The sequence below is a fragment of the Metopolophium dirhodum genome, chromosome 2, assembly GCF_019925205.1.
Source record: "Metopolophium dirhodum isolate CAU chromosome 2, ASM1992520v1, whole genome shotgun sequence".
NCBI classification, from domain to species: domain Eukaryota; kingdom Metazoa; phylum Arthropoda; class Insecta; order Hemiptera; family Aphididae; genus Metopolophium; species Metopolophium dirhodum.
The window spans coordinates 12,739,053-12,791,282 of record NC_083561.1 but is presented as its reverse complement, the minus strand read 5'-3'; the positions used below and the strand labels follow the sequence as shown (position 1 = coordinate 12,791,282).

Here is a 52,230-nt window from a genome sequence, read left to right as displayed (position 1 = left end):
CCAATGTGTGAGTAATAATATTCTGGTAAAGTTTGCACGCTACTTTTGATTAAATATAAAATATGTATTATAGAAATATCGCACATAATCGGCCGTCGTTGTGGTACCTATATTAACTATATACAATATGTGTAATAGACCCACGCTCGACGAAAGTCTGAGACTCCGGATACAACCGGCATCAGTTAACTATACTATTATTATTAAAAATATTATCGTTGTTAAAAAGTTTTGTAAATGTTTCTAAACATTTCCAAATTATGTCTGTGCACCGCTGCAGTAATAATAATAAGTACGTACTGCATCTCTATACGGTGTACCGGCGGCAGCAGCGGAAACCACCAACCCATTCATAATAATATTATAATGTACGAGCATCGGAGTATGATATAATATTATTATAATATGCATATTACATTCGTACGCGACGGCGGCCGGCGATGCACAGACAGCACACGCGCAGACCCAGTCATTCGGTCACGACGCGCGATCACGGCATGTCGTCGGTACGCCGCGTGCACGGAACAGCAGTCGTTGCGTTCGTAGTTTTTCGGTTATCGCGTTTGTATAAAATATAATATTTTGTAATAACAAGCGATTGTAATAAATTGATGTAGGTAGTGCGCGTTTCGTCGTAAAACCATATTTAAATATTCAATTCGTATATCATCGTTATTCAATTACAATTTACATTTCAGTGTTGTTTCGTTCGACAGACGGTCGTCGGCTGCAGTTTTGCGGTAAATAAAAAATTATTTTTAATTACGTATAGGTAGGTGATGTACCATATACCTCGTGGATCGTACAGTTCTACTTATACAGTATAGACAGTACACAGTTTCACATCATTATATATTACCGTATAGGTAGGTAATCGAATTAAGTTCGTATTGCGTTATAAGAATAATAAGAATAACTAATATTGTATTATAGTAATTACTAATTACTAATTAGTAAATAGGTATGGCAAAAAATTTCAGTTGTATATCGCGGAGCACGGTCGTCGCTTATTCCGATAACGTTATAATTCATTATATTATAATATGATTTTCGTGTTTCGGTTAACGTCAAAGTGTGTCAAAAACAAATAATATATGATTCATTTAAATCGTCTGGACGAGATGGTTTTTTTTATCAGTAACGTGTGAGTCAGTGGATCAAAGGTTATTAAATTAAAACGGACTTTAGACGCGTGCACAATATGTTTTTATTAATAAATTAGTTAAAACTGATTGGATTTCTATTTATAACTATAAAATAAGTTCAATACTTATAAGTAGGGAACGGATTTGAATGCAAATTGCATTTTTTTCTGAATGTCCGAAAACATTGGTTTTCAAGCAAAAAGTTCATTTCATACGTCAAAGAATTAAAAAATGTAACTTTTATTTTGCATTATTTTGCATTATTTTGCATTTTTAAGACTTTAATGCATTTTTAGAGCATTTTTTGAAATTTTTAGTGCATTTTGTGGTTTTTAAGTCATTTTTTCAACATTTTTTCCACATTCATTCTAAAAAAAACTAAAATACCTAAATATGTATTATGTTACGAAATTACGAAATTATTGTTGACACGTGTATAATACAATGCTATGAAACAAAAGGTAAAAGTAAAACGAATATACCTATCTAAATGGTATACCTATTAAATTATTTATTTTTTAGGGTAAAAAGAAGATGGACAGAAGATAATTGAAAATTAATTAATTAAGGTTGTATTGTATTTAAATATTTTTTATTAGATTTTTCATAATAATGTGTTTTTTTATAAGTTTTAAATTTAAAAATTTGTTTTTATTGAATATAAAACCCATTTTTAAAGTTTTTTAAGGCATTTTTTTAGTGCATTTTTTGATGTTAAAGCATTTTTTTAAGGCATTAAATCGTATTTTTTTAAGGCATTTTTCTTGTGTTTTAGAGCATTTAAATCCGTTCCCTACTTATAAGTTTTTATGAAGTATAATTGTATGAACCTAATGGATTTAAACTCTTCAATATACGCATTAGGTACTGTATTACGAATCACGGCGGATAAACTATTCATAAAATACTTTATTTGTATTATATTAGTAGTACTCGTTTCATTGAGATAATCACAGTAGGCTGTTATAATATGTGTATTCAGAATGTATAATGTAGATATAGTAAAATAATGTGGTAAAAAAGTGGAAATGATAATCAAAACCAAATATAAATACTGACTATTGACTAATACAAAGATAATATTTTTTTTATTGGTCTAGAGCCTGGTAACTATGGCCATTAACTATTATAGGGGTTACGGTTGGAAGGGTTGGTATAATTGGTACGGTTGGTTGGCAGCACGTGCATGTGTGACAAGGTTTTTGCCACTATGGACCTGAGTGGTCACCCATCCGGAAACTAATAACAGCGGCCGTTGCTATAGGTGCGTGATTGCTTTCAGCCACTGCGCCGCGCCGAGCCACAAAGATAATAATATTATATCAACATATTTCCTGTTATATAGAGCGATTTACCAAGCAAGCTCAGTGCTCACCCCCATTCCCGGTTAAATTATACATTTATTCTAATTTTAATTTCTTAAGTATACCTACTTATATTATAGACCATATTTTCAAATACTTAGATTTGTATGCCATTTAAAAGATGTCAAATTTAATGGTGATGCAAACTTTATTTTTCCAAATTAAAACCATACATTTTTACAATAAATTGTCTAGTATAATATAATTGTTTGAAAATGTTGATGCGCCTAAATTGAAATTTGAACGAATAGTTTCGAATAATTACTTATTATACTTTATTGTACTAAGGATAATATTAATAATTATAGCCCGTGTGATAAAGTAAACTATATAAACTATAAACTATTAAAACCTTAATTTGTCAAAATTATCTACTAAGGTAAGTATAATAAGTACCTACTAGAAGACTAAATAATAGTAAATATTGCATACCTATATAAAATATTTTATATAAAAATAAAACCATTAGGTACCTATTAAGGACTTTTATTCTCATCATGTGCAAAATTGAATAACTCAGTAACAACCTAGGTACTCGTTGGAATTTTGATTTCGATGATGAATTAATGCACCAAAAAGTAAAAAAGGAGTTTGTATCTCCAACGACACTCTTTATAAAGTAGGTATAAGAATTCAATAAATTTAAAATATGATCTTCAAGTAGGTATACTTAAAGATTCTAAAATTCAAATTAGGAGTTGGCATGCTTGGTGGAATCATCATGTTACTGTGTTTGGTATTAACGTATTCGTAAATTTATTGTATTAAATAGTTTATTTCAATCATATTTTTTTGTAAATTATTTATAGGCTGACACTTGACACTAGTTACCTACCTCATTTTTTAATTTGTGAAAAGATTCAGGATTGAATTCGATAACATTTATATTACCTTTATGTTTATATTTAATAAGTCAACATGTCAATATATTTTGACTAAACGTAATTTATTTTATTTAGGTAATACATATTATATAATTTTTAAATAACTTAAATAATATTATGGGGTAAGTAAAGTCTTCATGTTAATTTTATTGTATTGTACTTATTTCACTATTTAAATGTATTTGTATTCGTGGGGCTCAACTTTTTCTATATAAAATGTACTTTACTGTCGCACTAATTCTTGAATAAATGTGTAGTGTAGTAAATCCACATTGTAAAGTGTTCCTGCATCTAATCTATGTGTTCTAAATTATATTCCTAAAACACGATCACAAACTAAGAAGTTTATTTTTTAGGACTTTTCAGTTATGAATTCCGTAAGACCTTCAATATACTTTTACTTCTAATAAAAAACTATAATTTTGTACTAGTCCATACATATGGATTGTTTAATTTTTTATTTAGGTAGGTACCTACTTACTATAAAATATGTTAATTAATAGTAAATTAATTATACGAGTACATAACACAAAATAAGAGACATATTCCTTTAAATAGGTACATAAATTTCAGTTTGAATAATTATAACTAAAGGTACAATAAAATATAACAAATGGGTAGATATAAATTATTATATATTGATTAATCTATATATACCTACATAATATATATTTTGTTAAGACCATTTTAAATAAAATGGGCGTATAAACTTTTTATAGGTTATAAAAGTCCTATACTACGTATAAGGTATAAAAAAATAAAAAATAAGAAGCAAATATTTACTAAATTAGATACTATGGTTTAAAAAATTGTAATGTACTTAAATATATTTGATAATTAATAATTATTATTGCATGTATACAAAATATGAATATATGAACAAATATAGTTTAATTACCTCTTGATGAACGTTGTAATTCTGTTGATTGCATCGTTATGTTATTAAGTAGGAATGTAAGTAATAAATATTTTAAATATTTGAGATTGCAATATTGTTCTAATTTTCGGACAATTTGTAATTAATAATACAAAATATACTCAAAACTCATTAAAGACGTAACAGAACTAATTTGCTTAGTAACTACGAGTAAATGTCAACAATAAAGTCGAAACTAGATTTTAAGTACCTAGTGGCTAGGTGCCATTATAAGTGATTGATAGTAAACATATGTTGTTCGAAAAATGAAGGTATGAAACAAATATTAAATTATTAAATTTTGAATGGAAAATTATTCTGTAATAATAATAGTAATAACTAATAACTAATAAATAAAAACGCAAAATGTACTCATTGTTATACACCCATCCTAATCCATTGTAAAAAATAAAGACTATTTTTTAACTGAAATATCACATAAGTAGGTAATTAACGTCTTACTCACTTGTAATTTGTAATAATATATTAATATTTTATGTACATTGTACATAAACAATATTTGTACAATAAATTGTATACAAACATAAAATATATGATTGGTATTATACATTTAAACTTGGTACCTATATCAATATAATATTATTTGCACTTTGCACATAAAATTGACGTAAATACTAATTAGTAATTACTATTAAATCTTATTTATTTGTACATTAATGTTAATTAATACATATAATTTTGTTATCGCGTGGGAATACTATGGTCATTTAAAAATAGAATCTAAGTTATTTAGTGTAACTTTTCACTTTAAAATAATATTTATTTAAAAACTGTTTCAACACTATAAATTATTTGTATAATTACTTTATAGTGGCATAATGCTATTTTTAATGGACGTTGGAATCGATCATGAATAATTTTTTCTCTAAAACCTGATAAAGGGGATACTTTTTGTAATAACTAAAAATATATTTTATAATGTCATAGCTCACAATTAGGGCATTTAATGCCCTAAAAAAAGCCGAAAAATGCTCTAAAAAAATGCACTAAAAAATTTTTTTTTTATATATAGTATTGTTATATATAGTATTGTACCTACCTACTTATAATATGTTATTTTTATATAAAAATCATGTTGGTGTAAAAAATTCACACTTTGTTTCTAAAAACTCAAAAATGCTCCAAAAACTCTAAAATACCTTAAAAAATTAAGAAAATGTCCTAAAAACTAAGGAATTCAAAAAAATGCAAAATAAACTTTCATATTCTCGTTAAAAGTACATAAAACAAATTTGTGACAATACGAGCATTGCACTGTAAGCTTTGGAAAACAATGCAAAGTCCATCGAAATCCCAGCCCTACTCATAATTCATTAGAACCCTATTTTACTCTTTTATACAGTTTGAGATTTTCACCTGAATAGTAATTACTCATTAATTATGTATTAATATTAATTTATTATTGGCAATTGTCGATTTTAATTAATATAATTTGTTTCTGTGTATAAATGTGTATGTTTGACATTTTAATACATTTAATTAATGCTGTAGAATCAGTATAGAATGTAGATACTCAACATAAAAATAATTTTAATGCATCAAAAATCGTTGTAACGATGAAATTGAATATTATTGTTATGTAATGGTTACATAAATATATAATACGTATTAGGATTTGGGTGTAACAGTGCGTAGGATATGTAGGTATTTTAAATAGTTAAAATTCTTACAAAAGATATAACCTACCTGGACACTTGGGCACCTGGCTATAGTACAAATACACGAAATGTAATATTGTGAAATTCATAAAATATTCTATTTGTATTAGTTATACTATATACATTTTTTGTTTATGAATTATGATTTATTAATATTATAAGTTAAGTATTCATTATGTAGTTACTAGGTAGTAGGTACTAGGTACACATTACACATTGCACATAAATACTGTAAATATTAATTTTGGCAGCTTTTTAAATTTTTATTTCACGACGTACATTTGATGATATAATAGGGATGGAAAACGTTTTTAATTTTTTCGTTTTTGTTTTTGTTTATTGATTAAAAAAATTTCGTTTTTGTTTAACGTTTTTAAAAATGTTATTTTTCCATATTGTTTTTGATAAAGTTTTTAAAAACGTTATTTTCCTATTGTTTCCAAGTAACATTTTTGATAATTTTTTTTTTATATATCATATTATATTTTTATAACTTATAACTTTTAACTTTTAAGTTATAATAGTAACGCGCAATATAGAAATGCACTTAAAAGTTAAAAATTAAAATTAATTATTCTTAGTATTTAAATTTTAAATAAAAATTATAATTTATACAAAAATTAAAAAAATCAAAATTTCTGATTTCAAATTAAAATGATTTTAAATTTCAAAAGTGCATTGGTAAGTGCGTTTTCTTTTCTTGGTGTAAATAATTTAAAAATGTATAATACTATACCTAATTTATTTTTGTTTTCGTTTTTGATTTCGTTATTAAATTTTTTTCGGTTTTTGGGATTTTTTTTGTTTTTGTTTTACTAATTGTTTTTGTTTTCTTCTGTTTAATAACGTTTTCTATTCCTGTATAAAAGTATATTTTTATGTAGGTATAATACCTATAGTTTTTATTATAAATATAATATTATATCATTGATTAAATTACTGATATTTAATCAATGCTCATAGTCTATATTTTTATTAGTCATTACTCATTACATTTAAGTAAATTAACAATGACTAGATAGCATAGAATGACTTAAAATAACTTAAATGACGAATAAACAACAAAAATGAACAGCTGCTCCAATATGTCCGTGCATTGTACAGTGAGTATACGTGTTTACGCGTGTATATTATATTATACACGAGAACACCAGCGAGTAGACAGTAGTAAGTTTCACCAGACACCTTATTTTAAGTTAAATATAGATATTTGATATATGCCTAGGACATAAGTATATAATATTCCATTGTAGGAACCTATAATAATATTACTATATTATAAGACTGTAACGTCTACACTCTACAGTCTACATGCATAATTAGGAGAAGTCCAATAGACCGCCCGTTGCCGTATACGTTTTGAGTTCAATTAAGAAAATAATTTAGAAAAAAAATCCTCTGACGTTCAAAAAACTTGTATTTTTAGCGTTTAACGAAATTATATAATAATATTCGTCACACGAGTTAAACGAACAATAACAATATGGTTTTTATGTTTGTATAATAGATACATATTATATATTTTTAAATAACCATAATATTAATAATTATATAATATTTAGTTATAATTAGTAAGTACCTATATTTTAGATATGGGGGAATCTACATCTAAGTACCTAACCAGTTTTTAATCGTTATTATATTCTAAATGTTATTATATAGTCTGAGAAATACTATATGTTCTATGTGGTAAAAAATAAATATACGTTTTTAAAAGTAAAATATTAAGATTACTGTATTAACAGTTGTGGTCTTGAATTTTTGATGGTAGTTTACGGTTTATAGGTAAGTCGTAGGTCGTAATTCGAAACGCCAAACCCTTGGTAATCTGAATAAGTGTTTAATAAGTAAATCATCAGAATATAATATTTTAGCTTTGAAAATGTAATGCAATAAAATAGTCATGTTTACAGTTAACAGTATAATGTCATCAATTGATAGTATCAATTCAAAAAAAAAAAAAAAATTATAAAAATCTATTATTCATTAAAAAAAAAAATATAAAGACATCTTATTTCATAGATAGGTACTATAATATTTTAATAATTCAAATGGAATACGATATTTATTATACTCGCCTATGATAATGTAAACGATGTTAACTTTATTAACATTTTATCCATAATCTATTTTAAATAACTTAAAAAAATAATTTAAAAAGTGTATTAATATTTGTTAAAGACGGCACGTGAAGGTACTATATTACTAATTATTACAATATTATTATATTATAAACCATGTTTATAATTATGTATTGGTATAATTGTTGGTAGGCATATAAAATGTTTTAAACTGTAATGATAAATATTTTCTATTTCGATTTCTTATTTTATCGTTCTCTCTATTCCGTCTGGTAACTTTTTTTTATCCTGCAGTATGCGATTTTTCAAATTTCAAACCGGTTGCTCAGGTGAACTGTAGACTGCAGTTGCACAGTGCCCGTAGTTGTGTTAAACTCGAATAAAATATTCACTCGTAATTAGACGTTGAGGCGATTAACAAAAACAAACTTGATATTAACTGACATTTGACGATTAAAATTTAAAATATCGATACGTACCTGTATATAAAAACATGATTTAAAAATCATATGTTCTAAATATATAGGACATAGGCATCTGTGGTTTAACTCTTGTTTTAATTGCGTATGTAGGTATAATATGTAATTTGTATACATTTAAACATCTATATAACACATACAAGTATACAACTTCGTGAGTTATTGTAAATTTATTTTAATTTATGGTAAATATGGAGTATCAGACTAGAAAAATTAATGATTTCACAACTTAATTCTACACGACAAACTTAGGTACCTACTTGGTTATTTTAAGCAGTTTTACACTTGAAATTACTTAATAACTACTAAAAGTTTCACAATTTTAATTCATATGAAATGTATCGGTTTGTTTCAACGAAAGATGGGCTATTGGCTATTGCTTAATACTATACACACTTGTATACATTTTTATCTCTAGATCGCTTCCCAACGCGTGTTTTTCGAATCACATCGTCATCGTATTGTATATCTACTCTGGATATAGTCAATACATTTTATCATTTCCCGATCAACATATTTATATATTACAATTAAGTTATTTTAAGTAAAGTAAAAACGAAAAAGGTACAGATTTTTAAATTTGGCTATAAAGTGCGTGCTATACCGATATGTATAAAATGGTTTAATCTAGCTACAATTAAAATGTATATATTATAATATATAGTATAGTATATATTTATACACATTTAGTTTTGCACAGTGGTTCGTCATCGTTCGTCACTCATAAAATAAATATTAGAAAGTCCATCGAATGCAGAGTCTAATGGTGTAAACTATAAATGCATAGCGTGTTTAAGTGTGTATGTTTAATACATATTTCTATACTTTTATCATATACATATTAAAATATATAAATCAGTTTTCATGTCGACACTTTTGGGACTACACAACGAATTACAACGAAACATTGTGTTCAACAATCAACATTGATGTAGAACGATAACCATATTATACATAGTACACCTTCTATACCTACCTAATATTTTTTTTTTTTTTTTTTTTTTTTTTTTTTATTGGGTAACCCGCGGCAACATAGGCCATTGGGTGTGGGGAGGGCACTGTAGGTTTTTATATTGGGTAGGTTGGTAGGTTGGGTAGGTTGGTACACGTGTGTGTTGTGTTTGGCAGAATTTCTAATGGGGCACCCGTAGGTTTCTGCCGTGCCCCGGGGTGGGGGGATGGCGGCACTTGTTCTCCGGACACCGTGACTTGCACGGAGAAAAATGCCGCCCAGTGGTCGAGGATCGAACTCGGACCGGCTGTGCCGAATCCGTCGCGTTAGACCGCTCGGCCACCTCGTCCCCCCCTACCTAATATTATATACTATATTATACATTATAGTGTAGGTATTATGTTTTTTTTTATTATTATTTGCTTTACACGCAGGCATACAAATATTATAATGTGTATTTCTTTTCAAACTGTTTTACTCCCCATAATAATATGTAAATGCTGAGGTACCAAAATTATAAAATTACACCGGACGAACAATTTGGCGTTATAAATTATATTTTTTTGATGTTATAAAAAATCTGAAGAAAAATATTCCCAATGCTCTGTTTTTCCAAAAAAAAAAACACGATCGGGCACTGAAAATTAATTGTACGTTCAAGGTTCAACGTTAAACCATTGATTATAATTTATATTAACACTAGTATTTATAATCAATGGTTGTACGTATATTATAATATACGGGGGGGGGGGGGCACAAGATGCACAATTTATACACGATCTAAAAGTATAACTGATTATGATTACATATTTTGTGTATTTCTGTGCCCCTCCCTCCCATTTTTATTTCTAAATACGCCCCTGTCTGTACCTACCTATAATACTGTATAGTCATAGACCATAGTGTACCTATACCTATTATAATATTAAGTATTATGATTTACGAGACTGTGATAATCGCTGCTGGTATACCTACGTGAGTTCGCTTATTCTTTACTCTTTAGATCATAATATCCTAGTATGTAGTGATATAAGGCTTATAGCTATTACTCACTGTATAATATAGTGACTATACGAACTATTTCGACGAAGTGCACGCGTCAGTGCACCACATTAATATACAGGTGTCGGGCATTGAGTATACCTAATAGTAGTATACTATACCTATTTTACACGTGTGGACACTGGACTGCATAATATATTATATAGAGTATAAAAATATTTCACAAATTATGATATAGGTGAGTATTATTATAATATTTTATAATAATATATTATATTAATGTAGCCCTGAGCAACAGAGAAGAACACGTGAGTTTAGAGCTACAATTTTATATTATACACAAGGTGATTCTATTTCGTTTCACAGTCACGCGCGTTTTTCGATTTAGATCGGCAATGTGGAGGTGCGTTCACGGCTCACGCTCATTTTCTCAAAAAGTTTTAATTTTTGGAAATATTTTAAAAATTAATGTTATTAAAAAGCAACATAATTAAAAAAAAATATATTTTTACCGTTATTTTTTTTTTTAGTTTTTAATTTGTTGAATGACAGCAAACATTTTTTATTTTTAACTCCCAAGCAGAATATATTTTTTTAAGAGTTTAAACGTATTATTTTAAATCCGCTCATTTACTTTAAATGCTTTTAACTAATTAACTAGGTACTTGTTCGGAACTCGATTTTTATACATTTAAATGCTCAGAAATGTATATGATGTTAAGTTATATGAAATTAAAAATGTACGATTTCTTTCAAAAAGTTAACAATTTAAAAAAATATTTGCAAAATTATTATTACTATTCGCAATAATGGGGGTTCGCATTATAAAAAATCACCTTATATTGTACCTACTACCTTAGTTTTCTACAGTTCTACATAATAAATAATATTATGTGCAATGCGTTATGACTTATGATATACCGGTCTGATGATGTAAATTAAGACGTCAATATTATATAGCTGGTTTTAATTTTCGTTCGTTCATACTATGTAGCCGGTTAAGAAAACAGAAAAAAAACACATTAAGGGTCTCCTGTTACGTCGTGAATATTTAAACGCCATTTTTAATTCCTTTTTTTATTCGGGTGTATATTTTTCTCTTTCAAATCACGGCCGCACACCACATGCCGTCCAGAATAATATCGAATTATTATTCGTGCCGAGTGGCCTATAGCTGCCTCTCTCTAATATATTATTTTATACTCATATTATAGTATATATATATATACGTATTTGTATTCTTTTAATAACCAAATCACAATATAGGTACCTACGCTCAAGTGCAGGCGCATATATAATATATATTATATATTATAATGAAGATGGTATAACGACAATATAAACGTATTGTATATAGACACGCGCACAGTATAATATAATAATATAATTATTATTGGTACCTACCTATAGTAGTAATGTCAAAAGGAAATTCCGATAGTGTTGTTCCGGTGTTGTTTTCGGACATGGACAAAATTATAAAACAATATAGGTACGCGACGGGCAATATCAATATACGCGCATACGTAATATAATTAAATTATTATTATTGTATTATTATCGTTGTCGTCGGTTTCATGGCGCGGTTCACACACTCACACATCATGCCCACCATGCAGCAGTTGAGCAGTCTGAACCAGGTGCGGTGCTCGCTGCAGAGTGTAGAGTGTAGACCGTCTCGACCGCTCGTCGGGGGAATTCTTTTTTTTTCGAGGGTTGATGAGCGCGCGCAGGGTCGGGATGCCTCGCTTTCGTGACTAAGACGAATGGAGGTAAACGCAATAAGAGGGTATATAAATATTACACGCGACACAGTAAACATATATATGTGTGTGTTACGAGACATGAGTCACTCGACACACACATGTTGTAATACAAATATACCTATATTACATGGGCTATATTATAATGGAATAGGTTTTATTGTTATTATTATTATGTGCGCAGACGGTGGATGAAAACCTTTTTTTCCCATATATTAAAGAATCACAGATATATTTCATTATAACGTCATCGTTTGCTATGTTGTTATTAAAATATTAAACGTATACAGTTATATACGTGAATTTTTGTAGTCGATGTGTAGCAAACGTCACTTTGGCACCATACGAACACGTGTAGACCATATATTATTATTATTATATCAGAGGGGCCGGTTATTCGTGCAGCGCACACCTCCTATATTTATATCTATATAGTATATACTATTGTACTATATGTAGTATTATAAGGCGGTTTCGCCGCAATAATCAAACGAGAGCCGCTGTGTTATATACGCCTATAATATAGCTGTGGCGGAGGTTCCTCACGACGGGTTTAACGTTTTTAATTTGGTAAAATAACCCGGGGCCCTTTACCTCGACATATGCTTTGTTTACGGCGCACGTCTATATATATATGGACAATACTGCGTTCGTGCGATATCCAATTTATTATCTGCCATAATAATATATCAGAGATAATACAAAGTGAACTCAACACTAATTACCCACTAATATTATAACATGTTTATTTGCATTTGGTATTATATTAATATAGCAGTGCACCTATTTAGTATTTACTTTATATTATATTAATTTTTTAAAGAAAAAATATTCGTTCGATAGGTAAAAAAAAATTGTAATGTTAGGATTACCAAATTAATTAAATTTCAAAATATAATATATATTGTTAATTATTTGTGTGTGCAGATGTATTTCATTCTAACCGCCAAAAGTCTACTGTGGGTGACGTTGAGTGTGGTGTCCACCATTACTCTATTCACGGCCATTTATTCGCCGAAATGGCTCGTCGGACCTACTGATTACAACTGTATATCCAGTAAATCGCTGTCCACTGAAAGTAAGTCCATGAAAATTAAACGCACATTGCATTTAAGAATATTACGCTTAAAGACAGTATCCAACCGCATAGATGGCCTTGGAACCATTTTTGTACATCTATATAGGTCACATTTTTTGCCAATATGTCCAAGTTACTATATTCAATATTTGGGAAACGGCTAGTAGACTTTAGGAGTTAAGCTTTTCAGACATTTTAAAACAATATTTATATAATAATATGTTAACATTATTATTTAATAAATATCTTTCAAACCTCTCCAAATTTTACCCTTCAGTTGACTAATTTATACTATGCGTCTAAAATATTTTATCATTACACTACAACGTACGATACAGGTGTCAGGTAAAATAATTCACAATACTGACTTGCGTACTGCACTAGTGCACTATTTCAGTGCAATTAATTACCGTCGGATTCTTTTGTGTGTGTCCACAGCGAACAACACCTTGGACTCACCGTACTACGAAGTGCGCTGCCGTCCGTCCGTCGGCATTTACTACCGGTGTAAAAAAATCAACGGCCACCAGCACTGCGGTTCGTTCGCCGTCGAAGGACTAGCCACGGATTCGTTGATGTTCCCGTTCGTGTGGAAGATCGGCTTAGTGTTGATGTCCGCTGGTGTTTTCGTCAGCTTTTTAATGTCCGCCATGGCCGTGGGCAGCTTTTGCAAGCAATCGATAAGGAAGAAAAGCGTGTTCGGGATAGCTGGTTCCGGGCAAGGACTCGCTGGTAATAATCAAATATATATTATCTGATTATCATAGAATTATCATCAAGTATTTCATATAATAATGTAGCTTATTACAGCACATGATATGGGCATATGCCACGTTATGGGGTACGTGTAATATAATATAAATTGCCGTATTTCGTGTGCAGCTATACTTACTCGAGGCACCTAGTGGTGGCGTACTTATTATATCCTGAAAACATAGACTATATATATATATAATTATAGAGTACCTATCAACATTTATCAATATACTTACATAGTTACATACCTCTATACTATTATCTCGTCGTTCTGACGCCAACGTCAAGTTAATTTCTTCCATTATCAACGATTCGTTGGATGTACTATATGTACCCGATCAAACATATTTATCAAACATAAAATTTCGTGTTTCTTGTTACATAGTTCCATATACCTTCCAATTCCAGTATTCCACTTCGTTTATGGTCATAACTTACTATCCTCTGCACCGTATAACTTAACTTATTAACCCTTTATTAGCCCAGCCTTTCCACGTTCCTAAGTTAAAATAATCCTGCGAAAAACTCAACAGACTGCCCCGAATAGGCTATATTTATTTATATATTACGCGAGCCTCACACTAATATTCGTTAATTCGTCTATATATTTGCTGAAGTTATAGGATGTAATATATTATAACACCAAAAACACTTTGTTATAACTCCGTGTAAAAAAAAAGCCAAGTTAAAAAAAAAAAAAATTAGTAATGATTAAATCTTTAAAAGACGTGATATAATATGGAAATTAAGTAAAATGCCATTTTATAATATTACAAATACCCTATTGATGACAAATAAGATCAATTTATTGTAATGTTAAATACTTATAGTCAACATATTGTTTATACATTATTAATTAATAATTACTGTAAATACTGTAGTGGTTACTTAATTGTATTTATTTAAGTATACTTGTCACTTGTCACCGCAATTGTCCGTGCTTAGTCGTAGTACATCGTCGCTCCCGCCGCCGCCACAATGAGAGTAGTGGGGATGGATAAGCGGTGGGTCCGTACGCAAAATCGGTCTTAAAAGTACTTGAACATTTTTGCTTATAACTTATAAACTATCTAACCAATTTGCTAGCGAGTTCCTCTGTTTCCATCTGCACAATATTTCTGATCGATTGATACCTTATACGACTTTATATGTTTATCAGTTTGCCCTGTATAGCTTGACAAAGGATTGACATAAATTAGGACGGTTTTTCAATGTTATAACTCTAGCTTCTGTTATTATACGTTAGTGGCTACTCCGCTATTTTTTTTTTACTTAGCTTCGCGCCACTACCGTCGCGCTGGATAATATATAGGTACTGTACTTGTACAGTGTACTCAATAGTCATCGCGTCCATTGTATATAATATAATATAATGGTCGTTATCAGCAACTTCATAAGAACTTATAACAGTCCTAAAGTCGCTGGATCCCTGTATAGTATAGAGTAAAGAATTAATATATAATAATGTGTAATGTGTAAATGTATAATCGTGTGACGAACTGTTTATTTATGTCTTTTAGTTTTACTCTATCTGATCGGAGTAATTTGTTTCGCCGCTGGTTGGGGTTCGGAACGCGTGGTGGTGCTGTGTGGAACTCAATCCGTGCCTTTTGTTTCTGCGGATTGCACGAATGGTATGATTATGATGCGTATACCTATATACTTTAATAATACATTTAAGCGACTAGCTGATTATCAAAACTTGAGAACATATTATTAAGAGGACGCACACCCTCATGTGTTGTCTCCGTCTTACACACGTACGACATAGACAAAACGCGTTTACGCAGTCTGAGTAGAACTCGCTCAATTTTGGTGTCAGAATAAAAACACCTAGTACAAAATTAAAAGATGACAATATCTTTGAGGACAAAGTTTTTGGAGAAGCACAGTTTTTTTAAAAAAATTTAAATTTTGAAAAGTTAAAGGTATTTTAAAAATGTTGAAATTTTTGCTATTTCTAAACGATGTAATGAACGTTATATTGGGGATAATGGAAAGAAACGTAACGAATCACAAAATATTGTCATATTTTATAATAGGTATTTTTACTCTAGACCCAAAATTGAGCGATTTATACTCAGACTGCGTAAACGCGTGCGGGTGTGACGTCCTCTTAAGACAACACATATTATTGTAAAGACAACGAATTATTATGGGAGTTTATCCAAAGTTTTACAATTAGCATAAACACGAGCACTGTGCCATATACTATAGGTACCTATACCTAACATATTATTACGTAAATAGGTATAATGAGTTTTTTTTAAAAAATCAAATTGTATTTTATGTCACGACACGATGTTCCACGTTTCACGGATTTCCTGGTCCATGGCGTGTAAAAACTAAAAAATACGATTGCTTATTAGTTATTACATTATATTTACAATAAACCGTTATAGTTCCTGCAATTTCCCCAGTCTACTCATATTATTAATTTTTCGAATTTAAAATACTGTACGTAGAGGTTTAATCCACCCAGATATCGGAGGTAATATTTTAAGCTAAATCATCTATGACGAGAGTCGAGGATACGAGGTATATCTACAGACTACTGCAGTAGGTATACTGTATGCCTGTATCTCATCTCTTGATGGTGAATGAAGGGGGGAGGGGGTGTAAGTAAAAATCAAACCAAGATTTTTACGGTTCTCGTATATAAATAATACATTTATTATGAGGAAAAATGACAATGGTGGGAGGGGGGAAGAGATAAACACACAAAACTCCCATGGCTTCGCCACTGCATGTGTACACCTAACAGGTGAAGATTTTATTGAATTTTAAGGGGGAGGGAGAGGTAAAATATTCCTATTCTGAAAAATGAGCCAATTCATAATATTAAAGAAGTATGCTTATTACCAAAATATTATTTTAACTTTGAAGACGCCTTGCATAATTTTGGGTGGTTGAGCTGTTCTAGCTGCATCTGTGATGTGTTTTTATTTTTCGTACTGAAACAATAGGCTTGTGGCAGACATAACTACATGATAATAATATGCAGACACTCTTCATATAAAAGAAACATAATATATGTGTAAGGTTTTTTTTATAGAAAATACCTCGCCAATTGTGCTTTTACCTTCTCGTTGCCTTAAAAATAATATATTTTGTAATGTGATTTTATAGGATCAGGTTTGTACACTGCAGCTTTTGGTATTGTTCTCACTTTCGCCACGGCCATGTTGTCGGGGCCAGCTGACCGAGCAACGTCCAGCGACAAAGTAGCACTTCAACTCGAACAAGGAGAAAATATTGTCTTTCTACTATAGATAATGTTGTTTTATGAATGTGTATATTAAACTCCGTGCACATGTACATACTAATATTTTAATTGAAATTGGTACATTATAGTTATACCTATTACCTACTTAATGCTTTTGTTACGTCAAAACTTTTATTTTATTGTGTAACGATAAATATTTGTAAACGATATTGTATTTTTATTTTTTCATATTTATAAAAATAATTTTACACCAAATTTCCGTGTACTTTGCTATTTTTTACAATTCCCTATAGATAAATGGTTATGTAGTTGTGATAATGTGGAGTTCCGCCCATATATTGTAGCAAGACAACAAGATATATATGATATAAATAAATATATAATGACTGTTGTTTAATAATTCTGCTAGATGCCGACAATAAAATTGCATTATATTTTGGTACTATTTAATATTTATTTCGCTTAATGCTAATAAATACTAATTTACCATAGCTACTATACCTAACTTGATATCTATAAAGGGTGATCTTTTAAATATCAGATCATAGGCGCAACTCGATCAATATGTTTAGGGGTGTACAAATTGTAAAGAATTCCCAGACACCCAGACCCTTGGCCTTAACACCTCAACTGATATACATGTTATCAATAATTTTAAATGCATATTTATCAGTTATTTACTGTATTTTAGTATGAGTGAAACTGTAACATATTATTAAGAAAACAAAATTGTCACAACTATTTTAACATGATTTTTTTTTCCAGTAAATTTTATTTATTTAAATTACTGCTAGTTCAACCTCAGAACGATGTGTTCCACCTCTCCTCTCTCAATTATACCCAAATCAAGAATGCCATTACAATTATTTTTATTCGGTTGAATATTTTTTAATTCTGGAGAGTTTGAACAAGAAGTAGAATAGCTTGTAACAGTATGACTTAGATCGTTAATTTCTTGTTAATTAGTTTTGTTTTTTTTAAATACTTACTATACTATGTATGATAAACGTAAATAGGGGGGGGGGGACACTCAGAGCCCAAACTAAATAAATCTGACATTTTAGGAACCATGAATTTTCATTGGGCCCTCTGGTGGGCCTTAGTGGAGGGTACTACACTGCTACCTATACTTGGTATTCATTTTTAATATCGTGTGTTGGCCACAAACATAAAATAAAAAATACACAAACAAGTTATTCATATATTTTAATAATAAATTATAGATATGCTTGCTAAATAGTAGGTATGCTACCTAGACACCTAGTTATTTATTTTCTTATTAATGTTATTACCGTTTTAATTTTGTTCAAAATACATTTGTATAATATACATCAGTTTTTACTTTCATGAATATTATTTATACTTTTCTGATTACTGCTCTAATTTGTATTTTCTAAAAGTTTTATATTCTTTTTAACTTTCTTTAGTTTCTTTTCGTTCGTAAAGTATAATTTTTTTTCATAGGCGTGTTTACGGGTGGCCGGGTGGGCACTGGCCCCCCTGGCAGACTGTGCCTCCAACAAAATCATGCCAGGATAAAAAAAAGTCGTGTGGTGTACTGGTGTGTACCCTGCAGTACCTATAGATTTTGATTAATTGTAATTTTTTTAGTTACGCATTCATTAACTACAAAAAGTAGTGATTATATTATCATATTATAATATTATGTTCATCATATTATAGTTTTATCAGTTGATATTATCCAATTACCAGTTATAATTTCAAAAATGTTTTTAGATATTTAACGACTTAACAATTGTTAAAATAATTTAAATTTTGTCAGATACTCAAAATATATATTACCTACTGATTAGTTAATAGTTTTACAATTTGTATGTTGTTTACCTTGTATAATGGATGGGAAAAAAGTATTTTTATTGTTTTGACAATGGTTATAATTTTTGATCATAATTCAAAAATACTCCTATCATTATGAATTTTGTAACATAAAAAATGAATGTTTTTTCATTTCTAAAAAAAAATAGGTTTCACAATTTAAAAATTTGTTGTGCCCCCTCGGCCACTAAAGTCTGAACACGCCTATGTTTTTTTTAGATTTATAGACGGACGTAGGTACCTACATCAACAATGAATGCACATTATTAACGTATAGGTTAGGTTATATATATATATCTCAGAGCACAGATTTGCAATAGTTGTATGCACCTCAATGGTTTCAACACCGTTAAACTTTATAGAAAAATGATTGAGTCTTGGAAGTGACGGTAAGAAATTGTTTTGATATAAGTCTCGATCGACGCAGCTAAGCTAAACTATAGATGCCTAAACCAAGTAAGATGGTTTTATGTATTTAAAAAAAGGAATTTATTTAATATTGTCATCCCCATTGCCCACGACCCCACACCAAACACACCACCCACTAATAGTTTGTTCCAGGACCGTAAAAAAATGTTTATCCGTATAAATATTTTCCCAAACTGTATCTATATTGGAGTATCGGTCACTTAAGTATTTGTAGCTGTCTAATTTATAAGCACTAATATACAATATTGATCTGAAATAATAGAAAGGTATAGAGCTACGCCGCTACGACCATAAATTATAGTAATAATAATAATAATAATATAATTTAGATCAAAAAGAGATATCACCTGTGTGTTTTTCTGTGTCTTATAATATAACTTATAAGTAGGTAATTCTTGGAACGTTAACGTAGTGTGTTAACTGTAGTGTGATCATGGAACCACAAGTTGAATATAAATAATAAGTTGAGTGAAAAAAACAAAAAACTTTTTGTAATTGATGATTTAAAATTTTACTTTCAAAAGTTGTTGTGCAATGATATTGAAAGGTGGACTTGTTGTAAACGTTCGTGTACGTCTAACATAAAATTATTGTATATAAACAGTGAACATAAAGTTATATTCCACAAGATAGATCGATCATAATCACAATAAAGATGACAAACAAAAATTAAATAGACAACGGGTAGGTATGTAATAAATTTAAAACGTAAAGCTGTAGATGATCTTTTGAAAAACCAAGTAAAATATTGCATCGTGAACTATTCAAGGGAGACATTAGTGCATGGATGACAAATGACACTACACGAGTTCGAAAAAAATGACATTATGCCCGATCAAGCATTTATCCTAAACTACCAGAAACTATATGTGATGGCTTACAGTTTATTTCCACCATCTGTTTGGGCTGAATTTCTACAATGCGTACAACTAATATTATTTGTAAATCATTCCATTCCAAGCTAAATAGCATGTTTTACTCACTCCCCAAGTCCTAATATTTTTCAATTAGTTGATGTGTTAAAGCAAGTACAATGTATACATGGTATATATGTAAAAATGCGTAGTTCAAATTTAAATAATAGACGCCAGGAAATATTAGTAAAAGAAATAAGAAAAAAGTTCAGTGATGACGGGATTTCAAAATAATGAAATTAATAGACTTGTATATGTAGAAAAGTTGGCATACATGGCATACATTGCCGACAACAGAATAAACAAAACTACATTTCTAATATTTAGAATTTGAACCAATCAATTTCGTATCATCAGATAAAAAAGCATGCTGTATCCAGAGTTGGGGAAGTTACTTATTTTTGGTAATTAAATTACATTACTAATTCCTTATCAAAATTGTAACTAAATTATTTTTAAGTAACTTTTTTTTATTTGGTTAAGTTTCATTACTTTTGTCTTTAAAAAGTAACTCTATTACAATAGAAGTTACTTTTTTCAAATATATCACTGGAGCTTAATAATCATGTTGTCAAGACAACAATACATAATGTAAATATAATAAATATAATAAATCAACAATATGAAATTATCAACAGATACTCATTGCGCTACACTATTATTATTATATTTTTTTTTTATTGAACTTTAGCCCGGCACAACTATGGCCATTAGCTGTTTTAGGGGATTATGAACTGTGGTTGTTAAGGGTAATAGGTGATGTTACGGTAGTTACGATAGGTATGCAAACACGTGTATGTGTAGCAAGGTTTTTACTACTACGGATCTGGGTGGTCACCCATCCGGGAACTAGTAGCAGCGGACGTAACTTATTCTCAGTCGTATTTCCAGACTGGTAGCAGCCAAGCCACACTTTTATTATAATTATCGATAGTTCCAACAATGCTGTATGTGCAGACGCCGACGCCGAGGTGAGACGTCCGCGACGATACAACACAGAATAAATATAACAGTTCCATTCTAAAACTAACACTTTATAGTCAAATAGACAATAGCTATAAAAAAAAATATTATAGTTCAGACAACTTTACCTATAAATTATAATACTTATAAGTTATATGATATATTTTAATATTTACATACAATATTATCAATACGTTCTAAAAATTTATTAAACCAAAAAAATAACGAGTAATTTAGTGATAGTTACTACCTATTACAAAAAAGTAACTTAAATTACATATAAATTACTTACAATAAAATGTAATTAAATTACCATCAAATTACTTAAAAAGTAATTTCGTTACAGTAGGTAGGTAACTTGTAACCTAAGTTTAGTTACTATCCAACGCTGGCTGTATCCCACAGTTGAAAGATAAAATAAGTTTTAAAGAAGTTTTAAAAACGCTGTTGAATTATTATGAAGATTGATCCAACCTTTAATTGTTTTTGTGATAGCGTGGTATGATTTTAATTCTCTCAAATTTATGAAAAGTTATGGCCTATATTTTAGTACATAATATATTAATATAAGTTTAATTTCTTGATCCTCTTCGTCACTACAGTATCTTAATATCATTGTAAATAAAATGTGTAGTACGAATTATTTTGAAAAATAGGGGCTGACTTGAGTTATTAAGAATTAAGATAAACGACATATTTATTTTCTAGGACCATCCCGTCTCACGACCAATTCTCCAGCCATCTCTATCCATTGCCAAATCCTTCCAGTTTGATCCACCTCTTGTCTGTATCTTCCCAGTTCTTGGTAGAGAGTTTTGGCTCCTCATAACGTAGCCATCCATTATTGATAGTCTCTACGATATTCTTTTCGTTGTAATATATTTCTTGTTATTTTCTATTTGTTCTCTTTCGCCACTCTCCTGTGATTTCATACACAATATTATATTACCTAAAACGGTGATACTCATAGATAATATAAGATCTAATATTATCTATGGTGATACTGATTTCAATACTATAATGATTAATGGATAAATAGCAAATAGTCATCACTCATCGTGATAACTTATAAATATCCATCAAGTCCGGGAGTCCCACGATAACTTACTTTTAGATATTATATTATTATAGACTGTGTTGTCTAATATCTTCCACCTCACTGTAACAGAATTTATTATAACAGATTTGATGGACCGTCTGCCGTCAATTAAAATATAAATGGTGGCGGTTCATTAAAATGTAAAACAACACAACAATTATTAATTTGAAGTTTTCTGGGATGACGTAAAAACAACATAACAATAATTTATAACATATTAAAATACTTGATAATCGTCAACAATAATCAATCAATAATCAGTATTCAGTAAGTAAAATATGGGAGACACCCGTAAAGTTTTTTGGTAGGTAGGTAGCAAACTACACCAACGAAATAGTGGTTGGTATTTAACATACTACACGAGTATCGACATTGTAATACAAGGTTCTTCATATTAGTGGCGTCCACAGGGGGGGGGGGGGGCAGTGCCGCATTAAGCCAAATTGCCGCCCCGGGGAAATATAAAATTTGCCGCCTCTATATATTTAAAAAAAATATCATATGATTTTCACCTCTCTTTTTTCGCTATCATAAACACAGCAGAATTATATTTTAATACGTTTCTCCGTTAGTTTTAAAATATTAAAGAGTTACCTAGTAAGTACTTAGTAACATATACAATGAATTTATACTTAATTTTTCTTTTTAAACATATTATTTATTAAATATTCATAATACAATTAATTAGAATTATAATTAAAAATTAAAAATAGTAAATTAAAATACATTTTTATTCAACTTATATTAATTTTTTTCTTGATTTCAAAACTGCAAATTTATGTATTATGTCCGACCAATCAATCTGTTGTAAAATATCGCTTTCTATATTTAATATGGATAATGATGACATCTTTTCATCAACTAAAGCAGACCTTAGATAATTTTTTATTCTTTTCAATACAGAAAATGACCGTTCTCCACTTGCATTAGATGAAGCCATACAACAAAATATTCGCAATACTATTTCTACATTTGGAAATGTTGTCAAAAGGGCAGAATTTGTGAGGCATTTTAAAAGACTTATAAAAGATGATTTATCTTATTTTGAAAACAAATTAAAAATATTTTTAAATTGTACAAGTTCTTCTATGAATGTCTCGTTTAAATCTTCAGGATATATTTTCACTAGGTTTTTTAGCTTTTTCACGTATTCCGTTAGTATCCAATGTATCTAATTTTAATATAAATCCAAAATTATTATTTATATCAGTGTAGGACAGTTTTCTTTCACGTAAATTCACAACTAGCCTGTCAATAATAACATAGAATACTTCACATTTCATTTTTTGTTCTCCTTCCAATAATTCATCGTTACTTTCAGTTTCATCAAAAAACTTCTTTCTCTTTTTTTGTCTCACGCCATCCCAGGAAAATAATTGTTTTGAACACATCGTTTTTGCTTGTTCTAAGTACACATCAAATCTTTCTCTAAAATCTTCCACATATTTTTCTAAAGATTCGTACAGTGTAACAACTGTGGCTAGGTCTATATCTATAGACTGTAAACTTATACTAGTTGCGTTAAATCTTTGAAGTATAGGTGTCCACATACAAATCATAAAACAAAAATTTAAACTCTCAATTTTATTTTTAATTGAACGAGCTTCGTGTCTTGTATCTTTTTTTTGTCCTTCGTCATCACAAATAGTAGTTAAAGCACTGAGTACTTGTGCATAACCATTACACATTGCTTTACATACATCGTACCTGGATGACCAACGAGTTGAACATAGTTTTTTTATTTTGACACAACCTGGATTATTTTCGATAATATTAGTCAAAATATTCCATCTGAATGTTGAAACAGAAAAGAAATTAGATTGCTTGACATATAAAAAAAAATGTTGTGCCTTCTTGAGTTGTATCTGCAGCATTGGAACCAATTTAATTCAAAGAATGAGCTGAACATGGCACAAAAAAGGCTGTCGACGAATAGTTTTTAATTCGAGTCAGTAATCCGTTATAAACACCAGACATATTAGACGCATTATCGTATGATTGGCCTCTACAAAACTTCAAATCTATATTAAGTTCACAAAATTTTTTAAGTAGTGCTTGCTCCATGTCCGATCCTTTATGTCCAACGTTTTAGATTGAGAATAATCTTCTGTGGGGATCAATTCCGGCTATAACCAATGAAAATAGTTAGATAAGTTCATATCTGATTTAAAAAAATTAATTTAGTAAATTTAGTAAATTTTATTAAGTATATTTTTTATATATATACATTATACCTGTAGACTATGTGGTTGCGTAATAATTTCCGTAACTTTCGTATCATCGATTGTATTCAACGGTATTTCAATTTTAGAAATATCAGTTGGTAAACACGTTTTAGATTGAGAATATTCCTCTGTGGGAATCAATTCCGGCTATAACCAATGAAAATATTTAGATAAGTAAGATAAGTTCATATCTGATTTAAAAAAAATAATTTATACAAAAATAAATACTTACACTTCTTACAATTCTAGTAGGGAAAAAAGAATGAACTTTTGGAATTTTCTGAAGTAGTTCTTCGTTATTTTTCTTTTGCTGCTTTTTGGTAAGCTGCACCACTTAATTTAATTCGCTTACCAGACATGGTATAATTAGTATTCAATAACATAAATTTAACAAACACAGCACTGTTGTCTACCGAAATTGCGTCGAGACTGTAGTGGTCGTCGACAGACGACAGTCGATGATAAGATTACTAAAATGATCGTCAAATACGTATTTTTGCGATTATTATTAGATCATACAGCCCGCATTGCCCGCAACTGCAAACAGGCGACAGCTCTTCGATGTGATTGAGTCACTAGCCGAAAATTAAAAGCTATAAATAACACAGACACACAACTGTGATGCATTTAGTTATTATTGAATCGTTGATAGATAAAATTATTATTGGTATTAATATTTTTAATATAATAATAATTATTTTAAAAATTTAATACGAAATTCGTAACGGAGAACGTATAATATTATAATATGATATATTTTCTAAAAATCTGCCGCCCCTCAAATCACCTTAAAATTGCCGCCCCGGGGCAATTGCCCCCCTTTCCCCCCGTTAAATGTGGCCGTATTATCATTACTTTTTCAAAAAATATTTATCAAGTTTCAACTGTCAACTATAGTAAGCAAGAAGTAAATTTCATATGTCTTACAAAAATAAATTCAATTTTGAAAAAACATTGTATTTGCATACCAATTTTCATAAATTATCTGTAATTTTTCGGTAAAAGTAGGAACTAGTTGTATGAAAGACCTTGTATTAAATTTTTTAGCCTTAGCTATACTAATTTTATATTTTATAAGTTATGAACTACAAATTAACTATGGTTTTGACGAAATTTGAACTTTCAATGCTTATAAAAAATAACCATGATGTCTATGTATCGTTAATATTTTAGGTATAATAAAAACTTACGTATTACATTTTAAGCTTTTTGACTGGATAAAAAATTTTTTATTGACATTTATACAAAAAAAAATTTTAACTAATTAAATACAATTTAAGTGAGGTCGATATAACCAAGCTGGTTACCAAATACTATAGGCTAACAGTCTTCGCTCAAAGTTGTTTTTCTATACAATGATTTTATATCATGGATTTAAATTTAACATATCTATTACACACTACAGTAGTATAGTGACTACTCTAAACTCACTTGCCTGCTTTTTTAAATTAGTTTGATGTTACACAGAAGATCAAAGATAGCAATAGTACAGATAAAACAAATTGTTCAATGGTTTATTGATATTATAATTAATTGGTAATTTATGATAACATAATATATATATATGTATTACTAATTATCTAAGTAATTACAATTTTGTTGAACACAGACTTTTAGTCTTTTAGAATATCATAAAAAGTACAAATTGGTGAATTGGTCAATAAATGAATATTTAATAAAATAAAACAAACAATATATAATATGGTAGTTAATACTAATTATTCATAATGGAGCTATCATAACAATGAGTAAAACTAATAGAACCACCAAGAAATCAAGGAAACCACTTAGGACTAGCTTAAATCATACCTATCACAGTAATTTGTTTATGTATTTTTGGCAATGAAAAAAAAAATGAACAATACATAAGGAATAATAATAATTCACTGGCAATTAGTATTTCAAATTGTCAATTTCTTAAGTCACTATCCAGTTTGGAATACCAAAATATGCACATTCTTTAGTTAAATAAAGGTAATAAAAAAATATTATTCAAATTATTGCAAAAAAAAGAAAAAAAATTGAAATGTATTTATGTGTCTTGGTTAAAGCATAAATCACAAACTCGAACAGGGTTAGGCCAACCTCGGTGTGGGACTGGTTTCCGATGGTTGGAACAACTGGAACAAACTCCATGGCCACAATCACGGCAATGATGCAATATTAAAGTAGATCCGAATTCTGATTTACACATATAACACTCCAATGCTTCACTATCAGGTACCCAATAAGACGGTCTAGCTGTATCTTTAATAAGATCTAAAAAACAAGATTTATTAAACACACTATTAAACAATCATAAAAAATATTTAATAATAATAATAGTAATTGCACAAACTTTTTGGATATTCTAGAACAGAAGCAACAGAAGATAATGTTTGAACTACAGCTTCACTAAACTTACGAGCACCTACTTCGTTTTCGTCTCCTCGACTAGATGAATCTGAACAATTACTACTTATGCTACCTATAAATAATTTTAAATTATAGAATTTTATAAATAATAACTTAAGATAATAAAGTGAACAAACCAGATCGTTTATAACAAAAATTGCATACACGAACAGGTGTATTCCATCCTCTTTCAGGAACACACATTGTTCGTTTAGAACATTCATCACAAACTCCTTCTCCACACGCTCGACAATGATGTTTTATCGATGTTGAAGAAAATTGTAATTTACAGACAATACATTCCTAATACCATATCAATTACTCTAATTATAATTAATTTATATGAGTATAGGTAGATAATGATAATTTAAATTATTGTTTATATAACATAAATAGTACCTTTATTTCAGCATTTGGTTTCCAGTATTTAGGTGCAAATTGATCAGCAACCCAAGAAGATAACAAGCGGGATGGTTCATAACTAACACTAGCAACTGTTTCAGAAAGGTAAGTTACTCCATCCAACACTTTTCTAGCAGGATTCATACTTGATGAAGAAGGTAAATCCATCTAAACAAATACATACAAATATTTTATTATTACTTTATAATAAAATAATAATAATAATTTCTTAGTGTGTATGTTACATAAAAATAAATATAGATAGTTTAATTTATTTTGAAAATTTAAATAATTCGTAAAATTAATTTATTAAAATTGTAAAAAAATGTACATGATCAAATAAATAAATAAACCTTTATTCAGTTTATAAATTTATTTATACATGAAATAATATATTACAGTTTGACCTTTCTATTATTATTTATAAAAGTCTAGTAAAGTATAACCAATTGGAATATATTTTAATTGTCAAGTACTCAAGTCTTATAATTTTAATGGAGTTGGGCGAGAATTTATTCAAAGTTGATTATTTACCCATTCAAAATGTCTTTAATAAATAATATAAATTTAAAATTTAAATATTAAAATCATTTCTGGTTCATACAATTAAGTATGTTATTAAAAAAATTTATGTACAAATATTAATACTTACACCAGGCCAAATATGTTTTGTTTCTGTATAAACAACAGTTTTTTCTGGATCATTATTTCCATACCAATACTGTTTACTACGATAAATTACACCACATACAGGACAATCAATGGTATACCTAAATTGTATGGTTAAATATAATGCATAATAAAATTAAGTAGATTTAGTTTATCATACTATAATTTAGGAATATTTACCCAGACAAGGCATATTTAAGCCAAGAATTTTGGTTATCATTAGTATAATTTGTTGTAGCAACAACAGGTGTTCCGTTGTCTGCACATACTTTACAAATATAAACCGAATTTTCAAATTGTGACTGATACCTGAAACATATATTTTTTCTTTAACATTGTAGTTGATATAAGACAAACAGAACCGTACTTATGCATTTTCCCCCCATTCACACATCTAACATTAATTTCTGTAAAATAAATTAATTTAATTAGATATTTTAAAAACAAAACTTCACTAAACATCATAACTGAACAAAACTGAATCATTTTTAAACCAATACTTTATTTAAAACTATATATGTAATATAGAAACTATAAATATAAAATAATAAAAGGAAAATTATAGCTTTATAGTAATGACAGAAAAATAATATTTTATAATAATTAAAATTGTGTCAAATAAGTATAAATATATATAAAAAAAAGACTTAAGTTACAAAATGTTTGTGCCCAAGGCCAAGGTTTATGTGCTAATCTACCTTTGAAGATAATATAAGTATACAAATATTAAACAGAATAATGAATAGTTAGAGTACTCAAATACATAATAGAACCTTAAACACAGTTTGTATTATTACCGGCATTTAGAATTATTAAAATGAGGAATGTTGTCCTTTAAATGCCCAACACTATTTGAACATCGCTGTTCACAAGATTGACATACAGTTGGACATGTTAAATGTTGGTCCGGAAAGAGCGGTTCAATTGAAGTCTTAATGGCGCCAGTAAATTTGTCGTTTAATGCCTAGAAAAGTAACACATTTTAACTGTAGTTACAGCACATATAGTTTAATAGTTTAATATATTACAATACCTTAAGAGTGAGATAAACAATATGAGGAGATCTCTGTGGTCGATTACAGTTTTTTTTAATTTCTTCATTAAGTACTTCTCTAATTTGACCAAAATCTGTTGGTGGAATAATAGTTTGAATTCCCACATAACGAAGAGATGCAAATCCATCAATGTCAAGTTGTAACTCATGAAATCTATCTTGTATCTGCTCTGAGACATCTTTACCATTATCTTTGAAACATATGTATATTAATATTGGTATACATTTAAAGGTTAAGATAAAACTTACAACATCCTAATGGTTCAGTATTTCTAGTTTCATGAAAAATACATAATGTTGGTCCTTTTACAGAATCAGCACATTTAATTGGATCTATTGATCTATTACAAACAGTAAGCAAGGCTTTTTGAAAATGTTTTATATATGACTTAGATGCTGAACCAAGAAAGTTAAACATATCATCTTGTAATCTTTCGCCTTTAACTCTGTATATAACTACATCTGATACTGCTAAGACCTAGAACAGTTAATAATATTTAATATTTAAAAAAAATCATAATTTAGATTTAATTTACCTTGAGCAAAAGCCTTGTCCTTTGTTTATTATGAGCAGTTGATCCAGAAAATCCTTCTGTATCTAAACACACAACATTCAAGGATGGATCAAATGCTGCCCAAATGCCTACTGTACACGCTTTTTGTTCAGAAGATGTGCGAAATACCTCTGCACCTCTAAAAAAACATTGGTTCAAAGTGTACGACTTTCCATCTCCAGTATTTCCAAATATAGATATTACTTTAACTGGACTAGTACTTTTATATCCATTGAGACGTTTTACAAACGCTTCAACACTAGATACCTATGCAAATGAATATCATGAAAAAAAAATGAAATGCTTGATTAGTACCTAATAAAACGAGGTAGGTAATAAGGGATTAATAAGATGTGATATAAAAATCTGATAATTAAATCAATATTTTCCTTATTTTAATTAATCATACCTTCAGTCTTTCTTTCTCATCGAGAAGTAAAAAGCTATGACAATGGCCATCACCTTCCTCGTCACTGTCATTGTAATCAGGAGTAAGTTTTAATGATGTAAAATGCGATGTCAGAGTCACATCTGGTAGACCAAAATCACTGTGAGCCGAAGAAATTGTACTGACAGGGGTCATAATGGCTGGTAACTTGTGTTGGTTCTTCAAATGGCCTAATCGACCATAACAATTGTCATCCATTGACAAGACATCTCTAAAATAATTCAATTATGTATGGTATAACATAGGTTTTCATCATTATGTATTAGTAAATTACGCAGTATTTTTACCTATATACGTTCATGGTTACACAAAACACAGGTAAAAGTGAGTGTGAATATTATCATCATTGAGCAAATATATTATTATGTTTACCTTATAAATGCATTTATTGTCGTGCACTTGTAGATTTATGTATAACGATAGTCGATAACGCTCGGGTAATGAAGTAAATTATGGAAATTGATGAGTAATGAAGTATAAACTATTTTCATTATAATATGTAAAGCTACCTTTCAGGCAACAAAGGAACAACAAAAATTAAAATAAACAATGAAAATAAATTCTGCGTAAAAAAAAATATTCTTATCAGACTATCATGGTCTTATGTTATCATGTAAAAATATGACCAAGGTGAATCTCTGACACAGATATATATTATATATATCTGTGCTCTCTGAATAGATATTATCTCAATATTATCTACCGTGATAACATGTTTTGATTTGCAAATAAATAATACATTAATGGTTTAATACTATTATAATAGTATAATAAGTTAATAACTGAATAATAAGTAATAAAAAGTGTAAACACTAAACAATTAACAAGCTGCTCTTGCTGAAAATTGAAATGGTTGAAATAGTTGGATATTCAAATGTTTTTATTGCTGTTTACTATTTATTAATGTTAGTGTGTTACTAATGCCATATAATAATAATAATAATGTCTATTAACATAAATGACATATTTATAGGAGAAGTAAGTTTGTATCTAGAAATTATATTAAAATGTTAACTTCAGTTTCAATATTATTAGTTCTATAAATCATATTATGGATTAAATTAAACAATTTTAATGGGACCAATTTGAGAGAATTAAAATTTGTTTGAATAAAATAATTTTTAGGTATTGATTAAATTGTATTTAATTAATTCAACACTGGTAAACCCATTTTTGTGTATATAAAATTATTAATTATTATTTGGATTGTATTTGGTCAAAAATTTAATTTTTATTTAATGTATAGGTCATAAAGTCATTCTTTTAAATTTCTTTTATAATACCTATTAAAATCTGAGCTATACTCACCTATAACAAATTAAAAAAAAACTAAATTATAAAAATATTACAAATTACCATACTTGTAAGTTGTAACCTAAATTTACATTATTATTCAATAGGTAAAAATAATAAAATGTTTGCTTAAATATAAGTTATAATAAATAAATAAAACAAAACTCGGTGTAAACAGAGAAAAGGTATTAATTACAATAGTACTGTAATTCTAAATAATATATTTTAGTGTCTATAGTATACTAGTACCTATATTACAATCAAACATAATTTGTTAATGTAAATAACATTTTAAATAATAATGAATCTTTTCTGTTATATGTATACCATGTCAGTGGTGCTTGTGTTTCTGACTCGCTCGGACAAAAAAATCAAAAAAATCCCTCGACTTCCTATGCAACACCACCTCAAGTTGGTCACATGGTAATCGCTGTATATCCACTCTTAATAACGACCTTAGTCTTATAACGACTATTCAATTTAAATAGTAGTATACGTATAACACATATAATACAAATTAAGAGTGGATATACAGCGGTTACCCTGTGACCAACTTGAGGTGATGTTGCATAGCAAGTCGAGAGATATTTTCAATTTTTTTGTCCAAATGCAGCGTAACGCGGGCATTACTGACATCTCCCCAAAAAAGGAGTGTCCTGTAAAGTAGGAAATGGTATATGTATAACGAAAAAGATCCATAATAATAAATAAAATAATATAATATAATATTTTAGTTCTCCTTGTTTTGTTTTTGCTATTATGACCAGATATTATTTTACTTTATTTTAGGAATTTAGGTACTGCGTAACTTAAAAATAAAATATTAAAATTAAAATACTTTTATGAACTGGAATATAAGAAACTTAAAAATGTAGTAGGTATATTAAGTTTTTTTCAATTTTAGGTTGCATCTGTCCAAAATTATGGGGCATTTATTAGAATACCAGGAAATAAACAACAAGGTCTTGTACATCGCACACAGTTGTCTAGAGTGCCTGTGGATGATGCCACAGATGTTTTATCTAAAGGTGATAAAATATGGGCTAAAGTTATTGGAACAGTAAGTTAATTAATTTGTATGTAAATATTTTTATATATTTATATTTATAAATTATGATATAGGACGACGGAAAGATTTCTCTATCTATGAAACTCGTAGATCAAGGTAGCGGCAGAGACTTAGATCCCAATGGAGTTCAAATGTTGTGAGTTATAACTTTATTTATAATCAAACTAATAAATAATAATATTTTATATCACATTGTCATATATTTATATTATATCTTTTAGTCAAGATGAACAAAGAAGAAAGATTCAACCCAATTCCAAGGGTAAAAGAACAATTCAATTAGATGCAGTTTATAACACAAAGTGTGTGAGATGTGGAACTGGTGGACATTTAGCCAAAGATTGTTTTAAAGTATGAAATTTCATTAATTTATTCAATTAGAAGTGGATTATATGTTAGTTAAATATATTGATTGCAGGGTACATCTGGAAAAATATATGATCTTTTGCCAGAAGATGATGAGACTGAAGTATTACACATAGTACCTATCCAATCTGAAAAGTCTGAAGTAACGAACAAAGATATTTTATCAACAAATGAAAAAAACAAGAAAAAGAAAAAAAAGAAAAAATCTAGTGAATTAAAGAAAAAAAAGAAAAGAAAAAGACATTTATCAACTTCTTCGTCAAATGTAAGCCATCAACATCTATTCAATGTTGCACGGTTAAAATTGAGTTAAGTCAGATTTTGAAGTTTTAATAAAATCTGATCTTAAAGACAACCCATTTTTGATAAATGTCCTTTTATTTGTCAGACTTAACACTTTTAATTTGACCTAACTCATTTTGACTACGCACCAGAGAATTGATAATTGGAAATGTAATTTAGTTGAACTAGGTATTTAAAAAAAATTATCTTATTTCAGAGTTCCAGTTCTGATGAAAGTTCAAAAAAAAAATCTAAGAAACACAAAAAAAATAAAAAAAATTAATAAAATACCTTTTATACTACATAATATTTCAATATAATTTATTGACTAAGAATCTAGTTTATTTTATTTTAAAAAGCTTGTATTTATTATATTTATTTATGTATTATTATTAGTGATTAAGCAATAGGACACATTAATTTTCTACCTTTCTTTCATAAAGTCTAAATAGAAACTTTAATTTTTAAATTAACAAATCAATCTTAACAGTTTTTAAAGTTTCTTATTTTGTTTTTCAATAAATAGCTAATTCTAGTGTATCTATTGTTATAAATGTAATTTATGTTTATTTTATTCAATGATTTGGGTTAATTCTTATCGGTCTACAAGATGTCATTCTGATCTGTTATTGTCCTGCCATCCATATAATCAATACTTATGTTGCATATAACACTCATAAATAATTTATCTTATAATTAAATGATTTTCGAGGGTATGGTTATATTCTAGGTAGTAAGTTGTAGGTACAATAGTCATTAATTTATTTATATGTAACTAAACCAATAATTCAAACATCTTACTATAACAACCAGTGACATGGCAAACGGTAATTTCAGAGGCCATTGCCTCTGATATTTTTCTTAAATAGAGGAGTGGGTGGTAGCCAGTGGGTCCCCTAAGCAAATGTAATATGATATTCTCAATAGGTAGTCAATAATGATCTGAAATATAATTAGTTATATTATATTAATACATTATTATGCATTAATACTTGGGATATTTGTAACTTGCCCCTGGAAAATTTGTAGTTCGCCACGCCAACATGCACAAAGTGGTTGTAGGCTCATAGTATGGAATTTGATTTATTGGTAGTAAAAGTATGAATCCCCGAAATCCATCAAATTATTAGATTTATTTTTGACGAGTACCTTGTATCTTTTTTACGCAACATAAGTAGGTATTGATTATTTGGGTGGAAAAAGCAAACTAGATACCAAAACTGATTATTAAATTTTTTGTTCAACCTTATATCAAGTCAATCATGACTCCATAATGAGTAAATATTTTCAAAGTGCTATATAAAAAAAACTAATACAAATAGGCACACCCATAATGAATTGTTTTGCATGATATATCTTTGATTTAAAATTCATAATAATATATCACTCATCAATCAACATAGATGGTACAGTAAAAAAAAATGAAAAAATAATAATACATCTTATCCTGGCACATGTACAGGGGGGGTTTTGGCCTTTGGTGATTCAAACCCCACCCTGAAAATTAATATTTGTGTATTTATTTAAATCAATAATCGATAACTACAAAATGAATGTTTATGTGCCTGATCTTATCCATTGATATTTGGCTTGTAAATGGGATACATGTCTAGGCAAAACCTGAAATAGTTTTTGAGGGTGAAGGATCTAATATTCTAATATAATTATATACATTATTGTCTGACATATTATAAATTATTAATTTTGTTTAGACGAAAAAAGAATAAATTTGAATACAATATTTTTAAACTAATTCAACAAATTAATATAAAAATATGTATTTATTATTTGTATTACCTACTGCTATTATACTACCTACTGGCTACTACAATAGTACCTATGTCCTACATGAAATATTTTTTTATATTATATTTCTATGTGACCAATGACAATGAGGGGGGGGGGCGTCCAGGTGTCATTTTTATCTTGGCTTTTTAAAAGAAGAATTGTCAAACAATTTAATAACAATTTATTGATTTTGATAAAATTCATACTATGGAAAATTGGAAAAAAGATTAAACCGTAGTTGTACCACGGAATATAACAATTTACATGCAATCCGTGTCACATCCATCACACAGTGGTACACTACATATTTACTACAGCGCTATCTAGCGTCGCATGGCTGTCAGGCGCTATTGTCAGACTTACCTGCCACTCGTTCTGCCTCGTGAACAACACGTATATTGCAGGTATATATACGACCTGTTCATCATTCGATCGATGTGAATCTGGCACACTGCAATTGCATTCTTGACGTGCATCCCTCGGGAGGCTGAATGCGACACAGCGCCCGCACTGTGAGCTTAATGGCGCTAACCTTAATCACCGTAACTGTCCAGAGGTGATAATCACCCGGCGGGACGGGTGTGAACTTTGGTGGTGTGGTTAGGTGAAGGGGGGAAGTGCGTTGATATCCGCGCCGCGTCTTTCTTCCTTCCATGCTACAGCCTTCTCAATATTACGAAAATTGCTCGAAACAATGATAAGTGATAATGGGTATGATTGAAGAGAGAAGGAAGAAGTGGGAAATTTGATGAATTGGTTACGTCATTTGAATATGATATGAGAAGAAGAGAGTGTTTCACAACATTCTGGGCCCAATTCGGAAATAGTACTACGTGGTTGATAGATAATATGCGATTGCTTTGTGCCAGATTCCAACAAAATTTTTTTTTTTATATTAAGTATATACTAGTAGTTGTACTATAGTATATTGTATATGTTTTTATTATTTTCATTTAATTCTTCCACGGATAAAATGTGAACCTATAATTAGCATAAGGTTTCATTTTATGTAAATAAATTATTTTAAACGGAGATTAAATACCTAAATCAGGTTCTATCGGTTCTGGATACTTGTAGAATACATAATATTATTGTTATTTGAAATTTGAAATACGGATTATGGGGGACGGAGTGACCGAGTGGACTAAGGCGTCGGTTGCGACGCGTACCGTCGCCGGTTCGAACTCGGCCACGGGTGGCATTTTTCTTCGAGAAGTCACGGTGTCCGGGGATATAGGCCGCCATCCCCCACCCGGGTATGTCAGATAACTACAGGTGCCCACTTAAAAATTCTAATAAAACAAACACACACGTGTTCAAAACCTACAGTACCCTCCCCCACAGTTCCACAGGCTAATGACATCAGTTGTTGAAGCCTCAACCCAAAAAATTATTTTATTAAACTATTTTTAGAAAACATTAATCCTTTATACTCAATATAGGTAATTATATTTTCAATAACTAATTTCCACTCATATTGAGTAATAAGTACCATATATACCGTAGATACCGATGTATAGTGATGATGCTGTTGAATTGTTCAACTATTCAATCGACAAACGGATTAATATAATTAAATTTTCCTTTTAATGTCACGCTGCTAACAAAATAATATTGTTGAATACATTCATTGTACCAATAAAAAAAAATCTATAATCCCACAAACAAATCATTATAATTATTATAATAATTGAAATTGGACATGGTATTATTAGTTATTACATTTGTCATTCCGACGAAACTATTGACAAGTATTGGCAGTAATCATTGTCATATTGGGAACGGCAAAAATATTTTATGTGATTAGCAATGTAACGTGGTCGGGTTGACCTCCTTACGTATCTAAGAAAGGTGGTTGAACTGTTAAATACCTAGGTAGAGGATTGATAGTCAGTAAAGTTACCTGTTGGGCTGGTTCTAACAAAATTATTCCGACTTATTAATTTATTATTTTACAAATATTATGTAAATAACGTGTACATGAATAATAAAATACATTGAAAAACTGTTTATTATTTAAGACAATGCATATAGGTAGATAGGTATTTAAAGTACCAGTAACAATAATAATACAATAAAAAACAAACACAATCATCCTTTAGTAATAACAAATATACCTAAAACATAATTATTATTAAACTATTATATATTATTTAAAGTGTAATATACTAATATGTACATAATAATAATACAATGTATTACCTACGTTATGTTATCGACGTCTGGAACATATCATAATATAATTAAAATAAAAAATAAATTTAAATAAATATTTAATAATACAACAGGACAAGACCGATTTAACATTATGGTCAACTTTTTATAATACTAATATAAATATTGTAATATGATACATCATAATGTATATTGCATAGTGTTGAAAATATTCTTACTGTAAACAATTAAAAGTTACAAGTGTTAAAATTATCGTAATATAATGTTTAGACATTATAGTATTAAACTATTAAATATTTAAATACGAATGTTTTATTGAACACTGCAAATAAGTACCTAATAGTGCTAATACAACGTAGAATACATTATACAAACAGTTGATAGGAAATCCGAAATGCCGAAATGGTAGGTAGGTACTCAAATACAACATGTAAAAGTTTGTCTATAATATTATTAGGTATGGTGAATCTTCTAAAATATGCAGTTTTTAATAAAATAATTACTGCAATTATAGCACAAATTACATAACATTGGAATACATATACATATCTATATACTAGGTATCTTGTCTCCATCACTTTAAATTAAATTATATTATATTATGTTCAGTATTGTCTGTCTCCAATAGATATCAAATAGATTTCAAAGAAAATTTGATAAATATTTACGAAAAAACCTAATTACTAGAAATAGTACAAGTACATTATGATCTATGGTATAGCGTATAAGCATAGGCAATTACTTAGTGATGTCAGTTTCTAATGGGCGAATATAGTTGAAATAAATGATTATTTCATAGAATGTCGAGTACAATAAAACATTAACAAATTATAATTAATTAGGTAGTAATTAGGTAGTATTTTAATTTTATATTTCAGGTGTAAAAACCCTACGCCATTTTAGCTTGTATCACGATTTAAGATAGTACTATTTTTGAAGATGATATATAATATTATGTACCTATTTAACATATTAACATTTTCTATGGCTCACATACCCAATACATAAAATATAAGACCCAGAAAATAGAACTAACCGGTTTTATTTTCCAATTAACGAGCGATTGCCCTCCTCCAGAATAATTTTTTTCTCCGGGTTTTTATTCACCAAAATCTGACTTGGTTGCATTACTTAATACTATTTTAATTTATATTATAATACAATATTACGTCTAAGTATGTGTCTTCTCATTTCAATGTCCACATATTTTTTGTTTTTTAAAAAGTTTACAGATGATGAGTTTGGTATTTTCTACAATTTTCATAATTTATAAAAGGTAAGCGCATGTCGCAAAATAATAACGGAGTAATAATTTGTATGCAATCCTATGAAGTTTTTATTGTGAAAATTGACGTACCTACTAGTTTTATATTTGTATGGTAGAGTAAACCAGAATAATCACTTAAAATTTTTGAAAACATAAAACTTCATATTATCAGAAGAAACTTATTAATTATTATCAAATCGATGAAGAATCATACAAGCTCGTAACTTATTATTTTTGGATTTACATATTTATTGTGAATAAAATAAAATAATATCTCAATTCTGATGGAATAAGTTTTAGACAACTATTTGGAAGAAATATAATTAATAATGTATTTAAATTTAATAATAAATTACCCACTGCAATTGTTTTTAAAAACTTATTTTTATGTTCTGCGTTTAATTATTATTGTACTATTATTAGTGTGCGTTTTTAAATACGAATCTTATAAAAGTATAAAACGAAACAGTAAGATAATCGAGACGGAGGCGTTGAAATATACTAATGGCATTGAAACGAGAAGAAATTATTAGATCAGACCTAGTCATAATATGTAATTTATATATTTGACGGTTAAGCACCGAAGTTTTTTAATATGTGGTCGGGGGATTTCAAAACTTCGGGACCTCTATATCTTAATTATTTAATATAGAAATAGGTACCCTAATAAACATTTACTCATAATAAAATTATGATGTAAATAAAATAGCCATGTCCCGACCACAACATGGACTTCGGTTTCACTGAGTGCATACATGTTGTGCAGTAGGTATTAGGTGCAATTTTAATTTAATTTAATTGTACCTATTGTATTCCGTTCTTCTACAAGAAGTTTTTTAAAATTACTTATATGTTATAATAGGTATATATTTTGAAGTGAAAATACTTTCTACATTAATATTAAATTCTCACAAAACTTCAAAAGAGGTTTCCGAAAATTGATTAAATGTGTGCATAACACAATACAAACTGTGTGCGCTTAACCATTGATGTCTGATTGTCGTACCACATATAATATAATGCTGGTAAGTTGTGAGCTCGTCTATAATATTATTTTACGCACAAACTTACACGTCAATATATATTACTTCATTCGTCGTCGTCGTAAAAACTGTTGACGGCGGCTGCGTGGCCCCGGTAGTTAGGTTCAAAATACTTCCTCAGATACTCTGGCCGTTCGCCGGAAGCCACTTTGGCCGCGGCGCCCTGCAGATGACTGTGTTCTTTGGCGGCAGGAAATCGGTATTCGTCCTGCAGGTGACCGCGATGATGTGGGTCGCCGTCGCTGAGGCCGTCGTCGTCGTCGTTGTTGCTGCCGCTCTTGGCGGGCCACTCGAAGTGGGTCTCGTGGGACGTAGCCGGAAACTGCAGGGGCGCGGGATAGTATTCTTCCGGTGACGCGCTGCCGTAGTCGCCATGGGCGGTGGGCAGACCAGCGGCGAACAGCGGCGGCAGCGGCGAACCGTGTTCGAAGTCTGCCGGTTCCGGATGCGCCGCCGGTGGTTCGAAGTGATGATCGCCGTGGCCGGCCGGAACCACCACCTGCAGCGGCCGTTCGTAGTGATCGTAAGCCGCGACGGTTGACGGCGGGTGCTGGAAGTGATTGTGCACAGTGGGCACCAGCGGCGGTTCGTAATGATTGTAAGCGGACGGCGGCAGTTGCTGCTGTTGATGGTGATACTGATGATTGTCGTAACCATGGACCGGCAGTTGTTGCTGTTGATGTTGGTACTGATGATTGTCGTAACCGTGCACCGGCGGTTCGTAGTGATCGTTGTATGCAGGTGTCTGCGGAGGTTCGTAGTGATTCGAGTAAGCGGGCGGCTCGTACTGATGACCGTCGTGGACGGTCGGCAACGACGGCTGCTGCAGATCTTGATTATAGTCCCGATCACCTCCGTGGTAGTTGGGCGCGTAGCCACCGTCACCGCCGTGGTGGACGTTAGCGGTGTTGAGGTGATGGGTCACCGTGGTCGGGTGATGTGAACTTCCAATTTTCTTGACGGTTGCCTGGAAACCGTTTTTCGCATCGGCCGTGTACTCGACCAACCTGATCGAACCGTCCGGTTCTACCAGGCTGTAGTAGCCACGCACCGTGTCCCCGTCCCGTTCCTCGTACTGTTTTTTTATGTCGCCGGTTTGTGGGTCGTGGACACCGTACTCGAAGCGGTAAGCCGGATATGACTGCGGTGTCCAGGACAATGTAAAAAACCAAAAAAAACCATAAGCATTATTATTTATATTTGTATAGGGCATATAATGTTATTGCCACGATGAATTAGTGGCATACTGTCACCGACCTTTTAAGTGGCGACGGCCACAATTTCATATACCTATTTTATTCTGAGGATATTTATTTAATGCCCTAAGTATGTTTCAGACTTTCAGTAATGTTTCTGGTGGTCGAAGAAGGACTAAGGACTATAAGGAGTGCGTTGGGGTACTTTTTAAAACCAAACATTAATATTTAGTAATATTATTTATAGGTAGGTCGTCGGTAGTCGGTAGGTATATTATAATGTATTAAGTATTTGTATGTTAAATATTATGATTAATGATTATATTCTTTTTTTACCGGTATCATGTCAAGTCGATATTTCCAACTGCCTAATTCAAGTTTTACCGCTTGTTAGAAGAATGTCCACTAAAACCAAGCCCTGATTAAGGATCAATTGGGCCCCGGGACACCATACACTTAGTGGGCCCTCTTTCAACGTTAACTTCAAAATAATTGTATCATTGCATATTGACGACTTTATATTATTGTATAATTTTTTACATAATATGTCATTGTACACGGGTTTTTTTCACAATTATGGATCGATGATATGGAATTTCGTTAAGACAAAAAAAGACATGTTTCTTTATTTTTAACAGGAAATTTTTTTAGACACGCAGTTGTATACTAATAATAAAATTGACTTAATTTTTTTAAAAGGTAACCACTATATTTTTTTATGGATTCTGGTAAAGCTTTTTTTCTGAACATTTTGACAGTCAATTGATCAATGTTGTTTCGCTAGGTTATTAACTATGGTCCTTTAAAGTTTAGTATATTATGCATTAATACTTTTAACTGAAATATCTAATTTACAAGAGCTAAATAATTTTTTCTTATGACTACCTTTTTATATCCTTAAATAGTTAAATCAGTAATCTAAAATGCTCAAAAAAAAAAAAAAAAAAAAACATTAACAAAATGGTTGGCAGCATAGTTGATTATTTATAGTAATTTTTCGTGATATAAAATTGAGAACAATTTTATTTTATAATTATTAATAATAATTTACCTATTATACCTATACCTACTTAAATATTTTTTTTTTTTGAAAACTGTATTAGACACGTTAAAAAAATATATTTTGGGGATAAAGATGGGCCCCCAAAATCAATGGGCCCCGGTACCGTGCTCCCTTTGAACCCTTAATCCGGGCTTTACAAAACCTGAAGTAATTCGTAAAGTCGTACTCGTACAACAGTGAATTAATAAGACTATAGTTTTTTTTCGGATGATCAGATCTTATAAAAAAATGGTCTGGACATTCGGCGCTACTAATAATGGCATATACTTTTATATTTTCGATCTGTAGGTACTATAAAGGTATTATATAGAGCGTTGATATTTTTAGGGCACTTATAGTCAACTATGAACCATCGATCATAAATTATAGACAATATTGTTATAAGTTATAACTAACTGTAGTATTTTTATCTCTTTGTTTAATAAAACAATTGCTACATTTATATTACATTGTTGTGTATTTAAATGGGACGAGTAACACCGTTAGCGCACCACCGGAACTCGAGCGATTATATTATAGTATAATTTTTAATTTTTCAAATCAAAAGATTATTTACTCGTGCCGCACACGTCGCCCGCGTCTGAAATAGCTCACTTTCCGCCCTTGCCACACAATATACTATTACGCGTCATGCAAGGAGGTTATAATATGAATATAAGATGTATACAAAAGTTTATGTTTTGTAAGGACCGTGGTATAGATTTCATTGTTTGGTTGGTTGTGCAGGACATAAGCGAGATATATGTGCGCACAGCAATTTTGGGGATTTCCACTTTACCGACCGGCACCATGCGGATTCCCACTTTACCACCCCTTGGACTGAAAAAAGTCGCTCTACAACGCATCAACCGTCATCGAAAACTAACTTTCGGTGCAGGCGTGACAAAAAAATGATTGCGTAATGGTAATGATTAGACGTTATAGTGTAAGTGTTTGAATGTTTCAAAAACTTTTAATTTTTAACCCATAAATGTTTAATTTAGTTGGTCGTGGTTGCCATTTGTTATAAAATTGTGTTATTTTATTTCGTAAAGTAGCTGAACACATTTTAGATTATGAGCGGAGCGATGAATTATGTATTGATTTTACAATGATGTTTTTTTTCTTTTTGGTCTGTTTACACTATACGTAGTCGAAAATTAATGCTTTGATTTTCATCTTCAGTGTCTTGTTCGATAGAAAAGTGAATCTAGTTTATGCATTCCAGGAGGAAAAAATTTAAAATTCCCAATAGTTATCAAAAATAAAAAAAATTAAGGAAAAACGGGAATTTTTACGCAAAATGGTTTTCAACAACATTTTTTGGTTTTAGTTTTTGGTGTAACTCTTAAAAAATACATAACATTTTCAAAAAAGTTTGCTTGTTTTGAGCTGTTTACAGACATTTTCAGTTTCCTATATTTTAAAATTTTTTTTTCTATTAATGTCAATGAAATTTTATTCATCGGATCAAAAAGTTCGAAATGAATACAATGCTACTAGTATATTGTTACAATGGCAGTTAAAAAATATTAAAATACATAGTCACAGTTTTTTTTTATAAGTATTTTAAATGCAAATTTTGACAAAATACGTAAAAATCACGGAAATGTGCAAATCATTTTGAGTTAGAAATTCATTAAAATTTTCTTTTGAAATCTAAGATTTGAAAATTTAATTTAAGATTCCTCATAAGCTTATCTACCTTTATCAAAAAAAAGTCTCTACCGGAAAGTTAAAATAAATTTTTATGAGCGTTTGAAGTTCAAAATTTTACAACATTGGATATTCACTCGATTTCTCATGTGGGGATTTTCTTATTTTGTTTAATTAGTGACACTTGAAATTTACACCATATGTTTATTTTATCATTTTCTATACTTGATAAAATTTTCAAAATAGTTTAGAGTTGTTTACGGACATTTTCAATTTCCATTTTTTTTAGATTCTTTTCTGTTAATGTCAATAAAATATTTACAATTTACATATATAATTATTCATTTGGTAAAAATGCTTGAAAATTTAACAAGGTGCCTCACTAATTGTTAGAATATCAGCTAAAAATATTAAAAATACATAATCAAGATTATTTTTACAAGCTATTTTTAGTTCAAATTTTAATATAATTTATCAAATTTAAAATGTTCAACTTTTATAGCTAAATGTTGAGAATTTAAAACAAGGTTGCACGTAAGTGTTTAATTCTATAACCAAAAAATCTAATAAATATATATTAACACAGTTTTTTTTGTAGGTGCCTATTTTAAGTTGAAATTTGGACGAAATTACATATTAAATAACCAACAATAACGATTTTGGTTATTTTTAACACTTTTCTTAAGTATTTGGTTTCACGTCTGTCTGTGATCAAATCTTGCGCGCTCGATTTGAGGCACTTTTTGAAGATGAAAAATTCTGAAAATTGGTATAGACCTTGGTCTTGGATGACAATACAATAATCCGTTGTCATTTTGGGACATGGACCAAAAAAAAAAAAAAAGGATTGTCCCCACGACGTCGCCGTAATATCTCTCGCAGATATTGAACTTTCTCTCTTCCCCAAAAAAAAACCGCAACCTCTTACGAAGCTTAACATATTTCTTAAACGTTTAATAAAAATATTTACTTTCAACTAAAAAGTAGAAAATAAAAAATAAAAAAAAAAATTTTAAAAACACACTTTTCCATAAAAACATTTAAAAAAAAATTTTAAAAATTGCACTAAAAAGACAAAAATAATTCTCTGTACTTAAAAATAATGAAAAATGTATTGATGAAAAATTTAAAAGTGTGTGGTGCATCATACAAAACATTAAAAGCCGAGCTAAGTCTCACATACACTTCTTTGTTCAATCCTGTTTATAAGATAGTGACTGGCAGTATATGTCAAGTATAAGAGCAAAATAATGAAAAATTTACTGATGAAAAATTTAAAAGCCAAGGAAAGTCTCACATACACTTCTTTGTTCAATCATGTTTATAAGATAGTGACTGGGAATATATGTCAAGTGTATGAGCACCACACACTTTTAAATTTTTCATCAATAAATTTTTCATTATTTTTAAGTACAGAGAATTATTTTTGTCTTTTTAGTGCAATTTTTAAAATTTTTTTTTAAATGTTTTTATGGAAAAGTGTGTTTTTTAAATTTTTTTTTTTATTTTTTATTTATAATTTTTAATATTAAATCAACTTACCGGCTACTGTGTTAATACTTAATAATATGTAATAAGAATATAAATATAATAATAATAATAATATAAAATATCTAAGACTTCTCCGCTCAGAACCGTTTTTCGTATACGAACATTGTATATTATATTATTATAATACCAATTATAATTTATAATATCATTGAATTCAAATTTAATACCATCCATTACAATGACCCACTTATCGCCTACAGCTGCAGAGCGACATCCACCTACCCGCTTCTTAATAGTTGCCTTTTATATTATTAAATTCACTGATATTTAAAATTATTAACGAGTAAGCAAATTTCTTTCTGACAAGTGACAAAATAGACCGTAATTCGTTCTCAATGATCGAAAATAGCCATGTTAGTAAAATATACTGATTATTACTACTATTATTGTTACTGATGCAGTGATATTAGTAGGTAACTTATTATAGCTTATTGTAGATAATTTAACTACTTACGAGTGTCGTGGGAGTGAATATATGTATAGATAATGTATAGGTAGTCAGATAGGAAATTCAACTTTACGATAAAATATTAGTATAACGTTACGACATTTATCTTAGAATTCATATTATTATCGTGTTATTCAATTTGGAAACATTGTATACAATCATGCAATCGTATATTTAACATATTATACAGTCATAAACCAAAAGGGTACACGCGCAATAGTTAACCCGAAATTTGACGATGATATGTATCTATACTAGATATACCTATATTACTATTATTATGTTCAATATAAAGCCTAATTTTTTTTATTTGAAAATATATTATTATAATTTGTTTTTTAGTCATTTAAAATGCGCAACGCTTGTATAATATTATAATATCATACATGTTTTTACGTCTCAAATATTATTTATGCACGGTAGCACAATATTATAATTAATTTGGCAGGATAGTACCTATAACAAATTGACCAATTCGAGAATGTGACAATTTCACAACTAGGGCAGTAACGTATATAATATGTTAGATAAATATTATACGAGCACGGAGACGCTTTGAATATTACGTCTAGTGTAATATATTTTATCTTAATCCGTCACTGACTATAGTGACTTGTCTTACAATATTCATGTGCGTGTGTAACACATATATGGGTATAGGTACGAACCTTTATATTGTAGCTAATATTATATTATACGAAATGCGGACGACGACGGTGTGACCGGCAAATCGCGTCAAGTACTGAAGTACTCAAGTGGAACGCTCGATAATAATTCAAATAATTCAATTACACCTGTATAATATCATTAGTCATAACAATATTACTATTATTAACAATAATATATACAGACACCGGCTCGTGCGAGTGTACCTACATAAAATATTTTATGGGTGTATTGTGCTCACACATCTATATCATTATATTATTATACATTGTGTTGTGTCTCCGCGGGGACGTAGCCCGTCGTTTTGTTGTACTTTTTGAATGTACAAAGTTTATTATATATTATTGTACCTATTTTTATGCGTATATTCTGTCGGGAATTTCGAAAACCGCTGTTTTATTTCGTTTAAAAAAAAATGTCACCTCTGCTAATCCAACAATAGGTGAGGTACTAAGGTATAGGTAGGGGTACTATGGGTTAGATAACAGCATATATATTATAAAATACGATACTTAGAATTTTTTTTGTCCGAGTAAGTTTTTTAATCACAATATCAGCCAAGTCAATACGAAAAAAAACCTCGGTATATTTTTACATAATATTATATTGTTATTATTATTATGAGCGAGACGTAATATATTGTGGGTCGAGAGTATAATAATAATATGTACGGTAATATATTTTATTCGTGTGCACTGTGCAACGATTAATATTACTATATTATATATTATTTTAGTCAAACGGATGTCTACTTTTTTATAAACCCGCGAAACACACGTCTATTTGAATTATTGTATTATGTTATTATATGGCGTGACGATGGATTATATATATTATATTATACTATGTATCATATATGATATTATTATGTAGTACGTTCAGCCGTTCAGGGTTTTAAATGTATTGTAATAATAATTATAATCCGTTCAAAATGCTTTTTAATAAACGACGCCATCCGGTAAAATACACGCTCTTAGGGAACAAAAGATTATATCTATAAATATAATATTATACACCTATTATTAGCCGTATACATATACATTGTTATCATATAGGTACCTGCTCACCTACCTATATACCTCATATACATTACTATTTAGGTGTATGTTTTACTTTTACGACACACGTGAGTCCTGGCTTGCCCACTTTGATAGGTTGTTAAATTGTTTGTTTAGTATAATATTAATTTATTCATAAATATTATTATTGTATACAGTAATAAAATGCACCTAAATGCTTAACTCGACGATTATGTTTTCGATACGCGTAAATTAGCAGTCGTTACAAAATGTTGAAACCACATCAATTTCACGCTCTTTCACGCAAGTTCGGTTCGTAAAAAATAATTCACACATTTTTTCCAAAGATTTTATTTATATTTAATTTTTGAGCGATCAATATATTTTCCTATGCCTATACATGATTGTGAAATCAAATCATTATATTGTCACAACGTCAATCATAATTAGCTGTTCTATATATTTGCATGTACCTATACTGCAGACTGCAGATACTTCAACTACATGTGATAGTGAACAATAATATTAGGTATTTAATAACTAATAAATTAAGGGGATTGGAAGCGGTGATTTTCTATCTACGTTTAACACACGTGGAACATAGTATATAGTTATAGTTATATAGTATTATGAGTATAACAAACTGTTTTAAAAATATTTCAATTTCGATTTTGATTTAATTATATTTAATAATTTAATAGTATTTAATGACATTTATTTTTTATTTATAAACTGTTTTGGTTATGAACACATTAAAATTATTTTAATAAAAACATAATATATTTATTATTTACTTCCATGTTTTAGGTTTGTTTTAGGACGATAGTTCATTCGAGTCCTAACCTCTAGAACCATAAGTAACTTATAAGTACTTGGTTACCCCCATCGTATACTACAACTTCACATAAAAGTATAAAACTACTCTTTTCTCATACATTAATAATGCATTCATAAATTGTAAAAGTATAGCACTATCGTGTTTTACCATTTTATCGTAACTTTATGGGAAAATATTGTGCCTCCTAATGGATGCTAATTATATATATTATATACTTATTACAATTCCCGCAATAAATGTTCATATTATGTGTTTTTTATTTGTATTTTATTTATACTTACATAATGATCATGATTGTATTCTGGTGCGTAATATTCTCTTTTTGACACCTTCTTATCACTTGCATCGGTGTTATGTCCGTGTTTAGTAGTTTCTACGTTTTCTGCTAAGCAAGTTTGTATGAATAGCCCAAAAACAAATAACAACATCTGAAATAGATAATCATCAAATTAATATATATTTTTTAAATTTGCATTGTTTTTTAATTTTTATCAATGTTGCAAAATAATTTTGATCGATAATTCAATCAGTAGTATGTATTTTGCAACTAATGAAATGTAAAATAAGTTTGAAAATATTTTTATTTTTCTACGTTTCTTCATTTATAAAAATAATTGAATTAATCCGTAACATTTGTATGTCCATGGAAATAAAAAAAAATATTTAGATAATAATAACGAAATTAATAATTCACTTACGTAGCTATAAGGTCAATGATGGTCAATTATAGATTAATAACAGTTCCGCTAAGTTAGATTCAAAATTCAAATCGTCTGTGTGCTGTTATAAAACCATACCTGATTTAATAACTCTTGCTATTGTCAATAACCTTGTTTTTTGATTAAATTTGAAAATTCATCGTAGGTATAAAAATGTTTTAATTGTGTGCATTAAGCTTAGAAATTACAGTCTTAAATTGTAAATTGTTTTATATAATATTATAGTTATATACTGTAAATTGTAATGCTCGTATGGAAATACACAATACAGTACACTGAACCAAGCATAAAGAAGTTGAACCTAACGCGTATTAGCACACATTAGATTATATTTGAAATCTAAGTTTAATCATTCGTTTGGTTTAATTTTTAATTCGGATATTAGATTCTAAACAAGGTAAGAAATATATATTTGACAATGACTTAAAAAACAATATATTAAATCATTTTTCAGATTAAACATGGTAATTTGATTTATCGAGCATAGACCCTAAAATTAAAAAGTCAATTTTCGATATCTTCAATAGCTTCTCTAAGCCTATATGAAAAATTACCGTCAATCGTCGAACAATTATGAAGAAACATCAGAAAGTGTGGTACCTACTTACCTAGTGGTTTTTAAGTATTTTAATCAAGTTCTTTGACTCTATTTAAATTTGTTTTTATTTTTTATAGTGCAATGATTTATTAATGCTCTCAAACATGATAACACTAACCCGACACTTGAACACGAGTGCCGATCACCAGATCTCTGTAAAATAGCATGCAGTATCCAATCCGATTTTTTATAGTTATCTTTTTGCGATACAATTATAAAATCTATTACCGACGGAATAATTATACTTTGATAATAGTAATATTGTAATAATCAGTGACGCCTTTTGCGTTTCATGATATTGTTTTCGACAGTTCGTAATCAGATATATATAGTACCTGTATTGTTTATTGGCATCTCACAGAATAATATGCAATGACGACACAATATGATACCTACTTTAATGAATCAAATTAAGAATAAATACAATTATTACCTATATTATTATATTATCATACTGACATACTATACACTATTTCCTACCATTATTGTCTAATTTAAATCTTAAGCGATTAACGTATTTTGATGTCCATACTCCATTATTAAATCTGACAAATTTAAATAATTATGTTCTGTGTCAGTTTTTTTTTTTATAATTTTATAAATAGCATTTATTTATTGCTGTAATTTGATTTAAATTATTCACACTGTGGTTATACATACAAACAATGATTTTGAAAGTATTATCTATTGTATACTCAATACACATTTATGATTTTATATTTTATATATGCATTTTCTATCTTAGATTTCTATAATAAACCTATTTATTTATGTTAAAAATATTTCAAGGCATCCAGTGCTAATACCATTTTGTCCACCAAAAATACGCTTCGCACGAGAATAATGATTTTGTTCTGTAGAATCAACCAAATTCATAAATATTTTTTTAACTAATAGAAGATAATATTCTACAGGCCACATTGAACTCTGTCTATCAATATTTTAATTTTAAACTTGGTAATATGTCTTTAAAAATAAGACAACTTTAAAAATGCATTTTTAAAAAATTATTTTATACCATTATTTGAAATAAAATAAAAAATGGCAGTCCAATGTGGCCTGTAGGAAGTTTTCTTCTTTCAAATAAAAAAAAATAGTTATAAAAATCGGACAATTCTACAAGGCCTTAGAATTTTTTCTGTGAAGTCATTTTATTCGATATTATACACTGTATTAATCCCCCCAAATTATAATATCGGGCAGTAGACTAATGGAAAAGCATTATAATTAAGGTGGTAACTAAAAAATTTATTGTAAATTTAAAATTTTATAGAATCGCAGACATTTTGAAAAACAGGCACTATGGGCTCCTATTAAGTAAACATTTATAGAATTTAATTTTAATTTTGAAGTATTTAAAGTAATAATATAATTAACAAACTTATTAAGCAACAGATTTGTATTAAAATATTTCACAAACACTGTATCGAATTAACATATTATCAACAAGTGTGGACCTAAACAATTATTTATAGGAATGTATGTAAGGTTATTCAATGTGCAATATACGAAATAATTGTAAACATGGATATGTTTAGTTACAGTTACCCTTAAAATTGATTTGTTATCAACAAAACAAAACTCATTTTTTCATCATATGCAACCATGTCAAAAATGTTTAATTACATTTTACAATTGGAATTTTTCCTTTATATTATTAGTTAAGCACCTATATTTTATATTATTTTCAAATTATCTAACTAATAGTCGTATAATATTTCGTGTTGTATCGATTCACACTAGATGATTTGTAAACATGTAATACGAATTAGCTATATATTTTTTTCTACGTTTTTATGTAATAGGTATAGATACTAATTTGATTTGTAACTAAATAATACCTTGTTAAATGGAAATAATTCAACTGTTATTGTATGTTTGTATATTAATGTATCAAAAAAAAGTAGTTAAGTTATAAAATAAAGAATTATATTTATAGTTATAGTTATAGTTATAACTTAAACTATTTATAGTTTTTTTTATATATAACAAAATTACGCATTACTATGTAGGTATATTTATTTACTTAAATCATTAGCTTCATAATAAAGAATAACACGAATCATTAACAACATATGATCCATATACAAATTGTATGTATATTTGTATTACCTATATTTATTCTAGACTCTATATTTATTGACATTAAATTAAAATATTGTACAATGGACCAAAATACAAAGATTCTCTGTCAGAGGAAAATATACTGTTAAGTCACAGAATAATTAAACAATGTTCTAATATCGATGAATAAAATAAAAAACTTAAAATTAGTTGGTAGGTACCAATAGTAAAATATAATATTTAAATATATTTAATTTGATAGTCTTAAATAAAAAAAGTTTTTATACTTTATTGAATGGTGATTTAAATATTTTATAATTTATGATTTATACTACAATATATTATATAATATTTATAAATGTAATTTTTTGTTTTGTTTTTTTATTTAAAATATAAAACTAAATATATGAAGACAATTTTACAAACCTTAGGGTCTTTCATATCTTCACGTCTCTGGAATGTATAAAAGTATAAAAAATATTTTTTTAAAACCTTATAACATTTTAAAGACAATAAGTTGTTTGAATCGTACTTTTTAACCAATATGAAATAAAATGAAAAACACGTGTAAAAAAAAATATAATAAATTATTCAAACCAAACGTCCAATCACTTCCACGCGACTATTCATGACGTTATTTCCCGCCGACACTAATATATAGTTCTCCTTCTTAGCTTGTTTTCACGTCCTTGCTCCTACCAAATATTGGCACCCAAACAACAATAAAATGAAAGAACAAAAAATGATGCTGAAACGATGACCCGCTATGACGAAGTACTCAATATTCTTAAATGGTCTATGTCTATCTATCGGTTGAATACTCTGAGGAGTTAGAATAGAT

The 52,230-nt window shown here is 29.2% G+C and overlaps 5 protein-coding genes across 9 annotated transcripts; 2 read left to right on the top strand and 3 right to left on the bottom strand.

Annotated features, from left to right (window-relative positions):
- Positions 1 to 448: 448 nt before the first annotated feature.
- LOC132939430 (LHFPL tetraspan subfamily member 2 protein) lies at positions 449 to 17,577 on the top strand. 3 transcript variants are annotated; one of them, XM_061006589.1, is made up of 6 exons: positions 449 to 740; positions 1,668 to 1,714; positions 13,190 to 13,340; positions 13,779 to 14,072; positions 15,617 to 15,730; positions 17,226 to 17,577. In XM_061006589.1, the coding sequence occupies exons 3-6, from the start codon at positions 13,190 to 13,192 to the stop codon at positions 17,366 to 17,368; spliced, it is 702 nt and encodes a 233-aa protein (XP_060862572.1). In that variant the 5' UTR covers positions 449 to 740; positions 1,668 to 1,714; the 3' UTR covers positions 17,369 to 17,577. The 3 variants fall into 3 exon arrangements, with proteins under 3 accessions (XP_060862572.1, XP_060862571.1, XP_060862573.1); XM_061006588.1 differs by lacking the exon at positions 1,668 to 1,714 and having other exon boundaries at positions 450 to 740; XM_061006590.1 differs by lacking the exon at positions 1,668 to 1,714 and having other exon boundaries at positions 728 to 866.
- A 5,677-nt stretch (positions 17,578 to 23,254) lies between these two features.
- Positions 23,255 to 25,200, bottom strand: LOC132939522 (uncharacterized). Its single transcript, XM_061006733.1, has 3 exons — positions 25,021 to 25,200; positions 24,798 to 24,935; positions 23,255 to 24,689 (listed from the first exon to the last, which is right to left on the bottom strand). Exon 3 carries the CDS (start codon positions 24,435 to 24,437, stop codon positions 23,673 to 23,675), a length of 765 nt encoding a protein of 254 aa, XP_060862716.1. The 5' UTR covers positions 24,438 to 24,689; positions 24,798 to 24,935; positions 25,021 to 25,200; the 3' UTR covers positions 23,255 to 23,672.
- A 1,075-nt stretch (positions 25,201 to 26,275) lies between these two features.
- Positions 26,276 to 30,885, bottom strand: LOC132939178 (zinc finger FYVE domain-containing protein 1-like). 2 transcript variants are annotated; one of them, XM_061006225.1, is made up of 12 exons: positions 30,597 to 30,885; positions 30,271 to 30,520; positions 29,844 to 30,128; positions 29,557 to 29,785; positions 29,287 to 29,498; positions 29,051 to 29,217; positions 28,434 to 28,562; positions 28,237 to 28,354; positions 27,582 to 27,752; positions 27,320 to 27,485; positions 27,127 to 27,255; positions 26,276 to 27,047 (listed from the first exon to the last, which is right to left on the bottom strand). In XM_061006225.1, the coding sequence occupies exons 1-12, from the start codon at positions 30,608 to 30,610 to the stop codon at positions 26,821 to 26,823; spliced, it is 2,097 nt and encodes a 698-aa protein (XP_060862208.1). In that variant the 5' UTR covers positions 30,611 to 30,885; the 3' UTR covers positions 26,276 to 26,820. The 2 variants fall into 2 exon arrangements, with proteins under 2 accessions (XP_060862208.1, XP_060862209.1); XM_061006226.1 differs by having other exon boundaries at positions 30,682 to 30,885.
- A 136-nt stretch (positions 30,886 to 31,021) lies between these two features.
- Positions 31,022 to 33,857, top strand: LOC132939179 (zinc finger CCHC domain-containing protein 17-like). The gene is made up of 6 exons (XM_061006227.1): positions 31,022 to 31,287; positions 32,507 to 32,662; positions 32,725 to 32,807; positions 32,893 to 33,022; positions 33,090 to 33,302; positions 33,537 to 33,857. The coding sequence occupies exons 1-6, from the start codon at positions 31,252 to 31,254 to the stop codon at positions 33,600 to 33,602; spliced, it is 684 nt and encodes a 227-aa protein (XP_060862210.1). The 5' UTR covers positions 31,022 to 31,251; the 3' UTR covers positions 33,603 to 33,857.
- Positions 33,858 to 37,136: 3,279 nt separating this feature from the next.
- Positions 37,137 to 52,002, bottom strand: LOC132938344 (POU domain, class 3, transcription factor 2-like). 2 transcript variants are annotated; one of them, XM_061005124.1, is made up of 3 exons: positions 48,707 to 49,347; positions 48,290 to 48,436; positions 37,137 to 40,733 (listed from the first exon to the last, which is right to left on the bottom strand). In XM_061005124.1, exons 2-3 carry the CDS (start codon positions 48,434 to 48,436, stop codon positions 39,639 to 39,641), a joined length of 1,242 nt encoding a protein of 413 aa, XP_060861107.1. In that variant the 5' UTR covers positions 48,707 to 49,347; the 3' UTR covers positions 37,137 to 39,638. The 2 variants fall into 2 exon arrangements, with proteins under 2 accessions (XP_060861107.1, XP_060861106.1); XM_061005123.1 differs by lacking the exon at positions 48,707 to 49,347 and adding an exon at positions 51,816 to 52,002 and having other exon boundaries at positions 37,138 to 40,733.
- Between the last annotated feature and the right edge of the window lie 228 nt (positions 52,003 to 52,230).

Coding starts and splice junctions, on each gene's coding strand:
- LOC132939179 (XM_061006227.1), top strand. CDS start 31,252: ATGTCTATTAACATAAATGACATATTTATAGGAGAA. Junction 32,663..32,724: donor GGGCTAAAGTTATTGGAACA/GTAAGTTAATTA, acceptor ATTATGATATAG/GACGACGGAAAGATTTCTCT. Junction 33,303..33,536: donor TATCAACTTCTTCGTCAAAT/GTAAGCCATCAA, acceptor ATCTTATTTCAG/AGTTCCAGTTCTGATGAAAG.
- LOC132939178 (XM_061006225.1), bottom strand. Junction 29,499..29,556: donor TACTGAACCATTAGGATGTT/GTAAGTTTTATC, acceptor TATGTTTCAAAG/ATAATGGTAAAGATGTCTCA. Junction 27,048..27,126: donor TGTTCTAGAATATCCAAAAA/GTTTGTGCAATT, acceptor CTTGTTTTTTAG/ATCTTATTAAAGATACAGCT.
- LOC132939430 (XM_061006589.1), top strand. CDS start 13,190: ATGTATTTCATTCTAACCGCCAAAAGTCTACTGTGGGTGACGTTGAGT. Junction 14,073..15,616: donor TTCCGGGCAAGGACTCGCTG/GTAATAATCAAA, acceptor TATGTCTTTTAG/TTTTACTCTATCTGATCGGA. Junction 15,731..17,225: donor TTCTGCGGATTGCACGAATG/GTATGATTATGA, acceptor GTGATTTTATAG/GATCAGGTTTGTACACTGCA.
- LOC132939522 (XM_061006733.1), bottom strand. CDS start 24,437: ATGCTGCAGATACAACTCAAGAAGGCACAACATTTTTTTTTATATGTC.
- LOC132938344 (XM_061005123.1), bottom strand. Junction 40,734..48,289: donor AATACAATCATGATCATTAT/GTAAGTATAAAT, acceptor TGGACACCGCAG/TCATATCCGGCTTACCGCTT.